This window comes from Caretta caretta, chromosome 10 (assembly GCF_965140235.1).
Source record: "Caretta caretta isolate rCarCar2 chromosome 10, rCarCar1.hap1, whole genome shotgun sequence".
Taxonomy (NCBI): domain Eukaryota; kingdom Metazoa; phylum Chordata; order Testudines; family Cheloniidae; genus Caretta; species Caretta caretta.
Window position 1 is genome coordinate 43,708,486 of NC_134215.1, and position 71,724 is coordinate 43,780,209.

General features: G+C 46.0%; 1 protein-coding gene across 2 annotated transcripts; it reads left to right on the plus strand.

Annotated features, from left to right (window-relative positions):
* The first annotated feature begins 3,605 nt into the window (after positions 1 to 3,605).
* PKM (pyruvate kinase M1/2) lies at positions 3,606 to 45,891 on the plus strand. 2 transcript variants are annotated; one of them, XM_048865632.2, is made up of 11 exons: positions 3,606 to 3,756; positions 18,319 to 18,479; positions 19,474 to 19,565; positions 24,975 to 25,106; positions 25,693 to 25,879; positions 27,921 to 28,191; positions 29,412 to 29,562; positions 32,648 to 32,800; positions 39,040 to 39,206; positions 43,505 to 43,686; positions 44,589 to 45,891. In XM_048865632.2, exons 2-11 carry the CDS (start codon positions 18,338 to 18,340, stop codon positions 44,693 to 44,695), a joined length of 1,584 nt encoding a protein of 527 aa, XP_048721589.1. In that variant the 5' UTR covers positions 3,606 to 3,756; positions 18,319 to 18,337; the 3' UTR covers positions 44,696 to 45,891. The 2 variants fall into 2 exon arrangements, with proteins under 2 accessions (XP_048721589.1, XP_048721590.1); XM_048865633.2 differs by lacking the exon at positions 39,040 to 39,206 and adding an exon at positions 39,865 to 40,031.
* The last annotated feature ends 25,833 nt before the right edge of the window (positions 45,892 to 71,724 follow it).

Sequence of the window (71,724 nt, forward strand, 5' to 3'; positions counted from 1 at the left end):
TGGGCTACTTTCTAAATCTTCCCCTCCTGTCTCCCTCTTACTCCTCCACTCTTCCTCTCCTACTCTGCCTCCCAGTGCTTTCCCCTCTCCAGCTATGGGGACATAGAATTCTCCTCTTGAGGAGAGGAGGCAGGTGGGGACTTCCAGTCAGAATGTCTCTTCATTTCCTGCCAAGTACTGCTGCTGCTCCTCCACTTGCTGCAGGAAAGCTGGGAGACCCACAAAATCCCCACCCAGGCCAGGCTCCTCCTGCAGATCCCACTTCACAGTCTTCTGCCTGGAGAGTCCTCACTTCGCCAGAGAGGGAAGAGATGGCAGGAGGGTGAGCCCTCGGGGAAAGGCTCCCCCAAGCCAAGGAAAGAGAGATAATTATAAGAGGGGCCCTTCATTGGCTTTTAGCAGGGGAAGAGGGACCAGGCACCCATGTACTTTAATCCCTGCACATCAAACAATGATGGAGTAAACTCCTCATAGGGGAAGCACCTTCCTGATCTCCCTTCCTGGTGGTTGGCTCATGCTCTATAGCAGGGGTGGGCAAACTTTTTGGCCCGAGGGCCACATCTGAGTGTGGAAATTGTATGGCGGGCCATAAATGCTCACAGTTCCCAGCCAATGGGAGCTGCGGGGGCGGCGCTTGGGGTGGGGCAGCGTGCAGAGCCCCCTGGCTGCCCCTACGTGTAGGAGCCAGAGGAGGAACATGCCCCTACTTCCGGGAGCCACGCAGAGTCATGGCACATGTGGAGCAGGGCAAGTCCTGGACCCCGCTCCCTGTTGGAAGCTCAAGGGCCAGATTAAAGCATCTGAAGGGCTGGATGCAGCCCCCAGGCCGTAGTTTTTCCACCCCTGCTCTATAGCACAAGGGTTCATATCTCTTATCCATTTTTATGCTATCTAATGTAACTGCAGATGTTGTCAACATTGTAGTCTGAGGGATACTGGAATGAAAGGGGCAAGGCCACAGAGTCTTAAGAATCTAGCCGGACCCTGATTCCCCACCATTCCGATAAAGAAACATTTTGTCTCACTTTTCAGTCTCCCAGCCTCTCGCAAACCACGCCCAGCTGTAACCAACCCAGCTGCTGGGGGAAGGAAAGAATATTAACATAATCATATACATTTCTACATAACAAAATCATATGAATCATATAAATCAAGTGTTTTGATTGCTACCAAGTTCTTGGCTTCCATGAAATCCTGTAGCAGTGAGTTCCACTGGCTAATTATCTATTATATGAAAAACTATTCCTTTCTATCAGGTTTAAATATGTTATCCTTCCATTTCATTAGAGAGCCCTTTCTTCTTGTGTTATGAGGAAGAGGAATTAGAAGCACCCGATTCAAACTTCTCTGAACCATTCATCACTTTTGCTGTGTTCCTTTATGCACCAACAGACTGAGACGTAAGCCTTCTGTTCAACATGGAGTGATATTCAGGGCTCCTAGTCATGTAGGGCTTGATTATTTCTGACCAACAAATATTTATGGCTTAGGACACAGGGTCCACAGGGGCTCAGAGTACCAAGGTTTTTAAAAATAGGAGCCTAATGTTTCTAATTCCGTGTTCAGGTTCCTAAATAAGTGGCCTGATTTTAAGAAGTGCTGAGTACCTAGCAGCTACCACTGAAGTCAATAGTTGCTCAGCATTGTTGACAATCAGAGCATTTATTTAGGTGTCTAACATAAGACTCCTATTTTTGAAAATATCAACACAAGTCCTCAGTTTATGACCACAACTGGATAACCCCAAGAAAGCGGGAATTAGGAGGCAGTTAAATCACTAGTCTAGGACTGAGGAGATCTGGTATCTATTCCTGACTCTGCCAGTGACCCGCTCGGTGATCTTGGGCATGTCACCTAGAATCATAGAATATCAGGGTTGGAAGGGACCTCAGGAGGTCATCTAGTCCAACCCCCTGCTCAAAGCAGGACCAATTCCCAATTTTTGCCCCAAATCCCTAAATGGCCCCCTCAAGGATTGAACTCACAACCCTGGGTTTAGCAGGCCAGTGCTCAAACCACTGAGCTATCCCTAACGGCTCCATGCCTCAATTTCCCCATCTGTAAAATGGAGATAATGATATTTCCCCCTCTTTGTGAAGCACTTTGAGATCTACTGATGTAAAGTGCTATATGATAGCTAGGTAAAATTATTGTTTAAGCATGTTCCTTTAAAATAATACCTAGAGCACTTTTTATCTATTGATACCATTATCCACATTTTTCAGATGGGGAAACAGAGGAAGGGATTTACCCAAGGTAACCCAGTATGTGTCACTTTCATTTCTCTAGTGAGGAACCTATGCTGCCCCAGGTGCTTTGTGGTCTAGAACCCCTGAGTTGTGGGGTGACTCATGTCAGCCCTTAACTGGGCACATGGGTTTATACTCTGAGAAAAAATAACCCATCTCTTCTTGCTCTCATAATGTGTCTTACTGTGGTATTCAGAGATCCCAGCCCAATGAATATGTGGTGATATGATGAACAGGAAGGAGCAGTCTGCTGTAGGAAGTGGGTGTGCTCCATTACTCAGCATGGTACGTGAATTATTTCCAGTTCAGGGAAAAGACAATGTGACCTTAAAACCAGAGCAGATGAGTCACAAGCTGCTGCTGCTGGGTGCTCCATCACTGCAAACTCATCCTCGGAGTCTGCTGGGCAGAGACACACTCATTCTTGCTGATACCAGCCATTATCAGGGCTAGCCTCCCACCTGGCAGGGCCCGAAGCTCCTAGGACAAGGGGAAATTGGGGGATGCCCCTGGTAGTCTCAGCAACCCAGAGCCCAATTCCCCACTCTTTAGTCTTTGGGGAACCCTCAAAGGTAGCTTTTGGCTCAGCTTCCCGTCTCCTTGGAGCCCGGCTGTAACCACCTATGGGGAGGGAAACTGGCCATGCATGGGGACCTCAAGCGTTCATTTGTCATGCTTGGTTTTCAGCTTGCTCCCTCCTCCCTTTGTCACTAGAGTGAGGAAAAGCAACAATGGGGAACAGAAAGATCTTTGTAAACGGTTTCTAGGGCCCTGAAAGACAGGGGGAGGGGCAGGAGGTATTCAGGACAGGCTTCCAGCTGGGATGTAGGGCAGCCTAGCCTCTGAGCAGGCACATGGGGGATGGGCAATGGGGTGCTGTCCCGTGGCAATGAGGCATAGCACCGACGCTACCGGGAGCCCAGGCCGTGGCAGAATGCAGGGTCCCACATGGTGCTCTCCCTTGGCTGGCACACCCCGTGATAAGAGATTCTGCTGCTGCTGCAGGGGAAGGGAAAGGGAAATGAAATGAGGCTGTGGCCCATTTAAGAAATACTGCTGCTGCACGGGGAACTAAGGGGCGTGGACCCCTTTAACAGATGTTACAGCATGGGGGGGTGAGGCCTGCAGTCCCCTTCAGAGCTCCTGCTGCATGGGGGTTGTAAGGGATGCGGCCCCTTTAAGAGATGATACTGCCGCATGGAGGGAGGTAAGGAATGCTGCCCCTTTAATTGCAGCCACCGCTGCCTCTGTCACTCGCAGCCCGGATGCCGAGCGCCTTGGGCGCCTCTCCATTGGCCAGCTATCTGCGTGAAGTCGAACTACCTTTTCCCACCGCAGCTTGTGCCTCCGCTAGTGAAAAAAATCCGTCCGCCCCGCCTCCCCTAGCGAGCCAGGCGCGGGCGGCGGAGGGATCCGTAGGGCGGCGGCATTCACCTTGAGGAGCGGCGGCCGGGGCTGCAGAGAAGCTGAGGCTCTCGGGGAGAACGGACGCGGCGAGGAGCAGCAGGTACCTGGGTGGGGGGAGGGAGATTGGTTGGCCAGCCGGCCGGCCAGCCAGCCAGGTGCCGCCACTCCCTGGGGCGGAGCGGGTCCTTCCCAGGGAGCCTCCTCCATCCCCCCGCGCTGAGGGGCCCAGGATGCCAGCCGATCCTGGCCGGCGTGGCCACTCTACTGAGGCCGAAGGGCCCGCGCTGCTGCGAGTTGGGGATGCTCGGGCGGGGGCGCCGAAGCTCGTCCCTTCCCAGCGGAGCGCGCAGCCACCGCTGCCTCGCGCAGAGCGAGTCTGGCCGTTGGTGGCGCGCGGGGGCACGTGCGTGGTCCGAGCTCAAGCTGTCCCGTCGGGAGCACGTGGGGAGCCGTCCTCGCACGTGGGATGCCTCCGAAGCTCCACTGCGCCAGGCTGTTACAGATGCGGCGGCGGCGGGGGGTGGGGTGCAACCCATTGCCCTAGCCTGTTGTTGGGAGGGGGGCTCCAAGAGCCAGATGAGACCATCTGATGCACCACACTAACATAGCAAAGAGCCGCGTCCTGAGGCGGGACAAGCCCAGCTTCTGTTGTCAAATTCTTGCTTGTACTAATTCTGTACAATTTGACCTATAGAAAATGCGATGTTACTCTTAAAGGCTCCGGTGAAACTCAATCCTTTTAACCTTCATTGCTTCAGTGATGCAGGGGAATCCACACCAGGGGTGACTTTCAGTAGAAGAGGAAAGGGCAGACTTAACATATGAGGCAATTAAGTACCTTTCAAAAGGTTTTAAATCAAAGTTTAAACCTCTGTCCCTTCATCCTGTGTTCGAGATGTCTTCCTCCTACAGTGAGCTGTTAAACTAGGTTAGCTATCCTTAGGTTAGCTTTTGAATGGATCTTGTAGCATTGGTTAGCCTTGTGAGACAGGGATTGTGTTGCATTGCATACCAAGTCTAGTCAAATGTGATCTGATTGCCAATAGGAAGGGTTCTTCCATCTGCTGCAGTCCTGTAATGATCTGCATTTCAGAGCTGATGCCATTTTGTGTAGTTGCAAGGGAGGATCTTTATAAAACATTGCTATTAAGTTAACTGTGAGGTCAGTGTAAGAGGGTGATGCTAGATCAGTAGTTCTCAAACTTTTGTACTGGTGACCCTTTTCACATAGCAAGCCTCTGAGTGTGATTTTTTTCCCCCCTTTATAGATTAAAAACATGTTTTAATATATTTAACACCATTATAAATTCTGGAGGCAAAGTGGGGTTTCTGGTGGAGGCTGACAGCTCGTGACCCTTTCCCCCCCCCCCCCGCATGTAATAACCTCATGACCTCCTGCGGGGTCCTGACCCCCAGTTTGAGAATCCCTGTGCTAGATTCTATCCCAACTTTCCCTTGCATAGGGAGGTCTGAATCACAAATGCCCCCGATGGTATCCTGAGACTGTATGTGTGAAACAAAACTGGTCCTCCCCCAAGCAGATCGCTTATGCATACTATTGTCAAAATGGCAAGGATCAAACTTCCCTATCCCTGGTGGGTCTGTTGGCCAAACGTAACTGACAAGAAACTACTTTGTGGGCAAACCTGATGGGTCAGGTTGCTGCAGCACCATGCAGGGGGACACGTGTCTGCTGGGATTGTTCAATGGAGTGCGGGTACCACTGCTGTCGCAACCCCTTGTGATTGGCTCTGATGCTGCAGCCTCCGAGGTGGTCATCTAATGTGCCACAGCACAGGACTGCAATATAACCGCTGATGTACAGTGCAGGAAAAGAAATGTGGAAGAGAGTTGTTCCTAAATTGTTGCCCTGGATTGAACCTCCGCTTTTCATCTTAATATCTGTTTTTTAGGTGGGTGATGCGTAAAAGTAAACTGAACATGCAAGTATCCCTCAAAAGAGGGAATTAAATACACCCCAGCTAATGGTATTCTTTAAACAGAATTCCAGTGTTGGTAAATTTGAAACTATTACCCTATTGATGGATGCTGAACTTTGTAGTGTACTATGCCTCTAAGGTAGAATTAGCTAGAACACCGTACTATGTACTGCCTTATTCTATACTTCCTACTTTTATTCAGATTAATACCAAACACCTCTGGAAAACAATTCTTGGTTTTGGTTCAGATACATGGGTTTTAATATACTACTGTTAGAGCCATGTCTTAAGAGGTGTGGTTATTACTAGCTATTTCTCTGATCTTCTTCCCTCAAATGCAAGAGTAATTGAGTAATCAAACTGGGTTGATATGGCACTGAAGTAACTGAGCTACTAAAAGGGGGAAGTGATTAAGCAAATTACATTTATTTCTGGTTGCAGCTACATGCAATAGAATTTGCAGAAAGAAGCTTGGATTCAGAGTTGCAAGGTATTTCAGTTTAGTGTTTCCTGGGGTTCAGTGGGCCAATCAGACTGGGAGTAAGAGTTGAGTCAAATGGAAAAGGGAGTATTTGCCACTTCCCCCTCCACCCACGCCAAGAAAGCTGGCAGTATCCTAAAGGATGCTAACTTAGATCAGTATATGGCTCAATAAATTTGTTAGTGACTTAGTCATCTCTTCATTGCACAGGCAAGCGAAGGCCCCTTTTGAATGTCTCCTGTATTTTTTCCTGTATTATGTCTGTGCAAACATGTCCAATTTTGATGATCGTCTGTACTTCACTAAAGACTGGTTTTCTTAAAAAAAAAAAAAAAAAAAAAAAAAAATCTTTGAACCATCTTTGAACTGCTCTTTTTAGAGTCAGATTTGCATGAATGGTGCTTTTGTTACTACGCAGTGGAAACTTAATTGCTGTCATCTCAGGTTAATAAAAGTAGAGTAGATTTTTTTTTTAATGGTCATGGCTCTGGCATTCCAGCTATTTTGGGATGGAGCACAGCATAACAGAAAATGCTGCTTATGTTTGTACAGAGTTTTGAATCTGTTAAGTAATACAACCCACTAATGTTTGCACAATCCCTCAAGTATTTTGTGACTCCTTATTCCCTGAAATTGCTCCTATAAACTGCAGCCTTATTTTTATTTGTATCACTGAAATCTAGCAGAACAATTATAACTTCATCCAGCTTCAAGAATCTTAGACTTGTATCTGGTTATCTACAGCTATACATCAAGGGAAATTGAAGTACAGTTAGCCTTTTGAAATCAAGAGCTTTTATAAACAGAGCTGGCCACTCCCCACCTTTCTTCCTGTTCCTCTAACTCCTCCCCCCCCCCCCCCCCCAAAAAAAAATAGTGTCTGGGCCATGCTAGGGTTATCAAGATAATCCTTCACTAGAGAATTGGAAAGTTTTAGAAAGGTTCTAACATGGTTTGAGAACAGATTTGGGGGTAAGGCATAATGCATTTTGTGGCTAACAGTTATAACTCGTTTCAGAGTAGCAGCCGTGTTAGTCTGTATTCGCAAAAAGAAAAGGAGGACTTGTGGCACCTCAGACTCACAAATTTGAGTATAAGCTTTCGTGAGCTACGGCTCATCCGATGAAGTGAGCTGTAGCTCACGAAAGCTTATTCTCAAATAAATTTGTAAGTCTCTAAGGTGCCACAAGTCCTCCTTTTCTTTTTAGTTATAACTAGTTCTCACTCCCACTCTTCTGTTGTGGCTAGATAACTGAAACAAATTCAAGTTCTTCCAGCAGAAAAGTAAACATACTGTGAAATCATAAGATACTTGGGGCTGAATGTTTTATGTCTAAAAAAGATCCTTCTGAATTTTCTAGAGATGAAATTACAAATTCTAGTGAAAAGCTGGTGGTAAATAAGGCAGTCAGTTTGATATTGCATTGACTGCACATTGAGGCGATCTAACATCTAAGAATGCAGTTAGTCTACATCTATGTGCCTCCACTCCTGGGTAAAACACTTAGAATTTTTATCACCTATTTAGTATATAAATAAGACCATCTGCTACCAGCAAGGTAGGAAAGAGGCCAATCTTGATTACATAAAATCCAAAGCTGAATCCATTTTGCTGAAGCTGTAAATGGCCAGGACAAATCACGTGGGGGTGTCCTCTTTCCTGTCCTCTGGCTTTGGACAGCAGCCTGTTCCTATTCCTAGGAGAGGCTATATAGCCCCACCTCCTCTGGCAGCAGAGCTTAGCTGCAGTGTTGTGTGATGGATAGCACGTAGGGAAAAAAATAGGACCGACAGCAGTAGCAGCTAACCGCCGCTACTGAATGATGTGTGCAGAAATGCTTTGTCTAGGAGGTATTTCAGTTGTGTGCTGTTCTGACTCATCTATAAATCAAGGTAGGGCTCAAATCTTCACTCTACCAATGAATCTGCTTCCTTTCCTCCGAAAGACATCACTAGCCTTGTTTGCTGATAGCACAGGGGAGAGAACTCTTGGATTTTTCTGGAATTCTGCTTAACTGTAGTTGCTTTGGTAACACATGCAATACAGATAAGTGTGGCTGGCATGTTATGCCTGCACCCTGACCTCTAATTCTTTTTGGAGGGGTTATATGATCTCGTTATCAGCATCAATCTGACTCCTTAATCAAACATGTGGTGAGCTTGATTTCTTCAGGGAGGTGCAGACTGAACTAGATCATGTTAATCTGACTGCTAATTCATTCTCATCTAGGAAAAGTACTGATGTCACAAACACAGCACCAGTGTGGCCCTCCCACCTATCCTTTCTAATCCAGTTAATTTGTGCTCTGAAAATCCAAGAACCATTAGCATCCCAAAAGCTGCTGTCTGAATGCCTGTCTCTGAAGATACAGGTTTAGAATCTGCAATTTGATGGTAGCTGAGAGAGGTGTTCTAAATCAATTGGGTGAAGCAGAAATTGCCATGTGGTCCTGAATAATCTGCAGTATCTGTCATGCTGTCTGGAGTGGTTCATGACTGAGTGCCAACCTCAGGGCAGAATGTCAAAAAGTAGGACAGACACCCCAAACTGGTGCTATAATTAGATTTCACCAGCCCAATAACAAATGTGAATGCTTGGATCACTATAACAGTCTTACCATAGTCACAGACTAGAGTGCCCAAGCGGATTGTCTATCTTGCCACCCAGGCAAGCTGGATAAATGGTCACTTACGGTTAAGATGACAAAATATTCAGGTTACTCCCAGTCACTTACCCTCAGATCAATTTGTACCTTAGATCTCACACCAAAGACAATCCTATAATTAAGGATTTATTAGCAAGGAAAAAGAAATGAGGCTGTCTACGCTACAGCACTTACAGTGGTGCAACTGCATCACTGTAGCGCTTGTGGTAGAGAAGCTCTAAGCCAATGGCCTGTCAGCTTAAAGCTCCCACCTCTTGCAGAGGCAGGACATGTTGACAGGACTTCTCCTGTCCACATAGCGCTATCTACACCAGCACTCAGTTCAGGATAATTTGTCACTCCAGGGTGTAGATCAGTGGTTCTCAAACTTTTTTTTGTATTGGTGATCCCTTTCACGCAGCAAACATCTGAGTATGACCCCTCCCCCTTTCTAAATATAAAAGCATTTTTAACTTATCACTATTATGCTGTAGGAAAAGCAAGGTTTGGGGTGGAGGCTGACAGCTCGCGACTCCTCCTATGTAATAAACTTGTGATCCCTGAGGGGTCACAACCCCCAGTTTGAGGATCCCTGATGTAGATTATTCACACCCCTAGGCAACGTAAGTTATACCACATTATCTTATAGTGTAGACATAAAGAGTTATTTACAGGTTTAAAGCAGGCAACAGATAAGCACAAATGAATTAGTCTTAGGTTCCTAAAGGTGACAGATGTGTAAACTTGTCCACTGAATGTCTGTTAGGGCTAACTCTGGGGAATCTGTTTTTTATTTCCTATCTCCAGCCCTTTGAGAGTCCAAACAGCAAAGAGAAACATTTCTTTTTGTGAGCATCTTTATATCCCCTTCTCCCAGATTTCAAACTGATCTAGGGCTCCTGCACACAACTCCTTCATAGGTGGGTGGGGCAATTGGCAAAGCTTTTAGAGTAGCAGCCGTGTCAGTCTGTATCCGCAAAAAGAAAAGGAGTACTTGTGGCACCTTAGAGACTAACCAATTTATTTGAGCATAAGCTTTCGTGAGCTACAGCTCACTTTATCTGTATTTTCCACAGTATGCATCCAATGAAGTGAGCTAGAGCTCACAAAAGCTCAGATAAATTGGTTAGTCTCTAAGGTGCCACAAGTACTCCTTTTCTTTTTGTAAATATTGGTAGTAAACTCCCTGCTCATGAGGGATTGAATTCCTAAACACACCACTAACTCATCTCACTCCTGCCTTCCTTTCCTTACTCTTCCTGTACCAGTCCTGAGTTGTTTGTACAGGCTGTACAAGATCAAGTCAGCATGACTGGCTTTTTTATATGAATAAATTTGTACTCTTCTAGTAGAAGACCCATCAGACTTTCTTCACTCATGGTTCAAGCTGACTTAAACCTGAATCTCCAGGGGCAGCAAAACTAGAATCCACTGCATGACCTGTCATGTTACCTGCATGCAGTCTGTTTTCTGGCTCTTATAGGCCGAAGAATACTTTTTAAAATCCCCCACAACTGTCCATTGAGTGTGGAGGTAGCTACCTAAGTAACATTCTTCTGGGCCTGCATGCTTTTATTTATGCTGTGGGGGAAACACCTGTGAGTTTAAAAATTGAGGTAAGATTAACCAAGTGCAAACTTTTAGATAAACTCAATTTCCCTTTACTACTTTCTTAACAGCTGTATTGAGATGAGACAGTGAACATTTAACCGGGAGATTAACCAATTAAGTGTATACGACATGGGCAGGTATATCTTTTGCATGTGTGAAATAATCACATAATCTCCCACCTGTGTGGAGAGATGTGTTCTCTGATCCTAGACCAATCACTTAAATCTTGCTGACAAGCCACAGCGTGGGTTCGCAAAAAGAAAGAGTACTTGTGCATCCGATGAAGTGAGCTGTAGCTCACGAAAGCTTATGCTCAAATAAATTGGTTAGTCTCTAAGGTGCCACAAGTACTCTTTTTCTTTTTGCAAATACAGACTAACATGGCTGTTACTCTGGAACAGTGTGGGTTGGCATGCACTTGGCTAACTTCAAATAAGACGCTTCTTCTGATTGTACTCCCTTAATTGTGGGCTTCAAAGAGGAGTGTGTTGGCTGCTGTCTTTTTAGAACATCATTCCACAATCAGCCTGTGGAACTCCTTGCCTGAGGAGGTTGTGAAGGCTAGGACTATAACAGGGTTTAAAAGAACTGGATAAATTCATGGAGGCTAAGTCCGTTAATGGCTATTAGCCAGGATGGATAAGGAATGGTGTCCATAGCCTCTGTTTGTCAGAGAGTGGAGATGGATGGCAGGAGAGAGATCACTGATCATTACCTGTTAGGTTCACTCCCTCTGGGGCACCTGACATTGGCCACTGTTGGTAGACTTTTGGTCCTTCTTATGTTCATTGTGCCAAATACCAGGGATGGATCCCCTCTGTAAAATCAATAACTGCTGTCTCCCACTTCCTCATGTGCAGTTATTGGGGTTTGACTTCCCTCCATCCCTTGTTCCTTCCATTTCTGCCTCTAGAGGTTTACCTGGCTGAGGAGCAATGTGACAGATCAAAACTAGTAACTACTTCCTTCTATTACAAGAAATTTGTCTAAGCTCTTCCAGTGCTGGATAATGGCTGTCCTTCTGTACCCTTTCCTAACCAGTCACCTTCATTTTAACGTTGTAAAGGGAAGCAACTGAGATCTGACCTCTTCTACCTTCTTAGATACTTCTAAGCAGCAGCACAAGAAGAGCTGCATATCCTAGGCCAATTGTCTTTTTAATATCAAAAAACATATTAATTCTGAACAAACACTGGACAGACCAGTTCAAATGTGTAAGTGCCTCTTGCCAGAGACATGTGAGGCTAGGCTCTATAATAAACTTGGGATTTACTAGTTGTGTGTCTGCTTTATTCCTACTATTATAAGATCTTCACTGTCTTGAGCAAGCTGTGCCCACCTGCATCTTGCAAAAATTTCTAAAATACTGTAAAATGCCAAACATAGCACTCAAATCTTAACCTGCAGCAGCGTTCAGTGAATGTTTCATAGAAATGCACTGTAGGAAGGAAGTGCAAAAACGTAGGGCACAGTATTGCAAAACTAAAGCCACATGCAGGAAAACAGACTTTCCATGTTCTTGCTGGTCCTTTTCTTTCCACCTCCAACTTCCCTGCCCCAGAAAAGCCAAGGTCACAATGCCTGTGATCACTGTTTCTCTGACTTTTGAGTTGCATTGGAAAAGATGGTAGTTAATGGGATTTTGACTTCAAATGAAACTCTTTTAAAAAACAGTGATCTTATCACAGAATGAGTGTGAAATACAGAAATTAGAGTAGTTTGTAAATGACTGTTAGGGGTTTCTCCTCCCCCCCTTCTTTCTTTTCTTTTCTTCTTTTTTTTTTTGAAAAGCTTGTGACTCAGTAATAGCCTGATAGCCAGTGGACTGTCAGTTTCCATCTCAATTGCTCATCCCTTGTACAGAACCAAATGAGATGAGATGCTTCAAATAGTGCATGTTTTGACTTATTGATGTCAGTGGGCATGGGGAGAACTTTTGCTGCTACAGTTCCTTCTCATTCATTTATGAGAATATACATTATACTACTCCCTAATGCATTCAGCGATTTAGACTATACAAGGTGCTACATAATATAAAGGTTTTGCTTGAACTCTTCAGAGGCTTTGCACCTGAAATCTAGGCTATGATGACTGGCTGTGGGAACTGTTCCCCTTCTGCAAAATCCATCTTTCTTCTTAGTAAGATCTGAGAATTGCTCCCCTCTCCAGAAGTTATTTCTTATTTTAAAGTCAGGCCAACCAGAAGGAAATAACTAAACAAATCCATCAGAGGACCAAAAGCAGCCTAATCGGTTGCAGGATCTGGAAGTCTGACACTGTGTTCATGTGTGAAATTGCCTTTTCAGGGAACTGCTTTGTTTTTTAATATCTAAAAAACTCTTACGTAAGAATGGGGAGGAAGTGGCTTGATATGAAGGAGCTAAGGTCTCTCCTTCTGTACCACCGCCTCATGCTGCTGGGAAACATTAAGCTATGTATGCTGGAATAGCTATGTATCATAATGTAACCTTGCAATGTTTCTAATATGGGCAGACTTTCATGTGCCTTCATTTTTATGCATCCAGTGAAGTGAGCTGTAGCTCACAAAAGCTTATGCTCAAATTTGTTAGTCTCTAAGGTGCCACAAGTCCTCCTTTTCTTATTTCTAACTCGGTGAGTCAGCACTTTCCCATGGGGCTGGATAAGAGACTACTTGCCAGGGTATACTGAGGTTTTCAGTAGCCTGTGTCATTGCAGTACTTCTCCATATCATAATGAGGATGTAGTGAGTCAGAGCTGCCTTGCATGAGAAACTGCACGTAGATGCAGAGAAATTGGAAGGCTTGACTGGCAGAGGTGGGTGAGGGAGGAGCTAAGCTTCCTGAGTGAACCATCTTAAAATAGCATGTGCTCTCCGGTGACAGCAATGCTTAATACGTTGTGGTTGGATCATAGTGGATATCTCTTCTGCAAAGGACTGTAGGTGAAGTCATAATGCCAATTGCAAGTTGTTTTATGTCCATATTATCCAAACTCTTAATAACTGACAGTTGGGACTCTAAATCTCTTAGCCTTAATGACTGATAAAGCGGAATATCCTGATCTAGCTAACAGGTACAACTAACACTATCATTTGACTGTTACAGTAACTTTGATCTAACAAGCAATGTTACTGGTTTTACAGTAAGTTCTGCCTGCTTTTTCCCAGTGTCCATGATGTAGGATAAGTTCAGGTTGCTGCTATAAATGCTAATTAGAGGGGGAAGTTGGGAATGTGTTTATCTTAGTTATTTTAATAGGCAATGGTTCAGAATAATCTATGAATCCAGATACACACAAGTACCATGTGGAGCAGTATAGTTTCAAATTCACCAGTAATATTTTTGGCTCTGCAGGAGTTAATAGGCAGAATTCACTGGCAGGCCTGTCTTATGCAGAAAATCAGACTAGATGATCATAATTGGTCCTCCTTCATTGGTTGAGCATGCTACATTCAACATGATTTTTGTCTTATGTAATGCAATAACACTGGAACATTGCATCCAACCAATTCCAACGCTTTGGGGAATGTTTTAGGCCTCAATGGCCAGAGCTTTACATTTGGGGGAGGGTGGGGGATAAATGGGAGACATGGGAATACCTGTTACCTTTTCAGCACAGCCACAAGCACTTCTGCAATAGTGTATCGATCAAACTGGTTGTCACCTACTAATGCCTTCTAGCATAACAATACCCCTCCCCCCCCCGTTCATCCTTCTAATAGTTTGTTCACACACTGAAGGACTATCAATCTCCCAGACCGTTAATGGAATGGGGCAACCTGGAATGAGGGTGGTAGGCCTACATTGGGGGACCCTGGTGTTGCAGCATATGTAGGAGGCAAACAGCCCCTGTCAGGGAGGAAGATTGAGGGGAGTTACAGGAAGTCCCTGCCAGAGAGGGAGATGGGAGACTAGCACCCAGGAATTTCTGGCCTGGAAGGCAGGGAGTCCCTGGTGTGTGCAGGAAGTTCACCCTACAGACACTATGAAGTGTGATTTCTGCCGCGCCCCCACAGATCTGATAAAAAACAGATGGCCTAACTTGCTGTCAGACTGCATTCCAAAAAAGCTACTTATCTAGGTGAAGGTGGCAGATTACTCAAATTATATAAAGAAAAGGAGGATTTGTGGCACCTAGAGATTAACAAATTTATTTGAGCATAAACTTTTGTGAGCTACAGCTCACTTCATCGGATGCATTCAGTGGAAAATATCTCCCCACTGTATTTTTCCACTGAATGCATCCGATGAAGTGAGCTGTAGCTCACAAAAGTTTATGCTCAAATAAATTTGTTAATCTCTAGGTGCCACAAATCCTCCTTTTCTTTTTACTGTGTTCTTTGTGACTGTGGAGCGCATCCACATTAGCAGCTCTTGCAACTGTAAAGAGCAGTGAATTGTGGTGGCTATTCAACTGTGTAACTGACCACAGGCTGCTTTGGGAAGAGTTTGCAATGCCTCATGGGGCAGGCACAGCATCACATGATGCAGGTTTCCCAATCCCATTGTTCCATGGGCATCATGCTACATTGCCAGCTGCTTTTCAACTGAAATAGGCAGGGGCCGGCAGAGTGACAGAGTGTGTGTGTGTATGGGGTGGAGATGGTGTGTTTCGGGGTACAGTGTGTGTCAGCATGCGGTCTTGTAAGTTCAGACAGCATCAGGAAGCAACCAGTCCTGGGGGGGAGGGGGAAACCCCGACATATCCGCTCCCAGCTCTCTGCACAGCGGTCTCTCTCACACATGCACGCCTGTGTTCAACAGCAGGACCATTCCACATTAATGGTTTGCTTTGTATCCTGGAGCAGATCAGCACAGCATGCAATGTCTGTCAGAAATGGAGCTTTGAAAAGGGGGGGGAACTTGTCTCCAGGGTAGTAGAGTTCAAAACAATGAGAAGAGCAGCCACTTGAGGGATTATGGATCACTTCCGGAGGCCAGTTGATTGCTTTCTGTGCTGTAAGATGTTTACATTGTCAATACAGTGCTGGAGCCTCTATGCTTTAAGGCTTATGACTCTACTCGAGGTGTGGTGTTTTGGGGGGGGGGGTTGCAACACTGCAGCTGAGGAGTTTCTGCGCACAAAGTGGCTTGGCTGTGTGTACAAGTCAGGAGTTACACTGCAGAAAGCTGCTTTACTGCACAGTAACTTGCCAGTATAGACAAGGCCTTAGCTCTTCTCTGAACCCTCTCCAATTTATCAACATCCTTCTTGAATTGTGAGCTCTGGAACTGGATGCAGTATTCCAGCAGCACTCACCCTAGTGCCAAATAGAGGTAAAATAACCTCTCTAATCCTACTTGAATGTCCCTTTTTTATGCATCCCAGGATCTCACTAGCTCTTGGCCACTGCCTCTCACTGGGATCTCATGTTCAGCTGATTAGCCACAATGACCCCTGCATTCTTTTGTATCACTACTTCCCAGGATAGAATCCCCGATCATGTAGATATGGCCTACATTCTTTGGTTCTAGATGCATACATTTACATTAGCTGAATTAAAATGCATATTGTTTCTTGTACCCAGTCTACCAAGTGATCCAGTTTGCTCTGAATCAGTGACCTGCCCTCTTCCCTATTTATCACCCTCCCAATTGTTGTATTGTCTGCAGACTTTATAAGTGGTGGTTTTGTTGGCTTCCAGGTAACTGATAAAAATGTTAAATGACATAGGAATGAAAGTTGTTCCCTGTAAGACCCCTGTAGAAACACACGCTTGATGACTATTGCCCTTCTACAATTAATTACCTTTCGAAGCCAGTCAGTTAGCCAGTTTTTACCCATTTAATGTGTGCCATGTTAACTTTATATTTTTTTAAATCAAAATGTCTTTAATAGGAATCTTCTTAGGTTGCATATGAATTCAGTGGGGATGGGGAGGCTGGAGTGGTGCTGATATTGAAAGAGCAGAGGAATAACCATTTCAGCTGGGAATATCTATTGACAAGCAAAGTGAAGTTTCTCAGTTCAGTGTCCTTCACTGGCACCTTTCATACAACTTGGTGTTGCACATACCTGATTCCTTGTTTCTCTGTTCTTAGTAATGACTAGCTCCAGCATCAGGTGGAAGTGTTGCCTTCCAGCTCCCCTTTGGCAGCCTTAGGCAGTAAACTGAACCCTTGCTTGAGACTAACCAGGCCCAGGCTTTTCTCTCAGACCTGTCTGATTAGAACCTCGTGGTAAAGCAATTCAAACAACTTGTGTCTTAAGGCTTGTCTACACTGGCACTTTACAGCACTGCAACGTTCTCGCTCGGGTATGAACACACACACATGCGCGCGCGCGCGCCCCTGAGCACAGCAAGTTTCAGTGCTGTGAAGTGCCAGTGTAAACAGTGCCCTGGCGCTGGGAGCCATGCCCCTCGTGGAGGTTTTTTTTTTGTTTTGTTTTTGTTTTTTGTTTTTTTTTTTTTTAAATCGAGCTCTTCCAGCACTCTGCCACAACTACACAAACCACGTTAAAGCCACGTTTAACATTGCCAGTGTAGACTAGTCCTTAGCTGGTGTTACGAAAAGGGTTAATCTGTTCTAGGATTATTAGTCTCAACATAGACTGGCTGGCCTCAAGAACTGAGGGGGGTGCAATTTCCTCTTATTTAGGCCTCCAGAAAAGATCAAAATCGGGAGATTTATCTGATTCCATAGTATAATTCTGTCCAAGTTTATCACAGTGCTATTCTAATGGTCAGGTAGTGTCTCCTTCAGACACCCTCAGCTTGAGGGGGTTTTATTCAAGTTTAAGCCTGTTGAGCCGACTTAAAGGGTTGGTTTTAAACTTCTCCTACAGGATTAATCCATAATGTTGATTAGGCACTTGGGTATAGAAGAGACTTCAGCTCAGAAATGAACCTGTTAAATTGTACATCAATGTGCATATTTTCTGTAACAAGACTTTGGTACTATAATGTTCACAATGGTATAACTACTATAGTCTGTAGATACTTGAGGGCAGAGAATGGAAACCGGTTAAGGGAGTAAGGATGAGGGAGCAGCACAAATTATGGATGTATTTTGGACTAACTGTAGGAAAACTACAGTAGTGGTCAGTTTTGCTGTTGCCTGAGTCCTCAACTGGTCACAACTGCAGGAAGTGTTCCTACGCTTAACCCCAAAGTGTAAGCATTCCTGGAACTCTGCAGTACGGTGACAATACCTGTGCACTTTCATAGTAGCGCACTTGAAGACTGGCCTACAGGGAGGGGTGTGAATTGTAGAGTGCTCCAACTGCCGATGTAGACCCTGCTGGCATAAACTAAAAAGGTACCCAGTGCATGTTGATGTAGTCCACAGGACAACACACACTGGTACCTTTTTTGTTTACGCTAGCAGGGTCTACATGGGGCAGTTAGAGCACTCTACAGTACAGTTCAAACCCCTGTAGTATGGACTGGAGCATCATATAGACAGGCCCTCAGGAAGTCCAGCGTTCTGAGATGATCGGTTCAGGCAGTGTTTGCTTATTATACAAGAGTTTGGCATATCTACCTGTGGTGCCATATAAACAAGCCCTTAAACAATCTTTACAATGGTATTAAGCAAATTTGGTTCCTGATCTGATCAGTTAGGGGCTTCCCTTGGGCCTATGTTACATTAAGGCCTACATTGGGCCTTGGGTTACATTAATATGTCTGCAAATCCATACACTTGTCCATTAAAAAATACCCTCTAAAATCACTACAAGGAGACCAAATAAACTAGCTGTAGAAGACATTAATATTTCACTTCATAACCACTACCTCCCAGCAATTTACCAGGCACTCTTCCTAATCTTTGGTTTCTAGTATTAGGGCTTCACATCAATAGTTTGATTCAATAACTAACACCAATCTGTGCTGAGATTACCCAAGAAATGATGTAAAATGGAATGTATATAACTTAAAAACTAATGAGATTTGTTTTTAATCTCAACCAGCTCAATTTTCAGTGTACTAGTGTATGAGAACTGCTAAACAAATTTATTTAGATTTACCGGCCAGTCTAAAATAACTCTAACCTCTCTCCTAGGTAAAGAATCCCAGCAACCATGTCTAAGCACCACGATGCTTTCATCCAGACCCAGCAGCTACATGCTGCCATGGCAGACACTTTTCTGGAGCATATGTGCCGTCTGGACATTGATTCTGAGCCAATCACGGCACGAAACACCGGCATTATCTGCACTATTGGTATGTGACTCTTAACACGTTGGGGGAGGTGGGTAATTGCAGCTGTCTCCTAATATAAAATTTAAGAACAGCCCCAAAGACTTCAGTGTTCTCAAAGATCTGTAGAGTGGATTAAGGAAAAATGCAAATATTTAACTTCACTACCTCTCTGTAACATGAGGAGCATGGGTGAACTCATGAGTATTGCAACCGTATCCGTTTCTCAAGTTTGCATGAATCCTGGCTTCAGAAGTAAGAGAGCCTATCCACTACTACAAAATATAAAATTGTGATTAGCTACAAAGTACACCATTCCTACTTTGGAGACTGAAGCAAAAATAAACCGTTGATCTCTGCACCAGTCTTCCTGCATGCTGCACAATGATAGTTAAAGTAGCTTGAAATACAAACTTGTACCCAAAGTAAGATGGATAGGAGTTGCTTCTATTAATGGCAGAGAATTGTCTGCTTTCATGTGCAGCTAGGGGATTGACTGCTAATTTGAATTTGTGTTTCAAAGTGAAATGCTCTTCTAGCTATTGCAGACAGTTTTCTTTGCAGCATCATTATCCCTTTTTCCCCACTAAATCTAAACTGGCAGATTGAAAATGCAGTAGTAAAGATCTAGTGTAATGCTGTATGCAGCAGACTTTGGCTATGGGAGTAACATACAACCAGGGTTGAAGAATTCTTTTAATACTTGGGAATTGCATTTGTGAGTTACAAGGGCCCTTAATTGGAGTGCAGTCAGTCTTTACAGATATACAAACTAAGATATAGATGGAGACATCTGAACTAGTTTGAGGGCATGCACGCAATTTCCAGAAGCCCAGCAAGCAGAGACATGTCACTTCAGATATTCAAGTCCCTTTACGTCGTCTCTGGATATGTGGTTTACCCCTTCCTACCTTGTGAAATAGACCACAAACCTAGAACAGTTTCTGGTTTTGCTATCTTTGCCTTTAAAAGTCTGTAACAAACTTAATCAATTGGTAATAACTGTGGTTCCTTCTAGGCCCAGCCTCCCGCTCAGTGGAAATGCTGAGAGAAATGATTAAATCTGGAATGAATGTTGCCCGTCTCAACTTCTCTCATGGAACTCATGAGGTAAGGGCAGAGAGAGTCTGCTGGATCAGGACAATGTTTAATCAAAAGTGCTTTCATGGGGCAAGATACTTGGTCCAAGGTGTGTGTGTGCTGCTTCAAGCTTCCAGCCGTAGGCAGTGGGAAGATGATACTTAATCACAAATTATGCATTCTTTCAAAAGACAAGTTAACATCCATATCCTGTATGTGCAGGTTCCTTAATGCACTTGGTAAGGTGTCTTGCCATCAGTAACTTTAGAGTCAAAACATGCACAACTGGCCATCCTAAGCAAAGGAACAATATTAGGGTGATCTCTCTCTCCCTGTACATGTCTCTGCCCTGCAAAAAATCTCATGCTAGAATCTTCTTTACCCAAACTGTCATCCTTAGACACTTGCAGGAGAGGTTTGTTCAGGCCTAATCTTAAAGTATGACCTGAGCCCACCCATCCTGAGGGGGTTGAGTTGTTTTCAGACCCAAACTGACACTTCCTCCTGAGCCTGGGTCAGTACTGTCATCTGTAGCATATCCATTGGTCTGCACAGCCTCATTTCGGCTGGCTGCTGCCAGCTGGTCTCTGCTGTAGAGAGAGAGGTATGCTGCACTGAAACGCCTCAGCACGCTCAATCCAGCACAGCAAGGTGGCAGTGGCTGACAGGAGCAGGGCATGCAGCTGCTGCTTCACGTACCCCACAGGCAGGAGAAGGTGAGCAGAGATGGTCTGAGCCATGCAAGTTGTTTTTTTCCTCACCCGAGCCTGACACTTGTAGTTAGGTCCCATGGTGTTCAGGTCCTATTGCAGGTCTCAAGCTCACAGTTCACTGGAGGCTGATTAACCTTGGTATTTGCCACTTATGACAGTTTACTACACGTGGGCATACTTTCCTAGTTAAACAACTACTAAATCTCTCTGATTCCTCCCCAGCTTGTCATAAAGCACCACTATATCAAGAGGGCTCTGTTCTTGCACTCCACTGAAGGCGCTTCTAAGTATGCAGGAGTATGAGGTCCCTGCTCTAAAGAATTTTCTGGCTAAATTGAATCAACCTATTTGAGCTGCAGCCTCTTGTAATAGGCATAAATGAAAGCTGCTGGGAAAGCGGGTATGTGTATGTATGTGTGCACGCTTCCTTACGATCCCTTAAGTGTGTTAGCAAATGCTAGCCTGTAAAACCTTTTTCTAAGGGTATTCTGTTTGCTGCAGAGTCTGGATTTCACTACTAAACTAATAGGTCACTGACACAGCTGGCATACAGGTGACCAGTTTCAAGATCCATGAAGCATGGACTTTGCCTCTTCGTTGCCTCTGAAGGAAGTCCTTTTTTGAAAAAAACAAACGTGAAACCTAAATCACTTGACTTGTGTTACTACGTGTCCTTTAAGTCCTTCCAACTACCACTTAGAATTAGGTTGGGTAGGAATAAAAACAAACATAGGAACAGCCATACTGGGTCAGACCAAGAGTCCATCTGGCCCAGTATCCTGTCTTCCGACAGTAGCCAGAGCCAGATGCTTCAGAGGGAATGAACAGAACCGGCAATCATTGAGTGATCATCTCTTGTCATCCACTCCCCACTTCTGGTAGTCAGAGGTTTTAGGGACGCCCAGAGAATGGGGTTGGATTCCTGCCCATCTTGGCTAATAACTAGTGATGGACCTATCCTCCAGGAATTGATCTAATTCTTTTTTTGAACCCAGTTATAGTTTTGGCCTTCACAACATCCCCTGGCAAAGAGTTCCACAGGCTTACTGCATTGTATGAAGAAGTACTTACTCTTGTTTTTAAACCTGCTTCCTATTAATTTCATTAGGTGACCCGTGGTTCTTGTGATATGCAAAGGAGTAAATAACACTTCCTTATTCACTTTCTCCACACCATTCATGATTTTATAAACCTCTGTCATATCCCCCATAGTCATCTCTCTTCCAAGCTGAGAAGTCCTAGTCTTTTTACTCTCTCCTCATGTGGAAGCTGTTCCATACCCCTAATTTTTGTTGCCTTTCTCTTCCAATTCTAATCTTTTTTTTTTTTTTGAGATGGGATGACCAGAACTGCATAAATATTCAAGGTGTGGCTGTACCATGGATTTATGTAGTGTTTTCATATTTTCTGTCTGTCCCTTTCCTAATGGTTCCTAACATTCTCTTGGCTTTTTTGACTGCTTAGTTCTAATAACCTAACTACTTCCGAGTCAGTATAGAGGTCTGCTGGAGTGGAATGAAATTCCATTTCTTCCTCAGCCACTGGTTTGCTGTTAATATGTGAACTTTATTCAGCAAACACTGATCTACTACTACAGAAATAAACAGAGTGCTATTAAAGTTATACATTTTGTTGTAGGCCATGCAACTTGCTGACTAGTACAATTCCATGTCTCAGAAGCAAACTCTTAACTACTTCAAATAAGTCCTGGGTCTCTGTTGCTTGGCTTGCTAGTTTGCAGAGGTATGTTCCCTGACTGTTATGGACATCATGCTTTGGCATTTGAAAGCACTATGTTAAATTTATGTGAGGAATAAGATCATAAGAAATGCAAACCATTTGTTGTCAAAGACAAGCCCCCTCAGTTTATATAAATAGATTAGATTCCTCTTTGTGACCTGAGATGTGGAAGTGATCCCATTCCCAAATATGGCTTCCCTTGCAGTGATGCCCAGGGCCTCCATGTTGCCTGTCCTTTAGCCTTCAAAATGTCAGGGGCTGTAGTTTCTATAGGACACAAAGTAAGCACCTCAAGCTATGTTACAACTTGGCCTCTTGCCCTCCCCTGAACTTTAAAGGGCACAGGTCATTAAAATGAACGCACACACTGCAGAAACCACAAACATGCTGACCTTTAAAGTTACGGAAAACTGAAAAATCTAACCATTGGAATAGTGTCAGTGGCTGGGCTTCTGACCATGGCCAGAGCCAGAAGCTGCTCATGTGTATGGCAAGAAGTATGCCTTGACTTATTTTTCTCCTTTCATAATCTCAGCACTTTCAACAGTTATCTGTCCCTTGGGAATGCTGTACTCTTAACTTGGATGGATGAATATATAGGGTAATGCAGAGATTCCAGTCTTATGTATAGCAAAGTTTCTTGACCCCCTCAGGCCACAACAGGCTGTTCAACTTTAACTTCTCCCCACACTAATCCTTCAGCTATTTCCTGGACTCCCATTTAATGGTCCCCCCCCCCCCCACTCTCCTGCTGGTAATAGCTCACTTTAAGTGATCACTCTCATTAGTGTGTATGGTAACACCCATTGTTTCTTGTTCTCTATGTATATAAATCTCCCCACTGTATTTTCCACTGAATGCATCCAATGAAGTGAGTTGTAGCTCACAAAAACTTATGCTCAAATAAACTTGTTAGTCCCTAAGGTGCCACAAGTACTCCTTTTCTTTTTACAATTGTCAGGAATATTCATTAGGTTTATATACCTCCGTTCCTGTGACCAACTTGACACCTTATGTGTGATTTGAGTTACTCCCAAAAACTGAGGTTCACAAGGTTTACATACTCTTGAAAACTTGATTGTATTGCTGCCTTCCAAGTTTTCCTACATACAGTCTAAAAACTGATGCTACTTTCCTGGCACTTTTTTCACTGCATAGTCTGCAGACCTGTTTCTGCTCCAGTTCTTATTTAATCTGGAGGTCACTGATATTTGCTTGAATACTTAACCTTTTGCTTTCTCCATGCTTGTCTACCATATCTATTTTCAGGATCAAATGTCACACCCTTTCTAATTTGCATCTCTTTTCCTATCCCATTGTTTGTACAAGAGTGCAAGAAACTGTAACCATACTAGTGGCTGAAATAAAAATGAGTAGACCAAAAACCAGATCCCAGTTATACCAAACCATACATTGCAAAAGCATGATGAGTAAAAGGTCTAAAGCTTTATGGGATGTTGGATAGACTTCCTCCAGCAGCTTCCAATAAAAGCCTTTGATGGAGTGTGGAACTTCATATAAACTTGGTAGTAACATCACTGTTACAACAGTGATCAAATGAGCTGGTTTGTGCCAGCTCAGGTTGTCCACCTCCTTTTTTAATTAACAAATTCGTTTCCCTCTAGTTCAGGGGTGGGCAAATAGTTTTGCACCCAATGTGGCCCTCGGGCCAAAAAGTATATGGAGAGCTGGGTAGGGAGGGCTGTGCAACAGCCTGGCCCCCTCCCACTTCCAACCCTCCCCTGCTTCTCGTCACCTGACTGCCCCCTGACAGGTTCCCCAGGACTCCCACGCCTATCCAACTGCCTCCTGCCCCTTATTCAACCCCCCCACCCCTTTACCATGCTGCTCAGAGCACCAGGACTGGCAACTGAGAGTAGTACATTCCTGCGGGGAGCAATTTAATACACTATACTAGCCCTCCATACACTTTCAGAACCCTGATGTGGCCCTCAGGCCAAAAATTTTGCCCATCCCTGGCCTATGTAATACTGTGCCAAGCTGGACCTGAATTCTGTAGCAGCAGCTTCAGACTCAACCTGCAGTTTTGTACAATGTGTTCTGTCCAGCTTTATGCTCTCCTAAACTGTCTCTTCAGACCTTGCCATTTTTGTTCTGGAGCACTGCTGAAATTGTCAGTAGAAAGCTGGAGGTTCTTACATGTGGGTAGGCAGCATCCAGATCTTTTGGCCTCCGGCTGGTGTGGAAGACAGTCTGGGGTTGTGGCACTCAGAAGGCAGTTTGGGCTTTTGGTACCAGAGAGTGAGTGTGTGTGTGTTTCCAGTGCTATGAGGAGGGGAGTGCTAGTTCTTCACCCTGGCAATTCTTGGCAGCTGAGCAGTTCACTGCATCCAAAGGTAAAGCATACTGGCTAAAAACTTCTGTTAAAAAAATTAATAACAAAATAATATTGATGCTTTAAATCAGCACTGGGCTTCCATGTTAGTACCCATTGAGAGAAAGTGAATTACTTGCACTTGCCTGCCATTGGTTTTGGCTGTCTTTGCACACTTGACAGAACTGAATTTACTTAGGCTGGTCTATAAACAGCTTTTGTATGAATATAGCTATATTTAGGGCTGTGACTTTGCCAAAATATTTCTACTAATACAATCCTAGTATGGACTGTTACCCACACCACACACAGCAAGGTGCCTCTTACCAGATAGCTTCCTGACTGGAAGGGAAATACTGGTATAAGTACCCAACATAACTGTACCCACCCTAAGGGAATTGTACCACTTGAACTATACTGATAGTTAACTCTTGTAAGACCTGGTCCATACACATGGCCTTCATAACAATGAGTAATCTTCATTAACTGAAAGCTTAAATTCTGCACTGTATTCCACTCTGATGGAGTAACTCAGCATGGGGGAAGGGGACAACAGTCTTTTACTGTAGGCTCATAGTGTCCAGGACAGCAAATGAAAAGAAGTGGGCTGAAAGTACTTCCTTTTTTTTCTCCCCCCTCCCTCCTTGCCAGTACCATGAAGGAACAATCAGGAATGTGCGAGAAGCTACAGAGAGCTTTGCTTCTGATCCCATCACCTACAGACCTGTGGCTGTAGCACTGGATACCAAGGGACCTGAAATCCGAACTGGACTTATCAAGGGAGTAAGTTTGTTCTATACGATCAGTAATTATACAAGCTTTCATTCTACATGGAAAAAATTCCTCTAAGGAACTAGATAGTCTTGTGGCTGTAATACTAGCTCTGCTTCTGGACCAAGGGTTAGTGTTAACAAACCTCTGAATGAAAGAATGAAGCTGGACCATTTTCAGCCACTTCAAGTTCAGGGGGCTGAGTATTGCAGAGTGTGGATGAATTGAGTGTCCACTGTGCAAAACAGGAGTGTGACCATAATGAGCATGCTTACTGTGATGGAACACGTCACATGCAGGAAAGTAACCTTGCCAGTTTGTGACTCTTCTTTTCCATTGTTGGCGCTGGGGTGGGGCTGTGTGCACAGAATACACTGTAGGTGTGAGAGACAGACTTCTAGCTTTGTGATGGCAACTTCTGCTATAAGTCACAACTGCTATCCTGAGGGAAGTGGATATGAAAGTCAGCTTAAAACCAGAAGGGACTACCAGATCATCTAGTCTGACCTCCTGTATATCACAGGCTATCAACACTTGCATGCTAATCCCAACACCCCACATGCTATTCTGTTACTAAAGTTTCCATTGTTGCACACAGAGTGGCACAGCAGAGGTGGAACTTAAGAAGGGAGGAACTCTCAAAGTGACCTTGGACAATGCCTTCATGGAGAAGTGTGATGAAAATGTACTGTGGCTGGATTACAAGAACCTCCCCCATGTTGTGGATGTGGGCAGCAAAATCTATATAGATGATGGCCTCATCTCCCTGCAGGTTAAGGGGAAAGGTATGTAATAATCAAGGGATTCCAATACCATGAACCCTGCACTCATGTTGATCTGTCCCTTCACATCTAAGTATTAACTTGTGGTAATGTTTCACTTTGCAATAACAATTCCAGTTAGTCTATCTTCAATAGCTAGCTGAGCTTACTTGGTACTTTACTGGTGAGTGGCCACCCATTTTCACTTCCAGATTTGACCTAACATAATGGGGATGGACTTCTGATTTTGGTAAATGCAGTAAAACCACATCTAATTCCTTACCGTTAAAACCATGATTCCAGTAACTGAGTGATGACTTAAGCCAGATTTCACTAGGCTGTACATGTTATCCTAAACCAGGGGTAGGCAAACTACTGCCCGCAGGCCGCATCCAGCCCCTCAGACCTTTTTAACCACCCCTCCTTCTACCCCCCAGGAGCAGGGTCAGGGGCTTGCCCCACTCTGCCCGCCCGACATTCCCACATGTTCAGGTGGGACCTGCATGAGGACGCACATGTTCTATGGCTGCACAACCCAATTACCAGATGCACCTCATACGCTATCAAAGCCTGGAATGTGCAAGCCCATGTGCCTGCTACTTGTTCTCTTAGCTGACTTTGCTGTTTTAGTAGTGTTAATTTTCCATTGCTGATAAAACAGAGTAGTTGGCCAGGACATGCCAACTGTATTGCTCACATTAAAGAGGGCATGGAAAGGAGGTAAGTTTGGTTTAATTTTTGTAATACTTTGTTATGATGTTTAATTTTTATTTCCACTAAAATGTATCTTTATTAAATAAAGCTTTATTTGGATCTCTGAAATTTTAATTTCATAAGCATTCATGGCCCTCCATACAATTTCCACACCCAGATGTGGCCCTCAGGCCAAAAAGTTTGCGCATCCCTGTCCTAAACCCTTCATTGCTAGCTGCTCTGATAAAGCACAAGTCAAATTTTTGGTCCATTAACTACTTGACAATTTCTGCCACTTACGGGGAAAGCTGGCTACCTCCAACTAGTTGAGTATCCCATGAACTTAGAGTATTAGCATGCCATGGTCTGTGCACAGACCAAGGCATATTAACTGAGTTCTGAAAGTGATGCAGAAACCAATGGGTAGGGAACTTTGAGTAAAAAATCTAACCATTTAAAAATCACTGGTTTCGGTATAAACAAACTGTTCTGGCAAATAGTGAGAACTATGCCTCCTGGCATACTATTGTCTGCTCTCTAAATAGCTTCTCTGCAATCCTCAGATACCAGGACAATAAATCTGCATCAGTGGACAGAGTTGCTGATTCTTGTATAGAATACCTAATCTTTCTGATCTGGGGTGCTTATCTCCCTTCTGAAAGGGGAGTAGTATGGGACTGGGATAGGGAGACTTTGAGTACTCAACCTATCTGCCCTCTTGCTGCACCATGCCAATTCCTGTTTGTAAAATTAGATCATATAGCTAATGTGGGACTAGTCTTACTGGGAAGTGAAGTACCAACAGTTCTGTTCTGTGTTTTTGTTTGTTTGTTTTTTAAGCTATCTGCTTTCATGGTAGAATGCACTGAACTGTGGCTGGTGAAATGCGTCCTTCAGGGCTCCCCCTCTTTCAGTGGTACTTATACTTGCGAGTGTTCTGGAACAAGTGAACAGCCTGTCTCGAAGTCACCAAATTGCATTTCTGTAGTTCAGCAATCATACTCGCAAGTCTTTAATGAATAGATATCTTCCCTTTTCAGGAATGGTGGTGGAGGTGAATCTAGACTGACAGAATTTATTCACAGGAGCAGGATTTATCAGACCAATGCAAAATGCGGGTGCTCCCAACCAGCCTGTGCCTAAGGGATTACCATAACATGATTGTCTATTGCAAAGGCAAAAGACAATCTAACTGTGCTGTCTGTTGGGCAAAACAGCTCTGGTTGTGAAAGTGCTCAGTCACCTGCTCCTCCAGTAGAAAGAGGAGATTGTACTGGTCACTTCCTACTGAACAATGGTGAACTGGTGGGGGAGCAAGCAACAGACTGTATGAAAGTAAGATGCTGACTTAAACTCATCCAATTTAATTCAGGTGCAGACTATGTTCTCACTGAAGTTGAGAACGGTGGTATGCTTGGTAGCAAGAAGGGTGTAAATCTGCCTGGTGCTGCAGTGGACCTTCCTGCAGTCTCTGAGAAGGACATTCAAGATCTGAAATTTGGTGTGGAGCAGGATGTGGACATGGTGTTTGCTTCCTTCATCCGCAAGGCAGCTGATGTCCATGCTGTCAGGCAAGTGCTGGGAGAAAAGGGGAAGAATATCAAGATCATCAGCAAGATTGAGAACCATGAGGGTGTGCGCAGGTGAGCTTTGTACAAGTGACAGTAAAGACTCTCACAGGTATGGGGAGGGGGGGAAAAGACACTGGGAGCACAAATTTCATTTCGCTGAACTGCAGCTTGTCCTTTTGGTTCTTATCCCACTTCTCCGCAGAAATGAGTCACTACTATACTACTGCCTTCATTGCAAAACTGGTTAGCAGTTATTGCTGTATATCAACATACTGTAACATACAAATGGGTACTTTTTTTTAAATCCGTCTTATGTACCTCACCTCATCAGCTCAAACTTCAGTAATTTGCTGTGGATCGCCTGGTACTTAATGCTAATTAGCAAGGTCTCTACTTTTTTCCCTGTATGAAAACTTAATCTCCAATTCTAATAGCAGCCAGTGACACTAAAGTATTGACCATTTATTTCTCAAGTGATTCAACAGATATGTCAACGCTGCACCCAAAAACAAAACAAAAAAACCCACCTGAAGCAGCAAGTCTCAGACCCCAGGTCAGCTGACTTTGTCTGCGGCTAAAAATAGTGTAGATGTACCCAGTGTCACAATACTTGCTCCTTGTTCAATTTAGAAAACTGGAATCTGATTAGCTACCAAAATGATAATCTCTTCTCTCCTCCTTAGATACACCTGGTATTGTAATTACCTTTCACATAACACAAGTAGGCTTTGAATGAGAGTAGATTTTTATCAGTGAATGTCAATTTCATCCTCTACACACTTTTTTTATCAATAATTAAAATTTTCCAATAGGAGAAGTGAGAGAAATGCTGCTTGATAATTTAGTCAAAATCCAGTGATTTAGACTTGTTACAAATGGACTAATGAATGAATAGTAAAATGACTTGTACATTTTAAGGATAGTTGCTCTGTATATTTTGACTTGTTGACAGCCTGTGTTTTAACATCTTGGAAAGCTTTTTGAATGCCATTATCTGTCATTAAATAACTGACCCCAGTTTCACACAATTGTGAAAATGTAAATTGATTTAAAAAGTTTAAAAATAAGCATCATACTATCCATTTAAATTATATATTAAAAATAAGTGGAATAGCTTATGGGAACACAGTATTTGTAACTATACACAATCATCTAAGCAATAAACTTGTACTAATAGAAAAGTATCTGGTGGAGAGAGTGACTTCCACCTTTTCCCTGTAGTTCCTAGAACTGAAAGGTGTCTTGCAGATGGAGGAAAGAATAAAACAAATGTTTTGTTTTTTGGCTATGAGGTTTGATGAGATTCTGGAGGCCAGTGATGGCATCATGGTGGCCCGTGGTGACTTGGGTATTGAGATCCCAGCTGAAAAAGTCTTTCTAGCCCAGAAGATGATGATTGGACGTTGCAACAGGGCTGGGAAGCCCATTATCTGTGCTACTCAGGTACTTCAAATATCATTAGCTTTCGTAATCGGAGTCTTTATCATATAACTTCTCTAGTAGTACTTGAGATTCACGATGCCCATTACACACTTGGACATTGTTTCAAGATATCCCTATCAGAGCACGAAGCTAACACACAGAGCAGGGCTGCAAAGTACAGTGACTCAGCAGCTTTTCTGTCTTTGTGAATAAGACGCAAGCAAACTGAGATTTCTATACTTGCTTATCCCAAGTTAGTCGTAAACACCTCGTACCTCTGTTCAAACAAAGAGTAATTTGGGTGTGGGAAGAGATGCCATCCAAACGTTCTTGTGACTGGACATCTTGCATGGTTTGGAATGAATTATATATAATATAAAAAAAGGTTAAGCCCTAAAATATAGGGCCTAGAAACATTTCATCCAAGTGAAGAAACCTTTTATGGATTGGCCAATCTCCCCTCATTTTCCTTTCCTCTTGTGTTCACTGGCCTGTCTCTCTGCATTTAATGGAGGCAGAAGATTCAGTTTCCAATACAGAAGTTAAATTTCATTTTATAAGGGTAGCTGGCATTAGTGATAGTGGATTAACTCTCTCCCCATGTAAAGGAGTCCATTCTTCATTTCCTTTCTGTTATGACTTCAAAAGCAATTACAGTTGAGCAGGGTTTTATGTAAACTATTCTGCAGAAGGGCTCTTGTCTGAGTATATTCAGATTGAGTTAAAGCAAGTACCTCAAAGCCCGGAGAATGGAGCAGTGTCTTGTATGGAAAATCTCCAGAACTCTGCAGCACAAATAAAATTTCTAAGTTGTTACTAATGGCAACTGAGATTCTCTTCTTCCCCAATACTTCTCCTTTTGCTTCACACTTGGAGAGTGAGCTTTAAATGAGTTGATGGTGAGTAGGCAGATTACTCTTTACTCCTGGGGAAATTCTGCACCAAAAAAATTAAATTCTGCACACAACACTTCCAATTCTGCATAATTGTCAAATTAACACAGTATTATCACACTAGTTTCCATGATTTTTGGTCACTTATTTCAAAATATCTGTCAGCAAGTACGTCTGTAACAATACAGCAACAAAAAATTCAGGAAATGTTTCTTGACAAATTCCTTACAAGGCATATTAATACAGAACTCTGAGTAATACATTTAAACTACAATACCATATTTCCCGCACCCCTCTGAAGCAGTGCAAAGGCTTGGGGGAGTCAGGGTAATGGAGGAGTTGAGGGAGAGAAGTGATTGCTGGGATGGAGCCTGGATGTGAACTTGGAGGGTTGTTGGGTATGGGTCAGAAAAGTATATGGAACAGACTTTTCGGGGGGGGGAGGCGGGGGGGATTGTTAGGGAGCTTCCCCCATGCTGACCCCTAGCCTCCCATTCAGTCAGACACATCTGACTTGCACCCCTTGTCCACATGTCTCCCCCATTTCCATGTGGCCCTGCACGCCCTGCCCCTTCACCATATGGCCCTGCACCTCCACTTCCACTTCCATTCAGCCTCTGCCCCAGTCTGTCCTCCCCCACTAGCCCTTGTTTGACTCCCCAGCAGCCCCATGCTGTGTCTCCCCTTAGTCCCTGTCTCCTGACCTGGCCCAACAGGTGCTATGAAGATGGTAGGCTTTTTCTCTTCCCTAGTTGGCCAGGAGCTGCTGCTCTGTTCTAGCACCACAGCACCCTCTGGTGGGCAAAAGGCAGAGCAGCAGCAACTTTCAAGCCAAAGCTTTTTTCTGTGAAAAATTAAAAATATGCATGGCTCATTATGCCTGTGTGTAGTGGTGCAGAATTCCCACAGGAGTAACTTCTTGCAGGATTTTTATAAGCAGCCTTCTGGTACTGGAAGGATCATCTTCTTAGTATCTCTGCAGCTGGTGTTTCAAGAATAGCCTGGTTTCCATTAGTAGGATATTTAAAGGACCATATGGCTCTGGACACTAGCCAGTTGGGCCTCTTGATGTTTACCACAATGCACACCAACTCCTGGCACTGTCCAACTGAGACTTCCTCACTGGAAAAGTCCCTAAATTTAAGTCACAGGTGGAGTAGTAAGTGGGGGAGACTGGGAGAAGGACCAAGACAAAACTATATTATAGGGACTGAAAGGTAGGAAAAGATGGTGCAGAAGGGATGAAGGAGAACATAAGTTGGTGAGTTTTTGTTTTTGTTGGCTGGTTGGTTTTTTTTGTTTTGTGTTTTTAAAGCTACCCTTATCTTTCCACCCGCAGCCTCACTGGCAAAGTACTAAAATGCTACTTTGGCTGTAGTTTGTAGGCACTTCAGCCTCAACTTGCTTTCTGAACTGGTGTCTGTCAATTCTATTTCACATCTTCCTCTTCATAAAGAGTCAAAATAAACTGCTGAGAAGGCAGCGAAGCATTTTGGTGGGGAGGAAGGACTGTTTGAATAGTCAGCAAACAGTAGAAGTTTGAACTACCCAGTTCAAAATAGAGAAGGTGTTTGTACAACCTTTCCACCACTATTTTACTAAATGATTGCATAAAGGAAAGATGTCATATAAACCTGAAAAGTCTCACTTTTAAAAGGAAGTGGGCAACTAATGAGCCAGACTGTAATAGCAACAAGCCACAACGGTGTGCATTAGTTGGCTATTGATGTATGAATTTCTCTGATACATGCCTGGTTGTGGATTATGTGAACCTAAACCTCTCATCCTCATATTCAGCTCTTACCTTGCTGCTGATTAACTAGTAGTTGAATATTAATGGTACACGGCTGTCTTAAATAAATGCCAATTGTAGCATCAATTCATTTTTAATAATTCGTATGTAGCAGGTTTCTTGGTGAAATCTGCTGTAATGCTGTTTGAGTTCTGTCGCAAGGTTTGGCATATCAGCATTCATACTTCAGTATGTCATCAGCTCTGTTTCCATGCATAACACTCTTGTTCTGGTGGCCAGACCAAAACATACTTGTTTCAAATAGTCTAGTCAGACTTACTGATACTTAACTTTGTGCTGTACCCTACAGTATAAAATGCTTTAAAACACATTCCAGTGCTTACATAGATCTACTAGAAAAGTAGTTGGTCTCCTTCATAGTAGGCTGAGTAAATTAACACCCCAACTTCTCCTTTTCCAGATGTTGGAGAGTATGATTAAGAAACCTCGGCCAACCCGTGCTGAGGGCAGTGACGTTGCTAATGCTGTCTTGGATGGAGCAGACTGCATCATGCTGTCTGGGGAGACTGCCAAAGGAGATTACCCTCTTGAGGCTGTCCGCATGCAGCACGCTGTGAGTAGTGCCTTTGCTTTAAAGGGTAGAATTACATAGTACAAAATTGGAAACTTTCCAAAGAGGTAAAGGTAGCATATATCCCACTTCCTGCTTCTCACTTCATCCAGATGTCTGGTTGTCCAAATGCATTCAGAGTCAAGTAGCAATACCTAGCAGTTCTATAATGGCAGCTCCTTGTCCATGCTCCGACTAACCCCTGCTTTCTGAAAAAGTAAATCTGTTCTTCCTTCTATTTCTTCCTAACCTACACTTACATGGAGCATGGACTTGTAAGCCCACTGTAGCCTGACCAGGAGCAGATCAGTGTGGCGCTGCCCTCTGCCACTAGATCATCTATGAGAAATGGTTTCTTTTACATGCCAGACATGCAAATGTCACTTGCCATGTGCTTTGTACTCATCACTTAGAGGCAGAGCCAAGAATTGAAGTGCAGTGCTGAGAGATGTCCACTGAAGTGGACTGTAAGAAACCGTAACTTATATTTATATGGCAAGGTTGAGCTTTCTTCGTTACCCTGGTGTTGATTCCCTTGAGTCCACGGCTCTAATCTCTAACTCAAGCTGCGGAGCTGCTCCAAGGATCATTTTGGCCTTTGAGCTCAACTCCATATACTGAAAAACCATTCAAATTTAAATAAATGAACTTGTGTGGTAAGGGAATGGGATGGTTTAATGGGGTGCTTGTTCCAGGTTTACTGTCCTGTTGCCTTCAACAGCTCTGCATTTGACTACTGTTTATGGGGATGTTTCTTGCATGATGACTGACAGGACTTTTTTTTTTTTTTTACATGTTTAAACTGCCAGAAACCTCTCTGCTCTGCCTTGAGTTCACCCAGCTCATCTTCCCATTAATTTAAGTTTAATGCTAAGTGTCTAGAAGTACTGATGATCTCCGGGTAACTGCTGTGAATTACAGCATTTACAATGCACTAGTTTGTCAGTTGCAGTTCAGGTTATATAGATTAATAAACATAGCTACTAATGTGCATTTACAATTCCTTACATAAGTATACTTTCTTCTCACTGTTAATTGTATTTGATTTATGTGCACTGGAACTTTTGTTCACTTAGGGAACAGATGATGAAACCAGACTGTGGGCCAATGATCTTAAAGCATGTGATAGCTCTGCACTGTAAACTACTCACTAACTGCCTGCCTAAAGCTTCTCCTACTAGGAAATCTTGAGGGTTGACCCTGATACCTAAATCTGGAAACTTGCTGCAGTAAAACTTAATTTCAGAAATGAACTCTTGTGATCCAGTTTAGTTTCAGATAATCTAGTTTGACTAGCAGAAGTTCTTTAGATCTGGCTACTAGATAGTATGTGGGTACTGGTGATCTCAAGTGTTTGACCTTCCTTTTTTTTTAGTTACTGTAGGTAGATCAAAGAACATGGTCAACAGATTAATACAAGTGGTTCTAGGCTGTATTTTTCATGTAAGGCAAAATACTGCCTTTCTTAATGAATGGTGGCTTTTACTGATATAGTCTTGAACTTCCATATTATAGCTCATCGTACCTACACTGCATTTATGCGAGGTTCTTAATTACCAGGTTAAGTTCTGAACACTTGGTTTCATAGTGGCAAAACATATTGGAGAATTGAACCTCCAAGCATGAGGGGAAAATAAACCAGGGCACACAGCTAAGGTGAAACTGAAGCTTCTGATGTAATGCAAAATGGATGTGCCTACTGGCTTCAGAATCATAACCATCAAAGGTTTTGTCCCCACCTTTCCTTAAACTTGGGCTATCCCCTAATCAAACCCTGCCTGTGGAGGCATTTAGTACCGCTGCAACGTTACTAGGAGTAGCTAGACACTTGTGGTTTTTTCCTAAAGTGAATGCTATTAGAATAGGCCAGGTTACAACCTCGGAGCACCAACTTCTGCTTATCCCTTTTTACCATGATGCAATGAGTAGTTAATATTGGCACACATGGACTAAAGCTTGTCTGCACAAAAGTGCACTAAATCCCCAGGCTCAGCCGAGGGCAGTTCAAAACACTGAGGCTTTCTGTTGCCTTTAGGGTGCAGGGAGGGGAAAATCTCATGAAGCTCTCTAGAGTATCTGGGGTCAAAACCTCCAATTATGGAATCTGGCTTCTGTAAAATAAGGCTGTGAGGCTCAGTCTCTACCTTTCCAGACTAAGCCATATAAAATGGCAGTGTGACAGCTTACCAGCACTGCAAGCATTGACCACTGTAAAACTAACTGAAAGGAGCTGCTCTTCTTTCTAGAAGAAAACAGTTTATCCTAAACCTTACAGCGGGTAAGGAATCTGACATGACAGTGACACTATAGAAATGTCTAAACAGTTCAAACAAATTCAGGTTCCCCAAGCACTTATGCAGTCCCATTACCTGCAGCTCCATTTACCAGAACTGCTCTTCCTAGAAGTAGGGTCTTAATACTGGGTTGGTAAGTTTGTTTTTTCTCACTTCTAGAGCACAATTTTCTCCCTTTCCAGGAGCATGAGGGTTTTACATGCAGTGTATGGTGACTGCATAATCCTCCTGGGTTGCTCCTGCTTTCTTCCCAGGTAACTTTGCCAGTGGTAAGACTGCCCAATTGCAGTGACAGCAAAATGAGCATGGACCACTTTTATTGATGCTTTCTTGGTCTAAAAGTCAAGTCAGCTGATAAGAGTAGGACCCTTATGTTCCTGCTTTCCAGCTTCTGTTATGAAAAATGTATTACACATTTTAGCATCCTTTATAAATGTGAAGCAATACTTTGCTCAGAATCTAGTCCCTGTACACAAATTTTGCTTTTTTTGTATTGCTATTCTGTATTGCCAAAACTTTGTTACAAAATACTCCAGCAGCAAAACTGGATACTTAGCTAATGGATGTAGGCTCAAAGATCACCAACAGCTGCTACCTGTATACATAAGACGGTATGTTTATCAAACATCAGCTCAGTGGTTAGGGAGTATAGATCAGACTGGTTCTTCACACCTAAGCTGAAAACAATGAGATGCTCTAGCTAGGTGCTCTCCCTCCCCATAGCTTCTAGGAATGTTAGGGTGTTTCAGAATCTGGAAGTACTTTATGTACTAATCTAAAAGAATTTATCCTCTAGGAATGGGGGAGAAAGCCTGTTTAAACTTGGTGCCAGAAGTTTCTCCAGTATACTTGATACGTCCTTTCTACACCCAATGAATCTCTCTGACCTGACAGATGTGTTGGTAGAATGTAATAATTACCACTTGCTGACAACTCTCTAATTTCCACTGGATATCAAAAATTGACTCTAGTGGTAATCCTAATGTCCCCAAAAGATGAGGCATAGTCCTCTAAGAGTTCAGTAGCAAGTTTCCAGATGTTGGACAGGATACCTCTCCCTGGGAAGGAAGCAGCTCCCAAAATTTCCATTCGTCCTGTCAGTTTAAAAAGTTGACAACTAATTTGACCGGTGGGAAAAGCAAGTCTTGAAACTCTGCCCTTGCCTGTTTGTCTAAAGAGCTCAATGAAATTCAAAGAAAGTAGGGCATGTCTATACTCTGCAGTTTGGACTATAGGATGTTAATAGCACATACCAAAGTGCTTTGCAGTAACTTTACCATGTGTATGCTGCAGGTGCATACTAAGATTTCTAGTTCACGTTAATGTAATCCATTTTCCAAACTGAAGGGCAGCGTAGACAAACCCTAAGGGCAGGTCTACTCTACAGACTTGCATCAGCAAAACTGCAGCACATCTGGTGAAGATACTCTAAGCTAACAGAGGTCTCTCCCATTGGCTGAATTGTGACCGCTTCTCACAGAGGTGGAGTTACGTCAGTGGGAGAATTTCTGCTGCTGACATAGCGCTGCCTACACAGGGGGTTACGGTCAGTGTAGCTATGTCACTCAAGGGCAGGGGTCTCAAACACAAATGACCACAAGGGCCACATGAGGACTAGCTCATTGGCCTGAGGACCACATTACTAACCCCCCACCCCTTTCAGAGCCTCCGCCCCTGCCCTGCCTCTTCCCACCCCTTCCCTGCCGCCAGGGGGTGGAGGAGGGGTGTGGGGTGTGGCAGGGACTTAGTGCACAGAGGGTTGGGGTGCGGCAGGGGGCTCAGGGCAGGGCATCAGGATGCAGGGTGCAGCAGCAGATTCAGGGCAGAGATGCAGGGGGACCGCAGGGAGCTGGCGGGCCACAGGAAATAGCCCGTGAGCCATGTGTTTGAGACCCCTGCTCAAGGGTATGGATTTCTTTCACACCTCTGAGTGATGCAGCTATACCGAAGTAAGTATGTAGTTTAGACTAAGGGCTTGTCTACACTGGCAATTTACAGCACTGCAACTTTCTCACTCAGGGGTGTGGAAAAACACCCCCCTGAGCACAGCAAATTTCAGTGCTGTAAAGCGCCAGTGTAAACAGTGCACCAGCGCTGGGAGCTGTGCCTCTTGTGGAGGTGGCTCTGCCATGACTACACAAGCCATGTTAAAGCGCTGCCTTGGCTTTTATATCCAGACAAACAGTTGTTGCACAGGTGGGCCATGGCGTTTTCATAACATGTTGGGGGTGTGACAGGGGAGCCTCAGAAAGAAAAAGGTTGAGAACACCTGATTTAGGTGTCTCAGTCTGAATTATTGTTACAAAGGATCTGGTGGCTGGAGACCAGGAGTCAGAATTTCCACATCCTCTGGGATATCTAGACAAGCTGCTGAACTTGTAACTTAAATAAAGAAAATTATAAGGTGGGCATAACTGTGACAATTCATTAACATTTGTAACATGCTTGTCCTCACCTGGAAAGTCCCATAGAGTGAAGTATCTCTATTTAGATGGATTTAGTCTGTCTGAAGCCTCCATTTGTCTTGCTTGCTATAAATAACTTCAGCTAGTAATCTCTTCAAGAGTATCAACTTTTCTGCATGCTTTTTTAGTAAACTCTGCAAGCCTTCTTTATGTGGTTGTGAAGGGCTAGCATTGCCTAGTCAGACAAGAATTCTTGTCCTAAAAATGCTTTGTTAGGCATACCTACTGATCTGTATAAAATTCCTAGATTCTATACAAACTCACTTGGAATATCCATGGACTGTCTGTAAACTGGATGTGGAAGCTTCTCATGACACCTTCATTCTATGAACAAAAACTAGAAGCATCTTCTGTAGTTGTACACTTGACTAAGTAGAGTAAATACAAATATTAAATGAGGATTTCTGTACGCTACATTTTTTTTTGAGAAAACAACCATATAAGGAAGACTTGTAATACTGTTCACAGTATAGAAACTAAGGGGTAGGGTGGTGCAACTGTAAAGATTAAGTTTCTTGGCTTGTCTTTAAGGTAACAGCCAAACCATAAAATGAGCCCGCCTTCTTTGCTTGCAAAGAATGAGATGGAAGGTGGTGGCATTGTTAACAATTGGACTCTTCTTCTATAGAAGATTATTCTAACAGTGCTCTGGGCCATTAGAAGGGTGGGGTGAACACATATGCATCCCTGAAGCAACATATACCTTGCATTCTACTACTATGTGTTCTCTGGCACACCTAAAAGTTGAGCCCCTGGTAAAGTGCAGAAGCAGGACCCACAGTAAGCTGACACTTTAAGGCTTGTCTACACACTATGGGAGTGTGATTTCTAAAGAGCTCTGTTGTACATTAATTGGTGCACTTAACATAGTACTGTTTTAAAAAAAACTACATAAAATTGCACCGAGGAACTTATAGTGTGCACCAGCAGTGTCTAATCAACCAATTAATGTGCCACACATAAATGTGCTTTAGAAATCCTACCCCATAAAGTGCATTACCCCACCATGTAGATATGCCCTTAGCATACAATTAGATGAGCAGTTTTCGTAAGGAAGTGGGGGCCCCCCACCTTCCTTAGCCTAAACAAATACAGACAACTCAAAAAATTTAGCCTGACTTCAGGCCCTGGGGCGGCTTGACTGTAAAGCTATCTGTAGTTGAGATTTTTTGAGAGCAGCTATCAGAATAATGTAGCAGAAAAGGTCCCATTCTGAAAACACATGATCTGATGTACAAACTAGCTGTAAGAAATGGCACTGAATGTCCACTAGCCTTGGCAATGTTAGAATTCTAACCGTGTTTGTCTATATTAAATCTTAACCTCCAAGCCAAAGGAAGTTTCACAACCCTACCTCTAATAATCTTTGCCTGCATGACTATGACAATTAAGCAAATTAACTCAATATCACATTACTCTCTGGTGTATCTTTCCTTCTTTCTGTCACTTCTTTCTTCTCCCTCCCTCTTACCCCGGCCTGCAGATCGCTCGCGAGGCTGAGGCCGCAATTTTTCACCGTCAGCTGTTTGAAGAACTTTTCCGCGTCACTGCTAACAACAGGGACCCTGCTGATGCCATGGCTGTAGGCGCTGTGGAGGCCTCTTTTAAGTGCTTAGCTCCAGCTCTGATAGTTCTGACCGAGTCTGGCAGGTAGGGCTCAGAAAGGGCAAGAAAGACTTAGGCTCTAAAGATAAATAAGCATTTTCACTCCACAGAGCGTGCGTTAGAGATGCTCTAACAAAGACAAACTTCTTGTGCTTCAGGCCATGTTTCGATGGGTAGAAACACATTCCACTATAACACAATAGTACACACCGTGTGAGCAGCTCTTTGTAGTTCAAAACTTCAGCTTGGCATACACTAGCAGAATCTGAGTTTACATCATCCTTATAGTACAGCAGGATTGGAGGTAGGTAGAAGCAGAGCAAGAGTGCCTGGCAGTTGGGCATGGATGTGAAGAGTGTGCTGGCCAGGCAGGGTGGGGTGATTTGGCAGGTCTCACTTGAATTCAGAAGAGAAACCTCTTTATCAATTATCTGGTGGGTGAATGTTTATTAAATAGCATACGCTGATTGCTAATTTGAGGTTGCACAAGCAGTGTGCTTGGCTAAACAGATGACCGCCACCAGCATGGTACCATACATTAATCTGGACTTGCTAGTATAAAACTGATTGGTAAATCTTCTGAATATCAAAATAAAGGTTATGCTATTGGCATCCTGCTGGGCATGGCACCTCACCTTACCCTGTCACCTGAGCGCTGACTGACACGAATGTCGTCTTCCCCGAATGCGTGTTGCTCTTATAGATTGCTCGTGAGGCCGAAGCCGCCATCTTTCACAGGCAATTGTTTGAGGAACTACGTCGGCTGGCCCCTCTGAACCGTGACCCTACAGAAGCCGCCGCTGTTGGCGCTGTAGAAGCTTCCTTCAAGTGCTGCAGTGGGGCTATTATCGTCCTCACCAAGTCTGGAAGGTAGGAGGTGAAAGGTTCCCTCAAGTCAAATGGACTTCAGTGACCGGGGTGGGGGTAAAGGACACCTTCAAAAGTGTGTTTTTAAGAATGAATGAAATGGTGACACTGAAGCAGCTAGAAAACCAGGCAACTTCCAAGCTAAGGTCATCAGTCTGCAATACCCAGTTTCACTAAGAAGATGGACAAACATTTCAGAAATCTGCAGATATTTAGTCTTAATTCAGTTCTTCAGCGTTCCTCAACCATTTTGGCATCAGCACCAAGCATGTAGAATTTTTTTTTCTGCTGATAAAATTGCATCTTTCTTGCCAGTAAAGCTGGCTGGAAAACTTTGACAGGAAACAACTTTTGAAAGTTTGTGTTTAGTCACTTTAACCAGAGAAATCTTGGATTTTGACAGTAGGTCTGAAGTTCACTGGATGCAGAATCTAGCTTTTTGAATAAGGCAGTACCTTTCAGCCTACATTTCCAGCTGAGTTGACTACAGTAACAGCAAAAGTAAAGACCTGCCTGACATGGCATCACTGGCTAAACCATTATTAGAATATTGACTCCTCCTGTCTTCTAGTCCTATGACCATACAGCAGACTTCAAGCACAGGACTACTGGGCCTGGCTTAAAGAGAGGCTTGTTTAAACAGGAGGCTAAAAATGCAGAAGTTTGTTCCCTTTTGTAGGTTAACACTTCTTAATGTCTGTCCTACTTGGGTGTACAGTCTAAGATCAGTGTATTGAAGACAATAAAGCAAGGCCTAAAGTATCCAACAGACAAATCTGTGGAATATGCCTCTAATACTAGGTTCACCCAATGCCTGTTTCCTGCACCAGCTTCCACTGCTTAGTGCCAACAGCGTGCAAGGCACTAGTTCATGGAACAACACCCTGGAGTGTTTTGGGATTATGACAAATGTTAATGCTATTATGGTCGCCTGTGGCTAGAAAATGCAGGAAAGCACAGTAAGGGGCCTTAAACCAGCTCATCAGCTTCTAGTTTCTCCAAACTGAGAACTGAGTTGCTCCTCTCAAAGCAAGTTTTGGCTAACGATAAGTTGTAGGTGGTTTTTGTTTTGATTTTGATTTTTTTTGCTTGTTTTGTGCCTCCCTTCCTCCCCCTTCCCCCCCCCCCCCCCAAAAAACAAACAAACCAACCTGATAGCCCTCCAGATGGGCATTATGAATCTTCACCCTGAATCTGGACCCTGCAGGTAGTGGTACAACTGACATGTCATTTAAACATACTCGGCACCTATTCTGGATGAAGAACTGTGCCAGTTGTGAATTCTTCACTTTAAAGAAATTTTCAAGCTGGTGCTTGCTTTATTGCTACAGATCAGGGAATAATAGCTGTAAGCATGAGAGCTTGTGTTCTTCTTGTGCTTGTGCTTCCAATGTTTCTGTATAAAGGGTTCCAGCCAGCCTTACACTTGACCTTTCTGAAGAGATCTGAACTTTGATATTTGAATATTTTTAGCTCTGGATTCTGTTACAACCTCTGAATACCTGGATCTCCTTGAGCCACTGGAAGGCTTTTCTGACAGTAGAAAGGGTTTGTCAGAGTGGCTGGGTTGATGAAATTGGAACTGCTGTCTTTTAATCAACAAAAACTTTGACTGGAAATCTTTAGTATTAATCATCTTTGAAGTTTGATTCATGAGAACTGGACCATAAGAATCTAGTTGAAACACAAGTATATAATTCTGTTCTATGATACATTTTGAGCAGTAAAATATAACTATAAATATCGTGGCCTTTTGCAGTTCCTGACAGTCTGTTTAATCCCTGAGCATGCACCACCTTCCAGAATTTAACTTCCCTCCCAGTAGGAAGGGGTGGCACCTGTACCAGTACTAGCTTCTGCTGCTAGAGACTTTGAGACTCTGAATAGGCATCATTTGTGCCTACCATCCCATATTCACTAGATGTCCCACGTAAATATTTCCATTTTACCATATTTGCTTCCAGACCCTTGCATAAAAACCAAGTTGGGCAACAGATCATAGCAGGATAGGCCTATTATGTTATCTGCATTCATCTTTAAGCAGGTGAAAAGGGGATTTCTCCCTATGTATCTGACCTGAGCTGTGTGTGGTTAATAAAAAAACAAAACACTGATTCAAAGAACCTTAGAGTTCCCTATGTTTTTCCCTACAGTTTCCCTCTAATAGTGGCTCCCAGTGACTGCCTTGAAAATAGCCTGCTCTAGCAAGTGTCCTGTTAACACTTCAGTGACTGCGCACAGGATATGATGCAGCAGAGGTCATTCCTTCTACCTGCCCTCCCTGCCCCCCTTTTTCAAGGGAAAAGATTCTAGATCCTTCAGAAGAATTTGATTTCTTGTGACTGCAATTCTGCCACAACTCTCCCCGGCAAATTATTTGAACTTTGTGGATGCTCTGGAAATGCCAGTGACTCCCCCAAAATGGTGTGGGTTTTTTTGGTTTTGTTGTGGCTTTTTGCAACATTGCATTCCTTCTCCCACACCAGGGACTGAATATTGCCTTTGCCAGCCATGGGAGCAAGGGACTCCACCTAACCCTGTGATCAGATATGCTTAAATGAAAAATAGACTGAAACCAGCAAGCAAACTCCGCACTCCTATCTGGCAAGCTGTCACCACTACTTACATCCCCTTGCACAGTTTATTTGCAGTGATTATTTTCTCCTTTCTCTCTCCCCCTCCCCCCCCCCCCCCAATAGCACAGTGGTGGTATTAGGAAATAAAGTCTTCCATTCTCCTGCCCATGAAAAGAGGAGCACTCAGGCCAAACCTTCACTGTTTTGCTCTGAAGAGAACAGGATTCATGCATGCTGCCTGAAGTACCAAAGGGTCAAAACCACATGACTGTGACACACAGAAGGGCAGCAAAATAAAAGCCACACAATATCTGCCCACCTTGACATTACTGCCAGCAGAGCTACAACACCCAATGCAGGAAACATCCACCTTAAGTGTAGAGTGAAGTTTCCTAAACTCTTTGGGTTCGAAAAACTGAAGTGGGATGACACCAGGTTTGTAGAGAAGGGGGAAGAGACTCCCCGTTCCAACAGATGGTTTGCTATGCCCTAAAGCAAGAGAGATCATGTGAACCTGAGGCAGTCCTTCCAGGAAAGGATGCTGTGTATCATGTCCTCTACTGTAGGTCGGGGGACAAAGGACCAGCCTGGCCTTCGAACTAAACTTGATGTAAACCTTGATTCTCTTGCATGATTTTTATTGCAAGTAGTCTTCCTGGCCAATGTGTGCAAAATATCCAAGCAGTGGTTACCATTAGCTGTTTCCATGCCACTCAGTCTCCACATAAGTGAAGATAGCACCTACTTATAAGAAGTGCCATGATCATTTCTCTGATCTTGTCTTCTGTTCACTGTGCTTGCTGTGAACACTTGAAGTTTCTCAAACTCTTGTTGGGCTGCCATATATGGGATGCTTTTGGAGGTTAATTCTACCTTCAATTTTGTTCTCCCTCCTATTAGATCTGCTCACCTGGTGTCCAGGTTCCGCCCACGTGCTCCTATCATTGCTGTGACTCGTAATGGACAGACAGCACGCCAGGCCCATCTGTACCGTGGCATCTTCCCTGTGTTGTGCAAAGAACCCACCCATGATGCATGGGCTGAGGATGTGGATCTCAGAGTTAACCTTGGCATGAATGTTGGTGAGTTATGTTGCTTTATCTTTATTCTGGTCAGGTAACTGATAGCTTATGGAAGAACCACCCCTTGGGGCATCTTTTGCCATCTGGCAGAGCCTTAAGGCTGTTAGTTAGAAGAAATACTGCTTGTGACCAACGAATGGGCCTCCTACAATCACACCTCCTTAGCCAGATCTGGTGCTCCGACTGATAACTTCATACTGAAAACCACTCCCCTTCACAACAGGCCTTGATTTTTAATAGCGCTAATGGAAAGTTGTACAGACAAATGCTTATTGGTCTGTCTGGTGAGTGGCCACCTTGTTTTTTTAAAAAAAAAAAACCAAACCAACCTTGGGCTGTGGTAAAGGGTACTCCTCCCACTGTTACGGTGCCCTTTGCATTAACTGACAAAGGCCCAACACCAAAGTTCACTATGGGCTGTATGAACTGGAATTTCATCTAGTGGTGGCACCTGTAGCTGAGTTCAAGGTCTCAAGATGGAACAAATGGTGTAGGACAGAGGTGAGGTGTCCTGTCTTCTTTTTGTGGTAGATCAAACCATGTTTGAAGTGCTCTTACTGCTAGGACAACTGAGTCCTTTAGCCTGGTGTAATGATGTCATCTCATGGCATGAAGGAGGTATGGGAACAAGAACTAGGTGAAGCCCTGAGAATGTAAAGAGCAGCTACTATGGCTAAATGAGGTCCAAGAGAGCTACTAAATCCATGTGGTAGCTCTGGTAACCCCCCTCTATTACATTTGGACTTACAAGAAAGAAATGGTATTCCTTGTCTCTGGATGCAGACCTGTTGTGGAAGACATGCTAAAACCTAGTGATACTGAGTCTACTGTATATTATGGCATCTAATGGAACAGTTGACATGAGCTTGGTTTGCAGATATTCACAAATCTTTCTCTTCCAGGCAAAGCACGTGGCTTCTTCAAGACTGGCGATCTTGTCATTGTACTTACAGGATGGCGCCCTGGGTCCGGCTACACCAACACCATGCGTGTGGTGCCAGTTCCATGAACACCATCTCTCAAACTCTCCCCAGCAACACCTTCCCTCTCCCCCACTTTCTTCTCCTCTGCTCTACCCCCTTGCCTTAGGCTGGCAATTGCTTGCAGTGTTATCCGTGTGTAGAGTGGATATAGGTTGCTAAACACCATCAAATGCAGCAGCGGGGGAAGGAGGACCTTTGTCACTCTAAAAGAATACTTGAAATGTTTTAGTTTTTGAAAAGTAAATGACCTTTTTTTTTTCCCTAAGGTGATTCTGCCCTGAGGTAGTTGGGAGTTGGTGTAGGAAATTCCTGAATGGTGACCGAACTTGTGCTGCTCATCCCCCTCTTTGTAGACTGGATACTGTCTTAAGGGTGAATACTGTGTCTTTCCCTGCACCTTTCTCAGGAGTGCAGGGGAAGGAGGCAATAACAAGGTGATCGTCTGAGTTCCAGTGTTAACACTCTGCAACAGGCAGAATACAGCTCTGTACCCTGTAGGTTCAGATAATCATCAGCTTAATTCAATGCCTCTCTTCTCTGCCATGTCCTCCTAATTACTCCCCCACTGCAAACTTGTACTGTCACCAATGCACTCCAGTTTAGGAGCTGTGGTAGATTAAGGCATGGATCTATGTAGCCACACTTTCAGTATGTAAACTAGTCTTCTTGTCTCCCCCTCTGGATTTACAGTGGCTCTCTGCACTCCATAGTTTAAACTCCACTACAGATACATCCAGTATCTAACACACCAATGGATGTTGATGAAAGAGTAAGATGTGCTTAACCCTTTAAGTCCTAAAATGTCAACTTTCATGAGACAGATTACTGTGTATCCCCCTCCCAGTGCAAATGGAGAGAACTACTTCAGGGTTCCAGTATACCTGGAAAGCAGTGATAGAAACCTCCAGCACAGACCAAAGTCTAAGATGCAGTTCAGGCCTGGGTTCCTTCTAAGTCAGTTAGTCATTTCTGGGCAGCAGGGAGAAATAGAACAAGGATAAAACCAGGGTTTTGCTCTTAAAGGGTTGAGTGTTGCATTTCCATTTCCTGTGCTGCTGAGCTTGTGCTCCTCCTGCAATGTTGCATATCTGTCTGAGTTGAGTAGTCATGTTTCCTGAGAGCATTCTCCTATGTTGTAAATCTGGACAAGTTATTTACTGTAACAGGTGTATTGGGTGGTAGAGCACAACTATGTACATCAATAAAGAAAAGCTGAAGCACCCATCAGACTTCTGCTCTTGCTTGGTTTTTCCATTGGCAAGGTGGAGTCCTTTGCGAAGAAAAGGTGACTAAGCTGACCAGCTGAAACACATCAATGCTTACAAATAATATCTGAAAACTAAAGGAGGAAAAACCTATTTTCCATATTAGTTGAAAGCTATTTTATCCTTGGTTGTGGAAGGAATTCTCAATACTGTAGTTGTTGCATGGCAGCTAGATGGTAGAGCCCTCAGATGTGCCAAATCTATTGTAACTTCAGACATAGCTGTCTCTTGTGCAGACATAAAGATCACTTACCAGCTACATCACTTCCCAATCCAGTGTGGTAACTAGAGCAAAGCAGCTGTCATCTACCCACCAATTTGCATCACAGTGCAGCTGGATGCTACACATGTGGTAACTTACTCAAGTTTCTAAAACTTTCTAGTGTGAGTCTTCAAGTACCACATGTCTTGATACGGGAATGAGTCTTGCTCTGTGGGCTTCTGCTGTTCTGCCCTAACAAAACAAGGGCTGCCAAATTTTAAAAATAGTACATCAGAATGTGCCGCTAGTACTCCTTTTTACATCAGAATGTAGTAATTGGTATATCTAGTAATCTAGACTTCTACGTCATTGTTCAGAAGCACCATTTGATACAAAACCCAAACTTGCTGCTACTCAAGTTGCACTTGATTTGCCAGGGCTAAATGTGTTTGAGGGAGGAGGGGAGCATAAAAAAAGAGGCCTTGCAGGGAAAACATGGCTAAATATTCTCTACACCAGTGGTTCTCAACCTGGGGTACACAAGTCTTCCAAGGGGTACATCAGCTCGTCTAGATATTTGCCTAGTTTTACAACAGGCTACATAAAAAGCACTGGAGAAGTCAGTTAAAACTAAAATTTCATATAGACAATCTTATATTGATCTAGATATTATGCGCTGAAATGAAGTACAATATTTGTATGCCAATTGATTTTTTTATAATTTTATAGTAAAAATGAGAAAGGAAGCACTTATTCAGTAGTAATGTGCTGTGACACTTATGTATTTTGTCTGTTTTTGTAAGCAAGTCGTTTGAGGTGCAATGTGGGGGTATGCAAGACAAATCAGACTCCTAAAGGGGTAGAGTAATCTGGAAAGGTTTAGAGCCACTGATCTACACTACTAGCTTATTCCTAGAAATAGACAACATGGAGCTGTTTCACTTAAATTCCCCTTTCCTCCTCACCCCTGCTCTTAATAAGCTGTGAACTTTGAATACTCTTCTTCTCTGGGCAAATGTTTCGTACCTGACTTAATACAAGCAATATATATGGAGAGCAAACAAATTTTTGTGGGTGTAGAGGGCTTAAACATTTACAGATAAATAAGTCAAGGGGAGGAGTAGGTGTTCAGGGCCTTAATCAGACATCAAGGACCTCGCTTACAGCCTATGGCAGGATGGGATCAGTTGAGCTGGCCACCATAAAAAGGGTAGAGCTCTCCTGAAAGGGCTAGTGCTGGCCCGCACTTGGACTAGGGTAATAGAATGCTGCCCTTCCACTCCTTAATGCTTTCCAAGTGTAGGGAGAGGGAAGGGTGAACCAGCTGCCTTTGGGTTGCAAGGTTCCAGATTAAGGCGATAACTGTAGATGTGCAAAACTACTTAAGTGAGAAGTTTCACAAACCACTAGCTGGCATAGCTGTTTTGGTGTGAATAGTCTCTTGGGGCCAGACATAGTAGCCTCTTGTATCTGAAAGGCATCCTTTTTGAAACCCACAGCCTGGTATATGACTAGGAGACAGGCTGTCTGCCTCAGAGGCTATCCATTAGAATCTTGCCTAGTCAAGCTGGAGCCCATGTCTGGCAAGTTTGTCTCTAGACTCTTCTTTCCCTTACTGAGCTGGAACTTTTATCTTGAGGCCTAGTCCTACATCTTTTGCATTCCATTCTCTGGCTATGCTAAGTGTGAGGGCTCTGGCTGGGGGTGAGGGCTGGGGCAGATGGTTGGAGAGGGCCAGGGGTGAGGGGTCCACGGTGCAGGAGGGGTCTCAGGGCTGGATTGCGGGGGGGGGGGAGAGGTCTACTACCCCTCCCCCCCCCACCTACCCTCTTCCTGCAGCAGCACTGTGCCGGGGGAGAGGTGCGCAGCTTAGCAGGAATTTGGGCCTAGAGTAACTTGCTGTGCTACAGCACACTTCACCACTTCTGAAGAAGCTTATAACAGCACTGGCCAAGGCATTTTTTTTAAAGTGAAACAGTATTACAGAACATCCTTCTTTGCTGTTAGAAAATGACCAGTGGATAACCTGTATCCATGTTCCTTTGGGAAGGGGTCATCACTAGAGACCAGCTCACTAACTCTGGGAAGTTGGGGTATGTCTACCTTGCAGTTAAGACACCTGAGGCTGGCCTGGGTCAGTTAACTTGGGCTTTGGGGCTGTTTAATTGCATTGTAGATATTTTGCCTCCTCTGCCCCACATGTGCCTCGCCCCACAGTTAAAAACTCTCTACAGTTCACGCAGAAAACTGAACTACACGCACAACGTGTGCAGAATAATGCTTGTTTATCTGCACTGGTCGGCTCAAGGGGAGGGGGTAGAAAAGAGTCCTCAAAAGCAACTGGAGGGTTCAGAAGACTGCTGATGGATGACTGAAAATACCTCAGATCACTACTTTGAGTCCACCTGTACTGACAAGTGAGATCATTAGCATGAGATGACCTATGTGAAAGAGTTGGTGGTCTTGGTTGGTAGGGAGTAGATGTCTCCAGTATGTTGACAGTCTCATCAGGGCTGAGGAGTGAATAGGTGCAAAGGCTGAACAGTCGCCCCCCGCACCCCCATTCCTAGGCACTCTGTCAGCATGTGCGTATACGTGCAGAGTGCTGTATGTACCAGTGAGGCAATATCCACAACACAGTTACACGGGCAATGTTTGGGCTTATCGCTGCTGCAGTGTGAACAGGACTTTAGGAATAGAGTGACTGATAGGGGGGACCCTCCCCTCACATTTCATGTCCCTGGTCCCATTCTAGGACAGTGGTTCGGCAGTGACAGGGAACAGTGTCACCTCTTAGAATGGCCTTGAATGTCTCTGATCCAAACACTGAATAGGTTTGACCCTGCTTATCTTGAGAGCACAGTAGGAGACTGCCATAAAACAATGGATTCAATCGTGGGAGTTAAAATGTGGAAGCGCTGGATTTATAGTTCACAGGCCCTCAGGTGCCATGGTGAATTGATTAGGATGGTTTAATTTTAATTAGAATCTAATTTTAGATAACACTTTAACAACATAAAGGGGGGGGGGGTCCTATTCTGGGGCCAAAACTAGCTGAAATGTCAAGTCTCAAATTGTTTTATTTTGAAGAACCAAAAATCAGACAATAAAATGGGAGCATGCCCTTCTGAATTGTCCCAGCAGGTGGTGAGCTTTCACTGACGTTATCAAGTTAGACTGGAGCCAGACTTGTATTTGTCCCAGATTTAGCATCCTTCTGCTTTTTATTGCTATTCCTGTACTCTTTTTGTAATGCAAATTTATTAATTCATACAGTCCATGTGCCATGGCCATTACAGTAATGGTCAGCCTTTAAGTACATGTGTGGTTTTTATCTAATCTACAAAAAGCAAAGTCTTCAACCTTAGATTTAAAAAGAGACTAAATCTGTAGCCCAGTTCCACAGGGACGGGAAGTTAGGACCATCTGATAGCTATTTGCTAACCTAAATGAAATGAGTTTAATGGGGTTCAGATTAATTTCCTGGGTCTTGTCTACTTATACATTTATTCTTGAACAGTGATAAGCTGTACTGCTAGATAGCACCTTTATAAATGTGCATTTTAGTGGTCGTATCATAACTATCACTAAAAATCACACCCCTAACCAATGTCTTTATGGAGGCACAAAAAGTGTGTGTAATAGGCTTTAGGGGTCTACAGCACACAGGTCCTAGTCCTGCTGGCAGGCACAATAATGAGACAGAGCTTAACTACTCAGGCAGAGAGTTGGCCATAAGAATGGCCATAGCGGGTCAGACTAATGGTCCATTTACCCCAGTATCCTGCCTTCTGACAGTGGACAGTGCCAGGTGCCCCAGAGGGAATGAACAGAACAGCTAATCATCAAGAAATCCATCCCCTGTTGCCTATTTCCAGTATCTGGTCCCTCTGGAACATGGCTATTTGGGGCTTTGGTGGGGGGAGCTCACACTGTTAGAGCACCCCTAGCCCTGCAGAAAAGGAGTGGGCATTGTAGCTGCCCATCCAACTTTCACTCAAAAAATTAAACTTTTTTCCTTACAAAGAATAGGGGAGAAAATCAGCCGGGAGTGGGGGGGTATCAGAGGGAAGGCAGGCAGCAAAGGGGTGGGAGGGTGTCAGAGGGAAGGCAAGCAGCAAAGGGATGGATTGCTGCTAAACACGCAGAGCTGGGCAGGGCTTATACCCATAGTTATTTGCTTCTGTGAGATGGTGGGATTAGAAGCCTGACGAACACACGGGCAAAAGGTTCTCTTCCCTTAAAGTTCCAGCAACTGCGTTTAAAGCCATTGAGATGAGCAGAGTAGGCTGTTCTTGTTTGTTTCCTCATGGGGTTACAAATTTGTCTTTGTGCCTTGCTTTCCCCATCTATAAGGTGAGGGTAATAATACCTACTTCCCACAAGGGGTGAGGCCCAGCAGCTCTTTGAGATCCCCAGATGACAGGCATTTAGCATGATGATAATGATTTCAACTAACTAGGGTGTGGTTTCCTAGGAGTTTGACACAAATGACCAGAGGGCTGTGTGAGGTTGAAAGAGCTCTATCCACCTAGACTGGACTAGAGACAACAAAGCTGAGTACATGAGCACCCTCTACAAATAACCCCCCAGCATGGGGAGCAATTGTTCTATCTGGAACAAAGAAAAGGGACCAGCAAGCGGCTGTTAGTATGGACTGCAGTGCAAACAATACATCAGAACAAAAGAGGGGCTAGGTTTTGTCTGACTAGCTGAATGTGATGCTGCATTTAGACCATTATACTGAGAGGGCTAGGAGAATCAAATGCTGATTACACTTAACAAGGTTCAGGCCTGAGTCCATTTGGTTCTGGGGATTGTCACAACCCTGCTATCTATAACTTTCTTTTCAGGTACAGCTCAGAGGTATTGGTGCCTGTACTAGTGTGAATACAACTTGACAGAGCCGCACATTTAAATAAAGCAGCTCTGACTCCTCATCCCTTCCCTCGAGCTGTTCTCTCGCCTCCACTAGGTTGTTGCATTGGTGCTAATTAAAGAGCGTGTGTAAATAGCCTTCTGTGTGTGCCTCTCAATCTCTCTCTTGTTCCTCTGGAACTCAGTCCTTTAGCAGGATTAGTGGGCTGATTTCCCAAAGTACACAGTGGCTTGTACTTCTCACTAAAGCTGTGACCAGCTCAGTGCAGATGGGCTGGAATGTCTGGTAAAGCCCTTCAGTCACACACCCTCACCCTGTGTGCTGGTCTGAACCACACGCATTCTGCATCCCATTAGCCAGCTAAGTCTATTCATTAGCAGCACGGACAGACTCTACTGGGGCTTAGAGAGATCTCCGAAAAGAGCCAGGTTTCTCACTAAAAGCCCTGGGCTTTGGCCATGGCTGGGATGCTGAGGAGGAGAAGACAGTACCTCCATTTTGGAATTCTATAGACAAACTCTCACTGCAATTGCCATGCTAGTCAGGTATTTCACAAAGCAACAATCAGTAAAAGGCTTAGTTAGAAAGATCTAGACAGATGTACTGGGGAGACAGTGAATGAGTCGAGCTCTGAAGGACTTCCCGTGAGAGACTAAAGAGGACTCAAAATATTTAGATTATCAGTGGCTCTCAACCTTTCCAGACTACTGTAAGCCTTTCAGGAGCCTGATTTGTCTTGCATTAGCCCCAAGTTTCACTTAAGTTAAAAACTACTTGCTTACAAAATCAGACATAAAACTACAAAAATGTCAGCACACTGTTACTGAAATACTGCTTTCTCATTTTTACCATATAATTATAAATCAATTGAAATACACTGTATTTGCACTTGTGTTCAGTACATAGAGCAGTATAAACAACTCATATGAAATTCTTGTTTGAACTGACTTTGCTAGTGCTTTTTATGTAGCCTGTTGTAAAACTAGGCAAATATCTAGATGAGTTGATGTACCCCTGGTAGACGTCTGTGTATTCCCAGGGGTATGCATACCCCTGCTTGAGAACCACTGATCTAAGGCAAGGTTAACAGGTGATTTGATTTCAGCTTACAAGTCCCTACATGGAGAAGCCATTTCTGTCAGTCTACTATCAGACTCTTTAAACTAGCAGAAAAAGGCATGAGATCCAGTGGTTGGAAGCTGAAGCTAGACAAATTCAGCTTAGAAATAAAGACTACAAAAATGGTGAGGCTAGTTCACCATTGGAACAACTAACCTAGGGATAGGATGGATTCTCTCTCACTGGAAGTGTTTTAGAAAGCTGCCCATCTAATCTTAAAGACCTGCTCTAGCTCAGCTGGAAGTGATGGGCTGGATGCAGGAATCACTAGAGGTAGTTCTCTAGCCTTTGTTATACAGGAGGTCAGACTAGGTCAGAGGTGGGCAAACTATGGCCTGCGGGACCATTCTGCCATGCCCCTGAGCTCCTGGCCTGGGAGGCTTGCCCCCAGCCCCTCCCCTGCTGTCCCCTCTCCCCCTCAGCCTCAGCTCACTGCGCCGCTGGTGCAATGCTCTGGGTGGTGAGCTCCTGGGGCAGCGCAGCTGCAGAGCCCAGCCTGACCCGGTGCTCTGTGCTGCGCGGCACATGGCTGGCTCCAGCCGGGCGGTGCGGCCGTCAGCCACTGGTGCTCCAGGAAGCACGGTACGGGAGCAGGGAGTGGGGTTGGATAGAGGGCAGGGGAGTTCGGGGGGTGGTCAGGGGTGTGGATAAGGGTCAGGGTGGTCAGAAGGCGGGGAACAGGGAGGTTGAATGTGGGGCAGGGGTTCCAGGGGCAGTCAGGAAGTAGAAAGGGGGTTGGATGGGTCAGCAGGAGGCAGTTGGGGCACGGGGTAGTCAGGGGACAGAGAGCAAGGGGGGTGGATAGGGCAGGAGTCCTGGAGGGGTCTGTCAGGGAACAGGGGGATTGGATGGGACAGGAGTCCCGGGGGGGGGGGGGGGGGATATCAGGGGGTGAGAAGCAAGGGGGGTTGGATAGGGGGTGGGGGCTGGACCACACCTGGCTGTTTGGGGAGGCACAGCCTCTCATAACTGGCCCTCCATACAATTTCTGAAACCCTATACGGCCCTCAGGCCAAAAAGTTTGCCCATCCCTGAACTATGTGATCATTGGGGCTGCTGAAGCCTGAAGACATGATTTTGTGGTGAGCTACTCTGGATAGCCTTTTCCCTTCTGTCTCCCCAAGGTCCAGTGGGGACCTGTCCCTCCTAGTTCTTAAGAGCTCTAACTTACTGTCCCCTTCCTTTAAAAGGAGATGAATGAATGAGATTGATTGGTTTATTGCTGCATGAAGTGTTCTCCGACTTCAATCTCTCTGGTCACTTGATTAGAGACCTAAAAGTGACAGTTCTTCAACCAAAAAACTTCAAAATCAGCCTCCAACGAGACACTGCTGAATTGGAATTAATTTGCAAACTGGATACAATTAACTTAGGCTTGAATAGAGACTGGGAGTGGATGGGTCATTACACAAAGTAAAACTATTTCCTCCCCCCACCCCCACTGTTCCTCAGACGTTCTTGTCAACTGCTGGAAATGGCCCACCTTGATTGTCACTACAAAAGTTCCCCCCCCCCCCCGCCCCCGGCTCTCCTGCTGGTATTAGCTCATCTTAAGTGATCACTCTCCTTACAGTGTGTATGGTAACACCCATTGTTTCATGTTCTCTGTGTATATAAATCTCCCCACTGTATTTTCCACTGAATGCATCCAATGAAGTGAGCTGTAGCTCACTAAAGCTTATGCTCAAATAAATTGCTTAGTCTCTAAGGTGCCACAAGTCCTCCTTTTCTTTTTGTGAATACAGACTAACATGGCTGCTACTCTGAAACCTGTCATTAACAGGCTAGAATCCAAGAGTCGTGGCTCCCAGTCCCCAGCTCTGGCCGTTAGCCCACCCTGAGAATACAGTAGCAGCAGCATTTGGAGCACTTTATAGTTTGCTTTTTCAAACAGGTTCTCGCTCACTCAGGCCCCCATCTCACACACTCCACTCCCACTGGATGACACAGTGCCCACAGTGGTGCTAAGGGAGCCCATACGCGCTGCTCCCTGCAGCTTGTGGAAATTAGCACGCTCTGTTCGTTCTTCTGGCCTCCCTCCAAGCCATATTCTGGGAAGTTGTGGGGAGGGATAGCTCAGTGGTTTGAGCATTGGCCTGCTAAACCCAGGGTTGTGAGTTCAATCCTTGAGGGGGCCATTTAGGGATCTGGGGCAAAAATTGGGGATTGGTCCTGCTTTGAGCAGGGGGCTGGACTAGATGACCTCCTGAGGTCCCTTCCAACCCTGATATTCTATGATTCTAAGTCAGTCGAGCTAACGCTGTCCACGGTGGTGACCTCTTTGGCAGGAAGCAGCTGGGGATTTACTCTTCTAAGCTGAAATCCTCTTACCCAGACCAAAATGTTCTTGTAATGACCAAAAATCCTCAGTGCATGTTAGTGGGCCTGATTTTCCACTCTAGCACCTTGTGGAGTTGTTTACAGCAGGGTAAAGTGGGTGTAAAAGGCTGCTCTACTGTGCTGATCGTGGAACATTTGACACCTGTTGACGATAGAGGGTGTAACGGTGACGGAAGGCGCAGGGGGAATCAGTGCCAAACCTGTATGAGTGTAGGTGACTAAGTACAATGCACTGGGGAGTGTTACTAGTCCCTTGCTGTGCCTGATCCATAGAGGATATGAGGCTGTTGCAGCCTCATTGAAGCAGGGTTGGGATTTTATCTCAAGCTGCAACAGCTCATGCTCTTTCCCCTGGACAGCCCTGGTTCAGTCGCCAAGATGGCAGCTGTGACACAAGCTTGAAAACATTCACCATCATTCTGGATGCTCTCCTGGGCCTAGATCCACAGTGGGTGTAAACTGACACAGCTCCACCAAAATCAATGGACTGTGATTCACACCAACCAAGGATTTGGACCAGCGTGTTCACCGGGATTCTGGGGGGCAACATACTGTGACTACACAGGGGTCATTGCATACAAGGACAGATGAGTGCTGCCCAATCCCCATCCTTTTCCTGCCTTTCTAATGGGGCAGACTTCAACATGGCGCCATTCCTTTGCTTCCTTGTTGGTGCCGTAGTTTGACAGCCAATGCCGTTGGGAACATGCCTGGCTCTCCAGGCTCTGTGTATACTTGTCACTGCACAGCCAGCGTGCACGTGGCTTTTTGGTGTCCCCAACAGTGAGGGAAACAATTATTCACCATTTGAAGGTGCTGGAATACAGCACTTACATTGCATTTGGGATCAACAGTGCTTGTCAGCAGGTCTGATCTCAGCTTCACCAGTGTAAATCCAGAGTAACCCCAGTGCAGTCAGTGGAGCAACTCCAGGTTTACACCGGTATAAGGGAAATCACAATAGAAGTGATTCATTAAGAGGCAGCATGCCTCTTGTCACTCTGTCCTCTCTGAGAGAAGGGTGTCTTCTTTCTCCTTTGCCTCCTACCAGAACAACCCAATTACAGTGCACTGCTTATTGCATTAGCTCCCAACACGCTTCTCTTCAGTGAATGTGGTTAGAATCATTGGGCCAGCTGACCTAAACTGGCAACTGGGGATCTGCCCCATTGACTCCGATGGTGTTACTCCTGATTTACATCAATGTAAAGGAGAGGAGAATTATTATTTGTATGTCTGTAGTACCTCTGACTCATTGTCATGGACCAGGACTGCACCATGCTAGGAGCTGTACAGACACTTCAGAATGAGACCCGCAGATTTCATTGGAGTTACTCCTGATTCACAGTGGGGTAACGGAGAGCAGAATATGGCCGTTGCACAAAAGGGAACACCGTAAGGAGATCATCGTCTCCTCTTGCTGCAGAGAAGCCAAGGTGAGCTGAGCTGTTTGTTCTCACGCAGGGGTTCTCACAGAGGCTGATCCTGTAACTGTATCCCGAGTGTCTGTCACAGAGCTCTTGATGCAAATAGGGGTAGCTCTTCACAGCTGTTTGTTAGTTGGTGTAAAGGTGACACCTTGTAATTCCATATGTTCACCCTCTCTCTCTCTCAAAGGAAAGATGGTCTGGTGCAGGGGTGGGCAAACCTTTTGGCCCTAGGGCCACATCGGGTACAGAAATTGTATGGAGGGCTGGGTAGGGAAAGCTGCAGGAGGCTATGCCTCCCCAAACAGTGAGGCGTGGCCTGGCCCCTGCCCCCATTCCAGCTCCCCGGAACTCCCACCCCCATCCAACCCCCCCTGCTCCCCACCCCTGACTGCCCCCGGGACTCCTGCATCCTATCCAAACACTCCTGCTCTCTGCCCCCTGACCACCCCCAGGACCCCCGTCCCATCCAATCTCCCCTGCTTCCCACCCCCTTACTGTCCCCCTGGGGCCCCCCTGCCCCCTATCCAACCCTCCCTGTTCTCCCCGCCCCACATTACCTGTGGGGTGGGGGAAAGGGGGGCTCAGTCCTTTTCCTGTGTGTTTCCCCTGCTCATTTGGCTGCTCTCCCTGGCAGTCGGCCAGGGCTTGCTCCCTGTCTGGGCTTGGCTGCTGGGGACAGGGGCCAAGCATGCTGGAGGTGGAGGGGGGCCCTGGTTTGCTCTGTCCCTGTCCCCGGCAGCAGGGCCCAGGCCCCTTGACCACCCCTCTGCGATCCCCCCTGCTCCTCGCCTCCCCCCTGGAACTCCCCCTGACCGCGCCACAATGCCAGGTTTACAATGGCACCAGTGGCTCCATGCTCAGAAAGGGCCCTGGCCTGCTCTGCTTGGACTGCACCCCGAGACCCCGCCAGCCCCCTTGGCTCCCCCCCGCCCATCACTTGTTCCTCAGGCCAAGGGCTCCTCTCCACTCCCTGGCCCCACCTCCCTGGCCCTCTCCGCCCCCTGGCCAGACCCCAGTGCACCTCTCTGCTTCCCATCGCCTGTGGGGCACCGTCTGTCTTCCCGGAGCTGAGCTGTCTGGGACTGGTGCAGAAGCCTGGCCAGTCTCAGACGGGGCAGGTGACAGTGTGGGGAGCTTGCCTGGGCCCCTCCAGGCAAGTGCGTCTTGAGAGAGCCCGGCTGGGGCAGGCCCTGGCCTGGCTTATCGTGCCACTCCCGAGGGGCCAGAGTGATTCCCGGCCCTGGGATCAGCAGCCCAGCAGACACAGCCACCTCCCAGCAGGGCTGCTGAGTGTGGCCGGGAGTCAGGGGTTGGGGAGTGGGTCTCTGCGGGGTGATGGGCTGTGAGGCGGCAGGGAAGATCTGTGTGTTGAGGCACTAGGGAGCGGGGGTTCTGTGGGGGGTGCTGGGCAGTTGTGGTGGGGCTGTGGGCAGGGGGGCACTGGGCAAGGGTGGGGTTGTGCAGGGTGCTGTGGATATGTTGGGGGGTGCTGGGCATAGCAGGTCCGTGGGGGCTCTGGCCACAGGGAATTGGGGGGAGGGGTTCCGGTGTTGGGTGGGAGGGGGCTGTGTTGCATGGCATGGGCCCACCCCCTAGGGGAAGGAACATGCTGGCAGCACAGGTCCGGCTGGGCCACTGTGTGTCTGGCAACTGCTGGTTTGTAAATAGTGCCCTCGCACTGGGCTGGGTGGAATGGGGCCGCCCCTGTCATGCCATGCCCCATTGCCTCTGGCTGGCCCCTCGCTCTGGGGACTGACGTCCCCATAACATGCTCCTTTGCCTTCATGGGGGCCCACAAATATATTTGGTGCCGGGCCCAGAAAAGGTTAATCTGGCCCTGCTGCGCCGCCCTGGAGCACCAGGTCTGGCCGTGCTATAGCCGTGCCACGTGGCCGGAGAGGCAGCCACGCTGCCAGGTGCTGGGGGAACTGTGACTGCGAGGGAGGGAGGGGAGCAGAAGGGGAGGGGCCAGGGGCTAGCCTCCGCCCCGCTCACCACGCTGCTGTCGGGGACTTGGGCTGGCTCCTCTACAAGCCTGTCCTGACCCAGCTCCCTGGCAGGAGCTCGGGGGCTGGAGGGAAGGGTCCTGCAGGCCGGATGTGGCCCGCGGGCCGCAGTTTGCCCCTCCTCTGGTCTGGTGGGCAGTGCAGCAGAGTGGAGTCAGGAGACCTGAGGTCAAGGTCTGGCTATGTCAGGGACTTGCAGTGTGGCTATAGATGAGCCATTTGGCTTCTCTGCCCCTCTATTCCTTGTCCATGAAATGAGGAGAGTAGCATTTCTTGGGAGTGCAGCCTGAGGGTAAGACTCCTGCATCCATTTACACTGACAGCATTCTTTGAGACCCTTGGCTGGAAGGCAGCAGAGGCGGGTGCAAGGCCGTTGCCAAAGGTAGTTATCAGCTGGGTTCTGCTCTCAAGCCACAAAGGCCAATGTTGCAAACTGTGCCTGGGATCTGACAAACGGCCTGGGGTCTTGCTGCCTCCTCCACCGTCGCCAGTGGTAAAGATCCCGTAGTCAGAACTCTGGTGACAACCACTCAGCCTGCCTGAGAGTCACTAACCATCAGAACAAATCACCAAGGGCTGAGGTGGGTTCTCCATTGACAGTTCTGCAACCAAGGCTGGATGTTTTTCTAAAAGGTCTCCTCCGGGAATTATTGTGGGGCCGTTCTCTGGGCTGGGGTAGACAGGAGGTCAGTCTAGAGCAGGGGGCGGCAACCTTCCAGAAGTGGTGGGCCGAGTCTTCATTTATTCACTTTAATTTAAGGTTTTGCGTGCCAGAAATACTTTTTAACGTTTTTTAGAGGGTCTCTCTCTGTAAGTATATGTATTATATAACTAAACTATTGTCGTATGTAAGGTAAACAAGGTTTTCAAAATGTTTAAGAAGCGTCATTTAAAATTAAATTAAAATGCTGATCTTACGCTGCCGGCCCGCTCAGCCCGCTGCCGGCCTGGGGTTCCATTCACCTAGGCCATCAGCAGGCTGAACAGTGCGGCCGGGACCCCGGCTGGCAAGGGGCCGGCAGCCAGAAGCCCAGACTGGCAGCGGGCTGAGCGGGGCTGGTGGCTGGGACCCCAGACCAGCAGTGGGCTGAGCGGCTCAGACCACTGCCACTCAACCCGCTGCCCGTCTGGGGTTCCGTCCGCTGGCTCCTGCCAGCCAGGATCCCGGCTCCCGGCCCCGCTCAGCCCACTGCCGGTCTGGAGTCCCGGCCCTGTCCACATACAGTAGGTACCTACCTTCTCCCTGGTTCTAGCACACTCTCTTCCTCTCTCTGCACTGAGATGAGGGTGGGAGTATGCTGAGAACAGGGCTGGGGGTGAAGGAGCAGGCTGGGGGTTGGGGTGCAGGGTTTGGCCAGGAGCTAGAATGGGGGAGGGGGCTCAGGGTTGGGGCAGGAGGTTTGGGTGTGGAGCGCTTACCTGGGCAGCTCCCATTTGGTGTGAGGGGTGCAGGTGGGAATGTGGGAGTGTGTGTGTGTGCAGGAGCTCCCATTTGGTGCTCAAGGTGGGAGTGGGGATGTGGGGGGTGCAAGAGTTAGGGCATGGGGTGTGGGGGGGTGGGTATATGTGGGGGGCGCAGGAGTCAGGGCAGGGGGTTGGGGGTGTGTGAGGGTGCAGGAGTCAGGGCATGGGTTGTGGGGGGGGTGCAGGGGTCAGGGCAGAGGGCTGGGGGTGTGGGTGTGGGCTGGGGTTATAGGTGCTACCAGCCCCCTGCCCTGAGCAGCTCATGGCAGGAGGCTGGAGGGGATATGCCCTGATTCCACCCCCTTCCCCAAGGTCCCCGGAGCAGAGAGCGTGCTGCGGATCCACTTTTCCCTTTCCCGCTCCGTAGCAAGGGCCATCAGCTGATCGGCCGCAGGGAGGGAGAGAAGGAGGGGCAGGAACCCAGTACTCTGGGGGAAGAGGCGGGGGGAGGGGGAAGCTTGCCTGCCCTGCAAGGAGAGAGCGGTGGGCAGGGGGTGGAAAAGAGCGGGCCGGGCCAGGCAGGATTTTTAGTGGTATGCTGTGTCTGCCCGGGTCCGGCAGACAGCAGCCTGCCATTAAAAATTGGCTCGCGTGCCATGTCTGGCACGCGTGCCATAGGTTGCTGACCCCTGGTCTAGATGATCGCTATGGTCCATTCTGGCCTGGGAATCTCGGAATCCTGCTAATGATCCAGGGCAGAGCTGGGCTCCTGCATGGGCTGTGTCGTGCCAGGAAAAGGGAAATGAGTTTTGTGTTGGTAAAGTCGGCAGCTGCTCCCAGGGAACACACCAGGCGCAGAGATGGGGAGTACAAAGAGGCACTTGTATTGTACACAGTCACTTAACTGACCATAACTACAGTCTGAACAGGTAGATTAATAGGAGGAGGGAGTCTAATAATCAGGGATCAAGATCTATAACTGTAACTGGCTGAAAGCGTTCTGTACTTTGGGGGCTGGTTTTTAGAGGCACCACATAGTCACAGCACAACATTTGGCTCAAGGGTGTCTCAAGATGCCAGAATTACTGACCACTTTGTAAAACTGCAGGCCCTTTTTATAAAAAATTGATTCCTGATTGACTTCAGCTCCATTCTTTGTAAAACTTTCCCCAGTAAGCATGGGTCAGCCAGCCAGTAATCAGAACCATCCAGTAATGTTGCTGGCTCAGAGCCACCCCTCTAGCAATCCTGTCCGCACAGATTCCATTTAATCCGGCTGAGCGTTTTAGCAGCTTTGATAATATTTCCAGAATTCTTGCCTTTTCCAAACCAAACTTCCCTACTTCCATTCCTGATCCCCAAACAGAAACAAACAATGCAATCAAAGGAGAAGCTTGTTTGCAACGCACAGACTAACCCAGGGAAAAAGGAAAACATGATGGGTTACTTCCTGGTCTGTGAATCACAGGGTAATCATAAAAAGAAAAGGAGTACTTGTGGCACCTTAGAGACTAACCAATTTATTTGAGCATAAGCTTTCGTGAGCTACAGCTCACTTCATCGGTAATCATAGATGTAGTAGTAGCGAAGGCTGTAGCTATGATGAATACTATGATAAAGCAAGGATATGCCCTGTAGTTTATGCCCTGGGTTTGTTTACCAACCAAACAGGACCGGATCGAGAGCTGCCCTACAGAAAGAGACTCAGAGGAGAATGAAGCCTTAGCTGGGAGGACACATAAAGACCTTTACAAAGGAATCCAAGTAAGACACGGAGAGAGAGGGGATGTAGCTGCCGGGACCTCTACCTGATTCCACAGAAGCAGCTCTAGCTTCCCTGAGCACCTCCACGGAGGTGAAAGTCACTGTTGCTTTTTCACTGTGCTAGAATGCTGAGCTGAGAAGCCCACCCCCCCTTTCCCTCCTGAACATTCGTGTTACTATAATAATCCTGCTGAGCATGTGTATGTTGAGCTTAAGAACATAGAAGTGGAAGGGCCCTCCTGGACCAGAGACTCCAGTCCCTGGCTATTGCAGGCAGCCCTGTCACATGATCCCATTCATAAACTCATCACCTCCATCTTAAAACCAGGTAGGTGTCTTGCTCCGATTGCTCCTATTGGGAGGCTGTTCAAAACTTCCCTCATCTGGTGTTAGAACCTTCTTTGCATTTCCAGCCTGAACTTATTCAGACTTCTCATCCAAGATCTGCGGGTGCTTTGCAAAGGGGGTTCAGCATCAGCACATGAGCAGGGACTGTGGGGAAATTGAGGCAGGGAATAATTACGGCTTAATGTTCAGAGGATCTCTTTCTCCAGCCCTGGGTGCTGCAGGGAACCCAGGGCCTTAGGTGCTGAACCGGGCAGCTGCAGCAGCTCCTGTGCAGGTTCTGTGCAGGCGCTGAGAGCTGAGCTGGAGGCTGAAGTTGCTGGTGTCTGTCTGCTCCACTGCTGGGCACCGTGGAGCAGGGAGGGGCACTGTTCAGTGGGGGTCCAGGAACAGAGGGGTGGACTGGCCAGGCAAAATTTGAGTGTTGCGATCCCGCGCTCTGGGTCCAGTTGTCAACCAGCAGCATTTTGCAAAGGGAAGTGCTGGAGCGCTACTCCATCCCGGATTTCGGGTGCCAGCAGCACTACACCCCGGTAGAAATGTGGGGAAAAAGCATATGGATTGAGTACAGAACAAGCAATTTCTTATTTAATCCTTGTAATACAGTACTGTTGGCGCGCTGCCCTGAATGTCAGTGACAGAGGGTGGAATAGAGCCCAGGGCTCCTGATTCCCTGTCCTCCATTTCAGCTGCGGCCCAGGACAGGTACCTGGGATTGGCTGCGGACTCTAAGTGATTTAAGAGGCTGAGATAAAGGAGCAGTTCCCCTGTCTGACAGCAGGGGCGGCTTTGGTAGCCAACACTTCACATGGGAAGCCTCTGATTGGATTTCTGCCCCTACCTCCCCACTTCCTCTTCCTTCATTGCCTTCTCCTGGCTAACCCAGCAGGTTGCACCTTGTCCTGGGAGGGGCCCACAGGCAGCAAATGTGGCTGCTGATCAGACTGGCAGCAGGTTGGAAATCTGTGAGCCAGACTCAGACTGTGAAAACAAAAGAGATGGAGTGGATTGAGCTGTTGTGTAACCTCAAGCTGTGGGGGGCTGGGTGTCTAACGGCACTTACACCTCTGTAACCCCATGGCTCAAGGAGACCAGAGACCAACCCCACAGCGCTGACAGGCCAGGCAGTCTGGTCGGCAGCACTCGGCATACTGGGGCCCAGCTCAGGCTTGGGGGAAGCAGCTGCGCCTCTTGTGGAGTTCTCTGGGCCATATTCACCAGGAACATAAATGGGGGTATCAGCCACACAGAGTGGGTAGGTGTCAAGGAGTGGGTGTGAGTCTATAGTATAACATGCACCCATTTGGGTTTGACGGGTGTGCAAACTGGGTGTAACTTACACACTGAGGGGTGAAATGGAGGCTGAGTAGCAGGAAAAGCAGGTAACAGGAGAGATTCAGGGGGTGCTGCCCACTTCCTTACACATTACTGTAAGTTGCTTTCCCATCACCACCCTTTGCCTCCTGCACCCCCAGACATGTAAATAGCACTCACTATGCGCAGGGCCTGTCATAAAAATAAAGGGAAGGGTAACCACCTTTCCATATACAGTGCTATAAAATCTCTCCTGGCCAGAGGCAAAACCCTTTCACCTGTTGTCAAGGTTCCTTCCCCACTCTGAACTCTAGGGTACAGACATGGGGACCTGCATGAAAGACCCCCTAAGCTTATTCTTACCAGCTTAGGTTAAACACTGCCACCACTAAAGTGTTACACAAAGAACAGGGGAAGTGCCCACTTGGAAACGTCTCCCCCCCAAAATATCCCCCCAAGCCCTACACCCCCTTTCCTGGGGAAGGCTTGATAAAAATCCTCACCAATTTGCATACGTGAACACAGACCCAAACCCTTGGATCTTAAGAACAAAATAAAGCAATCAGGTTCTTAAAAGAAGAATTTTATTAAAGAACAGTAAAAGAATCACCTCTGTAAAATCAGGATGGTAAATACCTTACAGGGTAATCCGATTCAAAACATAGACAATCCCTGTAGGCAAAACCTTAAATTACAAAAAGATACAAAAACAGGAATATACATTCCATTCAGCACAACTTATTTTATCAGCCATTTAAACAAAACAGAATCTAACGCATATCTAACTAGATTGCTTACTAACTCTTTACAAAAAGAAAAGGAGTACTTGTGGCACCTTAGAGACTAACAAATTTATTTGAGCATAAGCTTTCGCGAGCTACAGCTCACTTCATTGGATGCATTCAGTGGAAAATACAAGTGGGGAGGTTTATATACATAGAGAACATGAAACAATGAGTGTTACCATACACACTGTAACGAGAGTGATCACTTAAGGTGAGCTATTACCAGCAGGAGAGCTGGGGTGGGGGGGACCTTTTGTAGTGATAATCAAGGTGGGCCATTTCCAGCAGTTGACAAGAATGTCTGAGGAACGGTGGGGGGGAATAAACAAGGGGAAACAGTTTTACTTTGTGTAATGACCCATCCACTCCCAGTCTCTATTCAAGCCTAAGTTAATTGTATCCAGTTTGCAAATTAATTCCAATTCAGCAGTCTCTCACTGGAGTCTGTTTTTGAAGTTTTTTTGTTGAAGAATTGCAACCTTTAGGTCTGTAATTGAGTGACCAAAGAGATCGAAATGTTCTCCGACTGGTTTTTGAATGTTATAATTCTTGACATCTGATTTGTGTCCATTTATTCTTTTACGTAGAGACTGTCCAGTTTGACCAATGTACATGGCAGAGGGGCACTGCTGGCACATGATGGCATATATGACATTGGTAGATGTGCAGGTGAACAAGCCTCTGATAGTGTGGCTGATATGATTAGGCCCTATGATGGTGTCCCCTGAATAGATATGTGGACACAGTTGGCAACGGGCTTTGTTGCAAGGATAGGTTCCTGGGTTAGTGGTTCTGTTGTGTGGTTTGTGGTTGCTGGTGAGTATTTGCTTCAGGTTAGGGGGCTGTCTGTAAGCAAGGACTGGCCTGTGTCCCAAGATCTGTGAGAGTGATGTATGGTAACACCCATTGTTTCATGTTCTCTATGTATATAAATCTCCCACTGTATTTTCCACTGAATGCATCGGATGAAGTGAGCTGTAGCTCACGAAAGCTTATGCTCAAATAAATGTGTTAGTCTCTAAGGTGCCACAAGTACTCCTGTTCTTTTTGCAAATACAGACTAACATGGCTGCTACTCTGAAACCTAACTCTTTACAGGAGTTCTGACCTGCATTCCTGCTCTGGTCCTGGCAAAAGCATCACACAGACAGAGAGAACCCTTTGTTTCCCCCCACTCCAGCTTTGAAAGTATCTTGTCTCCTCATTGGTCATTTTGGTCAGGTGCCAGCGAGGTTATCTTAGCTTCTTAACCTTTACAGGTGAAAGGGTTTTTCCTCTGGCCAGGAGGATTTAAAGGTGTTTACCCTTCCTTTTATATTTATGACACCTGTAAAGGGTTAAGAAGCTAAGATAACCTCGCTGGCACCTGACCCAAAATGACCAATGAGGGGACAAGATACTTTCAAATCTGAAGGGGGGGAACAAAGGGTTCGTCTGTCTGTGTGATGCTTTTGCCGGGATCAGATCAGGAATGCAACCTTCCAACTCCTGTTAAGTTAGTAAGTAATCTAGCTAGAAATGCATTAGATTTCCTTTTGTTTAATGGCTGGTAAAATAAGCTGTCCTGGATGGAATGTATATTCCTATTTTTGTGTCTTTTTGTAACTTAAGGTTTTTCCTAGAGGGATTCTCTATGTTTTGAATCTGATTACCCTGTAAGGTATTTACCATCCTGATTTTACAGATGTGATTCTTTTATCTTTTCTTTAATTAAAATTCTTCTTTTAAGAACCTGATTGATTTTTCATTGTTCTTAAGATCCAAGGGTTTGGGTCTGTGTTCACCTATGCCAATTGGTGAGGATGCTTATCAAGCCTTCCCCAAGAAAGGGGGTGTAGGGCTTGGAGGGGATATTTGGGGGGAAGATGTCTCCAAGTGGGCTCTTCCCCTGTTCTTTGTTTAAAACACTTGGTGGTGGCAGCATATGGTTCAAGGACAAGGCAAAAGTTTGTACCTTGGGGAAATTTTTAACCTAAGCTGGTAAGAATAAGCTAAGGGGCTCTTTCATGCGGGTCCCCACATCTGTACCCCAGAGTTCAAAGGGGGGAAGGAACCTTGACAGGGCTGAATTAATACAGGGGCTTTAGTGGCTGCAGCCCAGGCCCACAGGTCAAGGGGAACCCTTTAGGCCCGTGTATCGGATGTAGCCCACTGCTTCTTTTCATCCAGCCCGTGGGCCAGACACCGGTCCCCGAGCCTCAGCACCACCCCAGCACTGGAGCTGTGAGTGCTGGCTCGCCAATGTGCTCCAGCGGCCCCTAGGCAAGAGGCATTCAGGGAATCTCTGTGCACTGCCCCTGCCCCCAGCGCCAGCTCTGCAGCTCTCATTGGCCAGGTATCTTGGCCAATGGTTGCCTGTGCCCACAGATGCCACCCCTGCAGCTATGTACACCGCGCAGAACTGCCTGGCTCCTCTGCCTAGGGGCCGGACATGACAGCCCCCTTGGGGAGCAGAGCAGTGCGGAGCCAGGGCAGGAAGGGATCCTGCCTTAGCCCTGCTGCGCCGCTGACCAGGAGCCACCTGAGGTAAGTGCCTCCCGGCTGGAACCAGCACCCCTCGCCCCCTCCTGCACCCAAATTCCCTCCCAGACTCTGCACTCCGACCTGCACCCCAACCCCCTGTCCCAGCCCTGAGCCCCCTGCTGCACGCAAACTCCCACCCAGAACCTGCATCCCAAACTGCCTGCTGCACCCCAACCCTCTCTCCCATCCCAGGCCCCACCCCAGAGCCCACCCCCCACGATGAAGCTGCACCCCCTCCTGCACCCCAATCACCTGCCCCATCCCTGAGCCCACTTCAAACCCCCAGGGGTCCCACAAAATTTAATAGCCCTGGGCCCAAAGGAGAGTTAGTCTAGCCCTGGTTATGCGCACCCACTAAATGCCACCTCAGTGAAACTGTTGTGCCACTCACACCCAGCTGGCAGCCTAGCCCAGCAGGCCAGGGTGAGCCAGGCATTTGGGACCACCTCACTGGATCATTGAGATTTACAACTAGGGACGAAGCCAAACAGCCTGAAGAAGCTGCAACACAAGCTGGTCAAAAATCTTCTGAGAAACCATTTTTGTCAGAGAATGTGGTTTTGTCAAAGTTGAATTATTCCATGGGAAATGTCAGTTCTGATCACACATGCCACACCCTCTCACTCACACACACACACAAATTATGACCAGAAATGTTTCATTTTGAAATCACAATTTTGAAACCAAGTATTTTGGTTCAGATAAATAGTTTGTTTTGTCGTTTCCAAATGTTCAACGTTTTTGAGATATTTAATTCCATGGAAAATGTTGCTGTTTAATTATTTTGTCTGTATTGAGGATGAAAACAAACATTGAAATAGCAGAATATGCCCTAGAGTAGAAATTCCATTCCCCCCCTAGCTCCAGTCCAGCTAGTCCAAAATGCAGCAGCCCTTCTGCTGAATACAGGTCACTGTGAACGCATCACCCTGGTGCCCTGCTTCCTGCATTGGCTCCCACTCAACAGAGTCCAATTCAAGGTCTCTGTCCTAGTACTCCAAGGCCCCTTGTGGTTAGCTCTATGGGTACCTGCAGCATTGTCTCTTCTGCCATGATCACAATCTTCTGAGATAGCTATGACACACTGGGACAGTAAAACTTTCCCCCATGAGCAGGACCTAGTCTGTGGAGCCTCCTGCAGGACCCACCAGCCTGGGAGAGGGGGATGAAGAGCCCCAGGGGAAGCAGAAGTGAGGTTGGAGGGCTGAACTTGGGTGAAGGGAGCGCGGCGGGAGGGGAGGGCAGACAGAACTGATTAACTGCTGAGCAGGTGTTGGGCAGACATGGGGTGAGACTTCCAGCAGTGGGGGCCAATGTCACCTCACCCCATACATTTGGGAGCATTGGCAACATGAATCGTCACCCACACCCTGTGGAGGGGCAGGGGGAGCTCAACCACCTAAAGACAGACCAAAAACCCAGTGCAAACTCTGTACACACCTCTCCTGATGTTTGGGGTCTGACTCGTGATTTTTAGTCTCTTGAAGCTGGAAGTGCTCCTGGAGGCAGAGCAAGCACCAGGACAACATACAGACATGGAAACTACCCCTGTCATTTGCAAAGTGCTCCCTCAGGTGGAGATCCTGCCTGCATAATCACAGCAAGTGAGCTGCAGCATTAATGAAGTGGAGAATAATTCTACTAAGTGACAAGATCTGCTCTAGCTCAACCACAAGGCATGGGCTTGTGCAGGACTCCCTGGGTGGGTTCTATACCCTGTGTTCAGCGGAGGCTCAGGCGAGATGATCCTTTTGACCTTAACGTCTATAGATCCAGGAGTCTTTGCTTCTCTGGAGGGAGTCCTGGCTTCCTGCCCAGATCCGTGAACAGCCCTTATGCAGCTATCTCGCTAGCCATGCTGTGAAGAGTGACTGGCTGCGATGCTGAGGCTGTGACTCTATGGTTCAGTAATGGAACTGGGACCTCAGGGCTCATGGCTTGGCGAGAGAAAGGGAAGCGAGGCGAATTTGTGAGGAAGCAGTTCAGCCCGCCCCGAAGAGCGGCCTTGGCCAGGGTTTAGCTAACAAGAAGTATTCCTGAGATCTACGGCTGGACTGGACACTCCTTGGGCAGTGCGGGAGTGAGACTGGCTGGGGCTCATCTGAGCTGCCTGCCTCTAGTGCTTCATCCCCCCCCATGCCCTAGGGGCAGCGGATTCTTCTCACAGTCTGCCCAGCTGACTGGGCCCAACTTCCATAAGGGACACGCATAAGCAGCTGGGGCGCTCCAGAGGAGCCTGTGGGAATGAGCCTCCTGCTGAGTGGTGCTGAGCACTCACAACTCCCACTACCCCAATGAGAGTCTTAAGCTGGAGGGGTGGAGTAAAGCAGATGCGTCTTGGGTTCAGAGTGAGAGGCCCTGGATGCAGCCTTGGGGCACTGTCCTCAGCTGCACTGCAGCAGAGTCTGGCATGGCTGAATGAGGGGAGGAAAAGGGGGCTCTTAGCCTCGCCCAGTCCTGCCACCAGCCTGGGATCAAAGAGCTCCTGGGTGCTAAGGGCTGCTGTAACTTCCACCTGCTTGGACTAGCCCCTAGGGACCATGATCCACATGAAGCTTAGTGGAGCGCCATCAAGAGAGTTCGCTATACCCCCTCCAAGCAGCTGCACAGACTGTGGGGGAGGGGGACTTAGAGGCTGCCACTCACCTATCCAATGCGATGCATCCAAGTCAGGGCACCAAGATGTTAGGGGGCTTATTCCTTCACCCACTTACTTCCCTGGTCCTTCCCACATGAACAGAGAGCAACAATACCCAAAGTCCAAAGGTGCAAACAATTCAGTGTTTTTTGGGGTGAATTTCCAGCAAACATGATTCCAGTTTCCTTCCTTAGTGTCCCCCTTCCCAGCTGTGACACCACAGAGCCTTACCTGTGTCCCATTTTCCCCCACTTAGCAAAACATGATTCCAATTTCCCATTCCCATTCCCCTCCCTTACTTCATGATTGACTGCAGACTATATAGTAAAACTTGAGTTCCGCTTAAGTATACCTGAACCAATCATTTTACTGAATTTTAACTAACCAATCCTTAACATATTGTAACATGAAAAGGAGTACTTGTGGCACCTTAGAGACTAACCAATTTATTTGAGCATGAGCTTTCGTGAGCTACAGCTCACTTCATCAGATGTATACCGTGGAAACTGCAGCAGACTTTATATACACACAGAGAATATGAAACAATACCTCCTCCCACCCCACTGTCCTGCTGGTAATAGCTTATCTAAAGTGATCAACAGGTGGGCCATTTCCTGCACAAATCCAGGTTTTCTCACATCCCCCCCACCCCCATACACACACAAACTCACTCTCCTGCTGGTAATAGCTCATCCAAACTGACCACTCTCCAAGTTTAAATCCAAGTTAAACCAGAACATCTGGGGGGGGGGGGGGGTAGGAAAAAACAAGAGGAAACAGGCTACCTTGCATAATGACTTAGCCACTCCCAGTCTCTATTTAAGCCTAAATTAATAGTATCCAATTTGCAAATGAATTCCAATTCAGCAGTTTCTCGCTGGAGTCTGAATTTGAAGTTTTTTTGTTTTAAGATAGCGACCTTCATGTCTGTGATTGCGTGACCAGAGAGATTGAAGTGTTCTCCGACTGGTTTATGAATGTTATAATTCTTGACATCTGATTTGTGTCCATTTATTCTTTTACGTAGAGACTGTCCAGTTTGACCAATGTACATGGCAGAGGGGCATTGCTGGCACATGATGGCATATATCACATTGGTGGATGTGCAGGTGAACGAGCCTCTGATAGTGTGGCTGATGTTATTAGGCCCTGTGATGGTGTCCCCTGAATAGATATGTGGGCACAATTGGCAACGGGCTTTGTTGCAAGGATAAGTTCCTGGGTTAGTGGTTCTGTTGTGTGGTATGTGGTTGTTGGTGAGTATTTGCTTCAGGTTGCGGGGCTGTCTGTAGGCAAGGACTGGCCTGTCTCCCAAGACTTGTGAGAGTGTTGGGTCATCCTTTAGGATAGGTTGTAGATCCTTAATAATGCGTTGGAGGGGTTTTAGTTGGGGGCTGAAGGTGACCGCTAGTGGCGTTCTGTTATTTTCTTTGTTAGGCCTGTCCTGTAGTAGGTAACTTCTGGGAACTCTTCTGGCTCTATCAATCTGTTTCTTTACTTCTGCAGGTGGGTATTGTAGTTGTAAGAAAGCTTGACAGAGATCTTGTAGGTGTTTGTCTCTGTCTGAGGGGTTGGAGCAAATGCGGTTGTATCGCAGAGCTTGGCTGTAGACGATGGATCGTGTGGTGTGGTCAGGGTGAAAGCTGGAGGCATGCAGGTAGGAATAGCGGTCAGTAGGTTTCCGGTATAGGGTGGTGTTTATGTGGCCATTGTTTATTAGCACTGTAGTGACCAGGAAGTGGATCTCTTGTGTGGACTGGACCAGGCTGAGGTTGGTGGTGGGATGGAAATTGTTGAAATCATGGTGGAATTCCTCAAGGGCTTCTTTTCCATGGGTCCAGATGATGAAGATGTCATCAATATAGCGCAAGTAGAGTAGGGGCTTTAGGGGACGAGAGCTGAGGAAGCGTTGTTCTAAATCAGCCATAAAAATGTTGGCATACTGTGGGGCCATGCGGGTACCCATAGCAGTGCCGCTGATCTGAAGGTATACATTGTCCCCAAATGTGAAATAGTTATGGGTAAGGACAAAGTCACAAAGTTCAGCCACCAGGTTAGCCGTGACATTATCGGGGATAGTGTTCTTGACGGCTTGTAGTCCATCTTTGTGTGGAATGTTGGTGTAGAGGGCTTCTACATCCATAGTAGCCAGGATGGTGTTATCAGGAAGATCACCGATGGATTGAAGTTTCCTCAGGAAGTCAGTGGTGTCTCGAAGGTAGCTGGGAGTGCTGGTAGCGTAGGGCCTGAGGAGGGAGTCTACATAGCCAGACAATCCTGCTGTCAGGGTGCCAATGCCTGAGATGATGGGGCGCCCAGGATTTCCAGGTTTATGGATCTTGGGTAGTAGATAGAATATCCCAGGTCGGGGTTCCAGGGGTGTGTCTGTGCGGATTTGATCTTGTGCTTTTTCAGGAAGTTTCTTGAGCAGTTTCTTGAGTTTCTTGAGAGTTACCAAAAGCAACTACAGCATTTGCAGTTCCCTTTCTCTGGAGGTGATAGGCATTATCAGGACAGGATTGTATTCCTAACAGCCTTATTTCAATGTGACTGGTTTGGAATGTGAGGATGTGACCGGTCGCTTCCCAGTTTATGGCTGCATCTGCTGCTTAGCCAAAGGCCTTAGCCTAAGAACAGGGCCTCAGACTGTCACAGTGAGAGAAGGCCCTTACACCGGCAGACAGTGATTTTGATTCTTTCATACCTCTTTAACTAGCTAAGTGATAAGAATACACCTACATTCTTAGCGTATAGGCCTTTACAGACAGGCCTGAATATCTATATCCTAACAGTTTGCACAGCGGGCCTTGCTCTCAGTTGTATCGGCTTCACCCCTGTGTTACTCCACTTTGGCCTTAGGAGACACTCTGGATTTACACTAAGTGAGACTGGAATCAGGCCCAATAGAATTAGAACAGTGTGAGAACAGTGTGACCAGGTCAGAATCAGGCTGATTGACTCCTTACTGGCCCCGGTGTAAGAGAGAAAGGAGAGTTGGGCCCTGGTAGTTGTAAACTGGTAATTGAACCATGATTTTGGAG

Excerpts from the sequence above, each read along its gene's own strand:
- PKM (XM_048865632.2), top strand. The coding sequence starts at position 18,338 with ATGTCTAAGCACCACGATGCTTTCATCCAGACCCAGCAGCTACATGCT. Across the intron at positions 19,566-24,974 it reads TCTCTCATGGAACTCATGAG|TACCATGAAGGAACAATCAG; the intron begins GTAAGGGCAGAG and ends CCTCCTTGCCAG. Across the intron at positions 25,880-27,920 it reads CCTGCAGGTTAAGGGGAAAG|GTGCAGACTATGTTCTCACT; the intron begins GTATGTAATAAT and ends AATTTAATTCAG.